Genomic DNA, 71311 nt, shown 5'->3' with positions numbered 1-71311 from the left:
ACCACACCACCTGAGATGGAAAATACAGGAAAAGGGGTAAGACACCACCTCACTTAGCCAAGGCAGTCCAAGCCCCCTCATCTTCAGGAGGGAAGGAACTATAGACTATCAGTCCCTGATGCCTCCACAGCTGCCAGGGTAGTTTAGGGGGGCTTCAACGGATGAGAAGGACATTGCCCATAAGGACATATTAATGACTACAGAACAGCGGAAGGTCAAAGCCAAACCACAGCTCCCACAGCACCATGAAGAGGCAGGGAGCTTTTGCGTCTCCACCCCTCCCCCCAGTTCCACCCCCACCGTCTCCCCCTGCATCTGACACATGGCGGTGCTCTCCCTTGTGAACTGCAGAGTCTTCAAGATTTTCTAAGTTTTGATCTTTATAAAATGACCCTTCAATTGCAGAGAGCAATTGATCTTATCACCCAAAGAGAAAAGTCCCATGGAGGCTTCACCCACAGATCCAAACTAACCCCGGCCCACGCAACACCGCCCCTAGAACTGCTGATGCCCTCACTGCATACTCAGAGCAAACTGAAGATGGGAGGGAAGCAAAAACCTCCCCCATATAAAGCTAAATACACAAGGCAACAGCCCTCCAAATCCTCTCCTGTCGAATGCCTTATTACTACCTTTTGCAATCTCGCAGCCTCGCTTCTGGAAAGTTTCAAAGTCACCACCAACCAACCCTTTCCAATGCACAATGGCATTTAATAATTGCTTATGGTTCTCGCCTGGGAAGCCAGGCAAGCACCCACAATTCATTACACGTGTGACCTTTCAAGCCCTCAGCCCCCAAATGATTTTCACTCACTTTAATCTGACTCCGATTCAAAACAGATCTGCTGTCAGCAGCCTGAATTCTGTAGCCCCTTAGATGGGCAGTGCCTACGGCTAATCTTTTAGTGCCTTAATCATAAAATGCAGCACTTCCCCAGCTGTTTTCACCCCAAATAGCCAGAAAAGGGGCTGAGCAGGGTGTGAAAAATGAATTATGAACTCCAAAGTAGTATTTCATTAAGCAGGATTGAACGCTAAAACTTTAACTGTGCTCTCTGCAATCGAAAGGTCATTTTATAAGAAAAAAAAAAATCAAAACTTGGAAAAGTTTGAAGACTGTACAGTTCACAGGGGAGCTCACCACCATGTGCTAGATGGACAGGGGAGGGGAGGAGACACAAAAGCAGTGGTCAGCGGAAAACGTTTTCTTAAACCACGGCCACTTCAGGTTTTTGCAACGTGATGCTGAGCACATTCAACAGGTTTACAAATGCACCGCATTAGCCCAAATTTAGTGGGTGTTAATTGGAATCAGAGCTACAGTCGTTACCACCGACATGTTTCTAAATACTACCCAGTAAATTTTTGTCTGTTTCAAATTCCCTCTGACAGCCGGCAGTGAAAACCCACAAGCAGGCACCTAAAAAAGGTCTTACGTATGTAGTCTCCTAGTAGGTGCACAAAAGGACGTCTGTGTATGGATCTGGCCTATGTCTGCACACACAGACACATGTATGGGTAAACACGCGATGGAGGCGCACGGCTTGCCCATTTTTAGAAGGCAGACGTGTGCAAGGACACACACACTCAGTCCCCCTGCACCTTCCTTCTTACTGATGCACCTCCACAGAAAGCAAAAAGGGCCTCTCTCTCAGTGTGACAAAAACATTCTAGTTTATACTGAAAGGGGTTTATGGTGCAACATATGTGCCTTTTTCAGATGAGCTGTTTCCCCTCCTTTCTCTCTGGCTTGCTTCACTCCCTTTCAGGTAAGCCTTGTTTCAATTTAAAAAACAAAATTAAAATTTCCTCCAGAACAGAGCATTTAAGGGTCAGCCAGGAAAAGATCTGCAGTACATGGAATCCGAAAGGAAGGAGGAAGGGGCCTAGGCAAAGGAGAGAAAAGTCTGGAAAAAGAACCGTCAGCTTGCTTGAGTTCCCTCGGAAAAATACCACTTTCATCGTCCTAATCACTCATTAGTTCATTAGCTTTCGTGGAAAGAAAAGAGTTGGCTTTGTGTCCTGAGTCATGAATCTAGCTCAAGTAAGAAAAAGGTGGCTGTCTGGCCTCGAGGTCCCACATATTTTGCCCATCCCCATCCTCCGATGATAATTTTTTTAATATATTTTTTAAAGATTTTATTTATTTATTTGAGAGAGAGAGAAAGAGTGAGAGAGAGCATGAGCGGGGAGACGGTCAGAGAGAGAAGCAAACTCCCCATAGAGCTGGGAGCCCGATGTGGGACTCGATCCCTGTACTTCGGGATCATGACCTGAGCTGAAGGCAGTCGCCCAACCAACTGAGCCACCCAGGCACCCCTCCGATGATAATTTGAGGACTTCCCCGGGTCCCCGTAGTATTGTCACCTTGCGGGGGTCTAGTCCAATGTAAAATAAACACTACAGTCAGCTTCTACAGCAGTGAGCCAGGAGGAAGCTTGAAGGCAAATATGTTTACCAAAGACTAAATGACACCAAAGGACAGTGTTTTGGCCCCAGCAGTAGATCCTCATGCAATCCACCTCCCTCCCATCTGCCCCAGCCCCATCCACATAGACCCAGTTGATCTCATTATTCAAGTTAGTATCAGCTAAGGAGCCCTCATGCTCTCTCCCCAACTCCCAACACACACACACACACACACTCTCTCTCTCTCTCTCTCTCTCTCACACAAACATTCTCTCTCTCGCTCACACACATGCACACACTCACACACACTCTCACACACTCACTCTCACATACACTCACACACTCACTCTCACACACTCTCTCACACACACTCACACTCTCACACTCTCACACACACAGTCACTCACTCTCCCATAGTATTGGGACACACCTATCCCTAAACATACAGTTAACATATGTTTACATACCACACCAACAGTGTCCACTAGGCTTGCTATGTGCCTATCTGCAAATGCACCACAAAGCCACACAAAAACACAAGTTCAGCCAACACACGTTTAAGGTTCAGAACATGCCCTTCCTCAGCCACACCATGAGTGCACGTGCACAGTGCATACACATACGTCACACAATGCCAACCCCTTTAGGGAGGGCAGGGTACACTGACTAGGAGACAAATCTGTCTCCCAGCCACTTAGAGTTGGATGGGGGGGGATGGGATTCAGTGAGCCCAGGCCTCCTCCGCAAAGGGCTAGAAATATCTGTAGAGGAAAAACCAAAAAAAATAGTAACTTTTTGATGTAGAAATCCATGTACCCCAGTGCCCCCAAAGGCCTCCCTCTTCTCATAACCACATACTGTCTTACAGGAGCCCATCAGAGGGTCTGTGGGTTACTCCTGGTTACCCAAGCTGGGTCTGCACAGCAGCACGTCAGCATTACCTGAGAATTCGTGAGAAATGCAGAGGCTCAGGACCAAATCCAGACCTACTTCATCAGACACTGCATTTTAGTAAGACCCCCCCAGAGGATGTGTGAACATACTCAGGTTTAGGAAGTATGTTTTAAGAATCGGCCCCCCAACACCCAGGACATTCTCCAATGATATCGCCCTGTCCCTATCAGCCTTTTATGTCCAGACTGCCCAGCTCATGCCCAAGCCAAGGAGGCAGCAGGGCATTCCTCCACTGTCAGACCTCCCGCCCCCTCACCCCCCCCTTGTCTTTTACCAGCAGTAACTGGAGTTAACAGCACAGCCTCAGGTGTCCAGACTCGCCTGCATCTCTAAACCCACCAGGAGCTCAGTGATACTAACAGTTTTCCCCCCACTAATTGTCTCATCACTCCACAACTGCTGCTTTTTATTTCATTATGCTCCTCATCAGTCTCAGATAGGAATATAACCGAAAAAGAAATTGGAGGGGAACAATTTCAATATTTCAAAACACATGCAAATCAACACCCAGAATCCTACCCGGAGTGTTTTTATTGAGACAATTCTGTGCTTGTCTGAGAGATGACCTTATAATAAATAAATTCATATCTTGCAAAGGTAGATTCTCTCCCAACCTTATAAAGCTAATTATACCAGCACAACATAACATTTTCCTAAATGCCTGATAACCTCATCCTGTTACTCAGGAAATATTATTTTTAAATAGGTGTGATAGGTACAAACTGAAACGCTCGGATTTCAATTCCAGCCCCAATTCCCGGATCCCCTCTCTGAGTAATTTAAGGACTTCCTCCAGATACTTTTTCATATTCTTTTAACTGACATTTTATCTTTATACAGTATCTCACAGAATGAGCACGCACTAAGACAATGACAGCCAAGAAGGCCTGTCATTTCTCATTCCGACAAAGACAGATGTCTTACACTGGCTTATGCCAATAATAGATCCAACAAAAAACAAAAGAGACTACACCTGCCGCTGATGTAAAGGCACCAATTCACATTTGTGACACTCATTTGTCAATTAACAGATTTCTTCCATTGTTGACACACGAGACTTAAAAGATGTGGGCTCGAATGTGATGAATTAAAAAAGACAGATGAGTAAGCTATGAGCTGCAAAGTAATGCTATAATGTGCTTTAGATATGAATATCAACTGACACCCCTGACAGGCCATACAAGGTTTTATTTCATTTTGCACTGTATCCAGGCTTCATACTTTGTCTTCTTTGTTCGCTTTTCATCAAGCTCCTAACATCTCATTCTGACAGCCAGAGACATTTAAGGCACTTTCGTTTCAAATGCAAGTTAGCGTACTTGATTTGTCATTAAAATGCAAAACGATTGCAGGTAAATGTAGGTATGCTTAAAAGGTTGGATCTGCAAAGGAAAAGCTGAAAATGGTTTGGGTTCCTCGCCTGACCTCTTTCCCAAGCTTTGCAACCTCTGGGACCCCTCTCGGCACCCGCTCTGGCAAAGGCCTGCCCCCAGGGAGCCTCCGGAGCTCTGTGTCCCAGCAGCGACCAGGACTGGTGTACCAACTCAGGGGAGCCAGGCCTGGGTGAAGTGGACCTTTCCCCTCCCCACAGATGTTGGACCGATCTTAAGTTTATCAGTATTGGAACCAGCATTCAGCCTCTGGAGAAGCAGTAGAGACAGGCTTAGGTCAAAAGGCCCCGAAAGATTCTTCCCATCAAGCCCCCATCCAAAGCCCCATCCGACAGCCTACAGGGAAGGAGAAAACTCCACACCCTGGACCTTCCTGCGGTCAGATGGGGACCTCAGGGGGAAACGTTGTTACCATGACTTTTTATTCAGTAAATTCCACTCTTCAGAAAATTATCTTCAAGAAATAGTGAGAACAGTGAAGCCACAATTTATAGGCAAAGATGATCATCACAGCATTTCTTATTAACACCTAAAAGTGGAAACCGGTATTTAAATATATGTAAATAAGAAAACGGCTCTATGATGGTGCATCCGTGGAACAAATATTATACAATCACTGAAAGACCACATTACCAGACAAAACTGAATCACATGATAACATTAAGAGGGGAAAAAGCAGATACAAAACTGTATATACAGCCTGAACCTAATTTGGTAAGAAGTTACGAACAATCTAATGTCAAAAGTAGAATTAGTGGTTCATTGTTCAGCAATAAGATCACAAGTTATTTCATTCTGCATATTTTTTCATGTTTTTAAAAATCTGTATGAAACCAGTATATATTACGTTATAACCAGAAGAAAGCACCAGCAATGCTTGAAAAAACTAATTTTAAAAAGTAAACATTTCTTGGGTCCGATTTCCTGTTCCCTAGCACCATCTTACCATTTGCACTTTCTAGGTCTCCATTTCCTTTGTTAAAAGAAAGTATTAAACCAGCGTTTTTCAAACTATTCCATAGAACCCCAGGGTACTGCAAGGGGCTTCTGAGATTCTTCAAGTGACTGAATTTGAATTTAACATATGAATTACTTTAGCCATTTTTTTTTTTTACTTTAGCCATTTTTTTAAAACCATAATTTAAGTCCAGTATGCACTCTCAAACATGTTAGGTACCCAAATTTCAACACCCTAGAGGGCAACAGCCTATGTATGATTTTGTACTGCCAAATTAATTCCTTTTGTACAGACGTTGACGTTTCTTCTTAAAATTGTCTATTAAAGAATATCCTGATATTTACAAGATGACATTTGGGGGGGAGGGAGAAAAATTTACCATTCGCAACTATTTAACTTGGTTAGCCTTAGGTATTGCAGAAAGACAAATCCAAGAATAATGTCAACGCTAGGACTGCTAGAAAACAGCACTTGTCTCTAACCTCACTGCCAAACCTCGTGCGAGATCACCTCAAAAGCTTCATCACTTTTGGTGGCTCCCTTCAGAAAATATTAAAACCCTTATCCCAAAATGTTTTGGGTTTTTTTTTTTTAAGATTTTATTTATTTATTTGACAGAGATCACAAGTAGGCAGAGAGGCAGGTAGAGAGAGGGAGGAAGCAGGCTCCCTGCTGAGCAGAGAGCCTGATGTGGGGCTTGATCCCAGGACCCTGGGATCATGACCTGAGCTAAAGGCAGAGGCTTTAACCCACTGAGCCACCCAGGCACCCCCCAAAATGGTTTTTCTATATAGAACTGTTTGACAAGTAAGTATTCTGCCACCAGAAAAATAACGTGGAAAATCACTCAATTCAACCACCCTACCTCTAAGTCTCCTGCTGACCACGTGTGGTTCCATAAAGCACAGTGTGGGGTACCATGGGGAGAGTGGAGCATGGTAAGTGGGGTCCAGGTGAGTCCTGGCTTTCAGGTGTGCCCTGTGACACTGGGCATAGTATTTCTCAATCTGAGCCACAGGTCCCTTATCGCTTAAAGGAGTATAAAATCCTCAGAGTTGGAGGGGTCCGAGGAGATAGCTGGGTAGCTGCAGAACCATTCGTGTTCTATCATTACCACTGTTTGGTCTATGTGGGAGGAGGGGCGGGAGAACAGTGGGCAAGGCAGCGTGGCACCAACAGTTCACAGGGGCAACAGACGGAAGTGCTTTCAGACAGTTCCTAATAGAAATGTCTTCACTAATAAAATCCAGAGCCGTCTCGCTCTAGATGACCCAGCCCATGCTTCTCTCCTTGCCTTCTCTACCATCTCACTTTATACTCCACAAGTACATTTTTCCTTTAGTAGTAAATCATTTTCAAATCTCCACGTTCTACTGCCCTGCACACTGCTTAAATGTGATTTTTTTTTTTTTTTTTTTTTTTAGTTATCCTCTGGGAAGAGGCTCCAACAAGCCCCTTTAAAAAAAAAAAAGCTAACAGACCCCGTTAGTTACAACAGAACCATTCAATTCAATGTAGATCAGAAATTACATAAAACTTGTGGTAAAGCCAAGAAAATGAGAGGGGAGCAACTTAGTTTTAGAATACAGTCACATGTTCCTTACAAGGAAACACACTGTAGGACTAGTGTAGGACTCCTTTTTCATCTGGACACAAGTCACAAACAACGAATGCCATAGGACCCCAAGCTCAATAATCCTAAAGCTAATTCTGCTCAAAAACTAAAGGATCAAAAACGAAGTCAACTGTTTCTGATATAGCCAGCTCTTTTGGTATATCACCTACAGGAACAAAACTCTTTTACATTTAGTATTTCATTTGATCTGTATAACCTCAATAGAGGAGCCCACTACCTCCATTTGGAAATTAACACAGATTAAATGACTTGCTCAATATCTCAGGGTAATTTGTGATGGACTAAAGACTAACCATCAGGCATCCTGTCTCATGAGCTCATTGCTTTTCTACCAGATCAGACATGTGCCTGAACTCCTCTGGCTTTTTGGTCTCCAACAATGACTGAGCTTCAAATTAACACAAGTTCGGTTGCTCATTCACAAGATTTTAAAAAATAAATAAATAAAATACATACATATAATGCTAATAACCCATTATAGGATGCTAACTAAACCTGTTGGGATATTCATTTTGCAATCTACATGTACATCAAGTTAGGCTGTTCACCTTGGACTAGTGTTCTGACAATCACATCTCAGAACTGCAAAAAATAACTATAGTTACGTGGTACCTAGCAATTGACAAAGCATATGCACTCAAATATCCTATCTCCTGTGTGACCCAGAGACCTTCTCCAAAGTTAACAATATTCTCTGCCTGTAATCAACAGGGAGAAAAGCCTCATGCCCCATAAAGGGCTGTCCAGAGACAACGGCAGCAATGGGACTGGCACACACCTGAGGGGGATCCAAGAACCGTAGCAGGGTCCCACCCCACCCAAGAACCCTCTTATTTGAGCGCAAGGGAGTTTCTTGTGTTTTGTTGCTCATCCTCCTAAAAAAAACAGGAAAATAAAAGTTAATGCGGCCTAATTTTCTACAGACTTTCAAAACACTAATATTTGATGTATAGACTCCAAAGGCTACGGTGTTTATCTCCCCTGAAAAATGAGGAGGGCAAATTTAAGTTTGGGGACAAAAGCCTAACAGCACCAAACTCATGAGGTGAAGAGGTGGTGGCCTGAAAGACAAGTTCCTCTTCTCTACCATTTAGTTACCAACCTACACTAGTTTACCAGATAAAGAGGACAGCAGTGAATTAGGATTAGGGGAAACACGACGGAATTCAATAAGGTGTAGGAGCTAAGCATGTAGGTTTTGAGGTTGGGGTCTGGGCTCCTCACTGACCGGCTAGCTGCAAGCCATTGGCAAAGTTCCTTCCCCTCCACACACTTCAAACCGTGAACGCCTAACTTGCCTTAAGGACTTAAGCAGACCGAGGAACGGTCACTGCGCTCTCTTTTAAAGTAATATCGTGTTTTTAAGCATTCATTTTAGCAAGTGAGAAATTCCCAAATTAAGACAGCATTTTCCGACAGAGGGGCACCTACGTATGACATGCGTAAGTCCGCCCTGGGCTCTCCTGAAAGCAGCTGTCCTCCCATCCTGGAAAAGCTCACATTCCAAAGGGAGGCAGAGCTACTGCAAAGGCCCCAAGGCATTCCCAGAACCAATCATGTGCAAGTCAGGGGAAGGGATGCACCCCGAAGTGGCAGTCTTACAGAAACTGCGCAGCATGGGACAACAGTATCAAGTGCAATTTCTCAAAGATGAGATTTCAAGTTTTGGTTCCTCCCCTTCTGAGTAAGCCCCGGGGCCAGCCTGCAGGGCCTTGCTGGGTGCTAAGTGGCCCAGCATGCTTATAGCAGGAGTCATGGAAGAACTGCATTAACTGTGACCCTTCAAACAGCATAATTGCCATGTCTATGTGTCAGGGCCGACACTCAGGCCTGCAGAGCCTGGGAACGGGCTGCCCTCCACCAGCTGGAGCTGGCTTGTCTTCGCCACATGCCTGTCACTCCAGGGTGAGGGTTTGAGGGGGAGAACACATACCTCCCCCCACCCAAGTCCGTCCTTGATTGGCCTCCACCATGGACTCTGGCCTGGCTCATTTCTCTCCCCACTGGACTGCTATATCACAGAACCACTGCCATTCTGCACAGCACAGGAGATACATGTCTGCATGGATGGCCGGGAGCTTGCCATCCTCTCCAATTTCTCTCCTCTTGGACTCCCACAAAACTCCTCAGGGCACAGACACCAGGATCTCACCGTCTCCACTCCGGACAAGCCCAGTTCCAAGGCGCTAGCATCATGCAAGCTATTTGCCCTGCCCAGAAATAACTCTGCTCTCTCTTCAAGCTGTGCCTCAAGTCCCAAGCTTTTCCTCAAATTTCCTTTGACCAAGTCCTCCCTCCTGAAGCCTTCTTGAGCATGAAGATCAATAGTATACTCGTGGCACTAAATTCAAGTGTGTTGTCCTGTGGCTAACTAGGGCTATCACTTAACTTGACCTAGGTCAAGTCCCTGTTTCAGCCTTTTCCCTATGTGGCTTCCCATAGCTGCTCACTAACTCAGAGAGAACAAGCTTCCCAGACAGCAAACAGTAACTATCCTCCCAATAAGAGAGAACTAGTAAGTTCTCAAGGTCCTCTGGTTAGATTTGACAGTGGCCCTGTGTAGTTCTAGTAATTTAACCCAGATTCACTTTATATTCACACTGAACATGTAAGCTTTTAAGGGGAACACATCTCTAAGCTCCAGGTGCTGGAATAACTCAGCCTGCACAGAATATTCACATGTCTACAACAAGCAGAAGGGACCTCTGAAGAACAATGACCCAAGGTCCAGATAGCCTGGGGGGAACCCTGCCATTCTGAGCACTCTCCACCTCCACTTAGCTGAATGGTCATCTATGGTCATGACTGTGAGCCATCCAAAGACCATGAAGACTATTGACAGAGAGGTGCATCCCTGGAGGGACCCAGTTCTACATGGCAGCAAGAAAGAGAAAGACCACTGTAAGCCTGCTGGCATCCTCCAAGACTTAAGTCACCCCAGTCCTGCCTTCCACTCACCAGCTAAGAAGAAAGAAGAAAATTCCCTGCAGTCATCCTTCTGGGGCCCTGTGTCACGGTCTGGAACAATGCAGTACTCTACAGAGGCGGGACACTTGACCAAAGAACCTTTGGGAGTCATCACCAGGCTCCATTTTTCTATACCACAGGTCAGGTTCTTACCAGAGCCCTGCCTCCAAGAACAGAATTCAAGAAACTAGTTTGTTCTATCTAATTACAACTGGAAGGATGATTGGCTTTCCATGAGCTTGGTCTGGCTCAGGTATCTGAGAAGAATTCACAAGAGCCAACCAAGACAAACCCACAATTCAACAGTCCCCACAGGAGAAGACATCCCACCCTCCTAAGTTCACCCTCAGGGTCGTCATCACCCCCTGTTCTTGGGAGGTGTGAATCCAGAAGATCAGGCTACCACACGGATGTACTCTGAGGGGAGAGGGAATCCATTCTGAAAAATAAGCCCCGGAAACAAACTCCCCACCAGGCAAGGCCAAGGTAGCCCCTCACAAACGGACATGCCAGCAAGCAAACGCCCAGTCATTCGGCTTCTCAGAAAGTGGGAAGCCTTTTCCCAGCAAAAGTTCTCCACTAACTCTGTCCCCTCTCTCTTGCTCTTCCAGCCCATAGTGACTTTTCCTTGGTTCCCTCAACAGGGAAACCAAACCAACTGCTGCCAAACCAACTTAAGAAAAAGAAGTCACTAGAATGTCAAGAAATAAAGCACCTCGCAACACACATATTTAAATATCTCCACGGGTGTAGGTCTCAGTGCAACAGCAAAGAGTCTGGGGGAAACAGTGTCTCTGCAAACAGCAGTTTATTTGAAAAGAATACATCTAATTTATCTCCCGTCCTGTTACTTCCTTAGCAGTACGGAAAGAAAATGAAGCCAGCTCTGATGGGGGCAACTTTAATTTTGCAGTATTAAAAATGAAAAGGGGCTTCCTTTGCCATCATCCTAGGCTCTTCCCACTCACATCTGCTGCACATCTGAGCACCATTCAGGAGAGTCAACAGCATTAACCAGCAGGGGCATGGAGTCCACAGGGACGAAACTACTACAGATGTCACATTCGGACAGCGGTCAGCAACACAAGTGTCTTTCTCCGCACGTCTGCTATCACTCCCCTCTCTTTACTGCCTCTGCCGGGAGCTCCCCGTAGGGTACCCTCACTGGAGGTATGCCATATAGAGAATGCATCTTTTCTTCGGTAAACAAAGCTGTACCTAGGAATCATCCAGCGTCTCACTGACCCATATCCAACTCAGGCCAGAGTTCCAGAGACCATCTTCCTCCACCCACGATCCAAGTCTTTCCCCCTCGGATCCATACATTTGTTACTACAATAATTTGAGACTTCATCAGAAAGGCCATTAGGCTGGCAAACTTTCAATAATTTAAGTGATTCCTTGTATATAAATATTTCATATCAGAAATCGATTTCCAATGAAGTACGCATGAAGAATGACCACACAGAGTGGTGTCCAACTACAGCCTGTTGTTCCCAGATATGGGCGGCGTGATGGTGCCTCTGAAAAACTCAATTCCACACGAGGCCCTGCAGGATTCTGCCTACGCACCGCCTAGGTACAAGTAAAACGCCTGCCTTTAACTCTTCTTTCGCGTCACAGCAGAAACAGAGCCAATGGAGTCTTCGGGATGAAGGGCGAAATCAAAGTCTTTGAAACAGATTTTTTTTGTCAATAACCTGGGAGGATTGAGAAGCTTGAGAAATGATGCCGGATCCTTGAACGGTCATGTCTGGAAAGCACTGCATTTAGTACTGGGTTAACACAAGACTAAGATTTAAAGCACTCCAACCCTCAAAGAGCTCTGGTCACCTGGCCCCTCGCATGTCATGAGGCAAAGAAAAAATTCCTGTTTCTCCAAGTTGTGAGAAAACACAGGCTGTGATGATGCAACCCCAGGTCGCCAGACATGCACACGTGCTTCCCGAGTGGCATGCACAGCAGTCACATTGGAAGGGGTGAACAAAGAACAGGGACGCACCGTAAACACCATTAACCAGGGCTCCAGGCAGCAGAGAATAAACCAATTCAAAACCAATAGGGCACTGAGGCCCCAACAAAAACTTTCCAGGCAGCCTCAGGAGTGCGATAGCCCAGGACCCTAGGCAACGCTCTGGTGTAGCAAAGAAGGAAAGGTAAGCAGGGGGGCCTCACTGAAGCCCCCCACCTTGCCCTCTCCAACACTGGCCACTGCTTTCCACCTTTTCTTCCTTGGGTACCAAGAGGGGGAGATGTAACAAGACCAAGTAGGGGCTGAACCATGTAAAATATGCCCAATTCTTGTGCCAAGGCTGCAGCACAAAATTGAGCAAATTAGCATGCATATATAACCGCTCTATGTACTATTCGGCAAAGAACCACCTCACTGATGGAGACTTAGAACACACGTGTGTGCATGCACGTGCACGCGCACGCGCGCGCACACACACACACACACACACCGTGAAACTATTTTTTACCAGAGCAATAGCTGGAGGGAAAAAAAATTCTAACTCCTCAAGCCTTACTGAAAGCTAAATCCTGTCTCGCTTTAGCTGGTGCATTCAGTTTGATGTAGCTAAATTAACAAAATATTCCCTTGGCATTTAAATTATCTTTTTCTTTCCCTTTTCCTCCTTGTAAACAGAGTGGGGGGAGACACATAATAATTCAAAAGACAAAGCAACTTCAAAACAAAATCAGTTACTTGTAAACAATCCTTGTGGGGACTTTTTCCCCTGCTCTCCTCACGCCCCCCCAACCCCAAGAAAAACAGCCCTGCCAGTTGTAATAGAAAGCCAAGTAAAGATAAATCAATTAGCTTGCTAATTTCTCCCCTCTCATTTATTTAGCTCTGCACTGTATTTGTCGTAATTGACTACAATTATGTTAATTACTAACTCCAGTATAATTACTATATTTATTGTCATTGAGCATGCGATGTACCCACAGCAAAGCTGGCATTTGTGGGGCATCAAGAAAGCAAACTGTCGAGAGGTGATTCTCTCTGCAAACTGGCGGATGTGGCTTCAGCAAATCAAAGGGCAAAAGAGATTTCATGCAATGTTAGTTTGAAAGCACCGGTTCATTAAGGATATTAATTTTCTGATAACTACACATTTAAGCATGACACACTAGAGCAGGATCTACAGGATTTCGCAATTATTAATGCGTGACAGTTTCAAATGCTAAGTGAATCAATTAAACAGCAGCATTCACAATTTGAGAAGAGATAACTGCTTCATAACTACCTAAGACTACAATTTTCACATGACAAAAAAGAGCCATTGAGGCGCCTTCAAAACCTGACAGGTCAAGAAAGAAGTTTGAAACAAAAGCACCTTACAACCATCATCTCTCCTCTTTACTTGTCAGATCAACTTTGCTAGTGTCTCCCCAGAAACGGCATCACATGCCAGCTGCCACAAGGTGATTTTTCATGTCTTGTCAAAGAAATCTTTTATTCTATTTGCTCTGCATTAACATGTTACATTTATTGATCAAGGGCCTGTTCGGCAGCCACAGCAGGGCACTGAGCTCTCCATGCCTACGGGGCTTTGATGTCCCAGTGACATTGGAGCCCGAATAATGCACATACTAAATGGATTTAATGCAGAAATGTGTTTGGGCCTGACAGTTACATTAATAACAGCCCCTCACACTGATAAATATGCAATTGCTACTATTAAGAGTTACCCAATTATGGGGAAAATATTTCTCTACCTTATAAATAAATCCATCAAGAAAAAAAAAAAGTTTTAACAATGGTGCATTTTCTTAAAACACTTCTCCAGCTGCAGAAAACAGGGCATGTGGGGGTTAACACCCCCTCTCCGGCTCTCCCCTCCAATTGTTTTTAATAAGTCTTGCTTTATCTCAAGAATGGTTTGGGGTTTTTTGTGGTTGTTTTTTGTTTTGTTTTAAACCTCTTCTGTTGGTCTTCCCTGCTCTACCCGTCTCTTATTTTTTCAGAACCAGAGAAAAAGCAGACACTCAAGGACACTGAAAATCGGGTTCTGTATAAACTCAGAGAGGAGCTTAGGGGAGGTGGTGCAAAGGTGGGGGGCACAGAGCTGATCTCTGTAATGACGGCTCTGGAGGAGGAGGGGTCCTTAGAGCGCGAAAGAGAGAGAGAGAGACCCTAAAAACCTGAACATATGTGTCTGTCTCCTTCATTTAATACCTTCAGTGACCTTGTGCTAGGGCAGTGATGGGGGTGGGGGTGTGAAGGGGAAGGGAAAGCAGCTGGGAGAGCAGAGACCTTTTATTAGAAAAGTCTTGGCCAGGGAGAATTTGTAGTTATTATATCCCTGCAGTTAAACACAGGCACCCAGCAAAAGCATAATCGTTCCCTTTTCATCATAAAGGAGCAGAGAACAGCTGAAATGACCAACACTGCAGTCCCAGAGGACACCAGAGGGAAGAGGGTTTTCAGATGGTGGGTGTGTGGATGCAAGTGAATACATGTGCAAGTACAAACCGGGACACACACACACACACACACTTCTTTTCTCTCCAGACTCAACCCTCATGCATGCAGCAGTGGGTCTCAGAGTCCCCATCCCAAGGCTGGGACAGAGAACCACAGCAACTACCAAGCCACTTCCCAGGACAGTAGCCTTCATCTGAGCCATACCTCACAGCCCAGCGTGGAGAGGCGGGCAAGAAGAGAAGGGACTGAGTTTCCTGGGAACCTCCCACCTCCAAGCCAGACCAGGTCTTACCATAAGGTCCTGTAAACCCAATGTTTCCGAACCAGGTTTTTGGAGAAACAGACGAGAAAACGCAACAGATTGGACACGGAAGCCAACAGGGTCCCCAGTTTGGAGCTGCAGAATCCACTGTGACCCCCCCTCCCCCAACAATGGTGGCTTCTGCAGGCTGCTCAGTAACTTTAAGAAAAAAAGGAAATCTTTTCCCTGCACAAGGAAATACAGGCTTGGAAAAGGCTGCCCATCTTCTTGCACACAAAAAAGCAACATCTTATATTTTAAGAAGCAGTTTGGAGTAGCTATAGAGATGAAGTCAAATCCCCACGGCCATTTAATCCCCCCTCTTCCATTTAACCATCAGAGTAGTCTGGGGCCAACTCCTTCCTCTGTCTGGGTCTCCGTTGCTTCATCTGTAAACTGTGTGTAGTAACAGTCACATTGTAAAATGCTGTTAGGAAGACTGAATACCACTTGACGTGTTCTGCTCAGCTCTGGCAGATAGTAAGAGCTCCGTAATATTGGTTATTAAGACAATAAACATGACTAGTGTCAGTCATCTGATACCTTGTCACTGGACTTCTTTGGAGAGTGAAGCCAGTCCCCTCTTAATGCCTATTTGCGAAGTTCTTTTATTGTGGCAACTCCAGAGAGTCACTTTACAACCTATCTGGGACAAGATTCAGAGGTCTTCCTCAACCAAACGCTGTTAGCATGGGGAAGGGTTCTTTTTGCCCAAGGCTGCCCCATGCCCTGCAAAGCATCTCTGGCCTCAGCCACTAAAAGCTAGTAGAACCCCTACCTCCATCATTGTGACAGAACTTTGTGGTTGAGAATTTGAAGGGCCAAGGAGGACAAAGTCTGAAAGGGTGAAGCTTGCCCAATCTCTACCCTTCCCCCAAAACACCATTCCTTCCAACTGCTACCCTGACAACATGGCAGGCACCTTTGTCCACAGGATGGACGGCAGGGCAGATGGAGAAGGGAGAGCGGTGAGGCCCCAGTTCAAACAGCTCAGGGAGACAAACTTTACAAAGGGAAATTAAACCCAAGGTTCTGAGGGAGTAAAACAGTTGAGAAGGGAAATAAAAGGCATTCCAAGAAAGTGTAGGAATTTCTTATTCTAGAGACAAACACAGTAGGAAATCTGGAGACACTGTTTATCAAAGTACTTTCTAAATCACACTGAAAGTTACAGGGAAAGTTACAACATCATCTATGAGAAAGCTGAACATCCTGACAGCCCCATAGACAACTCTCTCCAATCTTCCACCACTTCCCCAACGGAGACTTACCCACAGTGGCTCAAAACCCATTTTCCCTGCCCAGAGGGTTATAAATCCAGGAAGGCAGGACATTCTTGGATGAGGAAGAGGATGGTACTGTTTAATCCATGATATATGCTCCCTTAGTGATCTTCCCTCACCCCCCTCCCATGCAAGGGAAGGCCAGTGATATTCTTGTAACGAAAAAGGTGCTTTTTGCAACACTGCCCAACTGAGAACACTCATTCTGACACACAAAGATCCTTGCCTCCTTGGAATTCATCAATGCCCTAGAACTATTTTGAAAATTCACTAACAGTTTATCTTTCTAAAGCCTATCTTTTCTACCACCATCTCTACCCCTCAAGGTTTAGGGACGTGAGCTCTGTGGTCATCTCCACCCCATGATCAATGTGCTCTCCAAGTAAGACCACTGCATTTGCATTTTAAAAACAAGTATGGACAAGGTTCCCGGCTGCAAAGAAATGATTTGATGAAGACCTATGTCAACAGAACATGCCCTATGAACTGTTCTCCTGCGAGTCTGGGTGGGGAATTTTCTCTGACCCATTCCCACTGTACTATGAACAAAGGTATGCTCCTAACAGACAAAGATGAAAATACATAGAAGACAACTGGGTTGAGCCTATGGAATGTCAAAGGCAGCTGGAGAACTGAAGTAATTGGTTAGCATCGGCTAGGTTACGCTGTGTTAACAAACACCTTAAACTCTTACATTGTTCTCATCTAAAACTGACATCCAACATGGATAAGCTGAGGGTTTTGCTCATTTACAGTCAGAACCCAGGGATTACAGCAGGTAGAAGAGTAATTGGCAAACTGTGCACTGGCTTTTCAAGTTTCTGCCAGTTGGTCATACCAAAGGATGCAGCAATGTGCCAACATTCCATGTGCAGAAGGAGAGAAAATCCTGAAGGTCCATCAGGAACCCCAATGACTACCATGGATTGAACTGGCCCCTGAGGAGGATTCAGCCTAGGCTTTCAGCCTCCCTAACAACATGTTTTAGCTCCAACTATAGCTATGCTTCTTGAAAACCTATTATGTGCCACGTAATTTTTTAGGCACTTTCCGCAGTCACACACTCAATTTCTACAATCAGCCTAAGGCCAGTTAAACAACTGGTGAGTGACACGATTGCAAGCCAGGGTGTTTAACCACAAAGCCTTGGTTCCTTCTAATTCCCTGCCCATTTTCCCAATTTTGCAGCAAGTTACCAGGCCCAATTTCATCTGGCACTTCCTATCAGACACGACTGGTGGTGTGCCCATCCCTGGAGACCTTACTGTGCACCTCCAGTGTCCACCTCACTGCCTTTGTGGGGGTGAGGGTCACAGAGCCACCATTTCTTTAGAGCTCTCCTGCCTTTCACTGTCATCATCCTGGCCAAAGCCAGGGAAGCAACAAGCAAGCTCCCACCTTTTTCTCCTCAACAATCCCCGCATCAAGTACATTTATCAGAGTGATGCTAAGTAAGATGCAAGTGCAAATAATTTGGTTTTTAAAATGTATGCTTCCTGTTGCCATAGATCAATTAAACCCTCTCCATTTTATTGCCAGATTGACACAGATGTATTTATCGCAGTTTGCCATGGGAGCCCTGCTCTGCCCACTGTGTTCAAGCAGCTCAGCAAGCAACTGACTCCAATCACTAGGGACTCAGGGCCCTTGGGGCTGTGGGATTTGGGACGGACACCACAGAGAACTCTGTCCCTTCCCAATCCAGGGAAAAAGGGAAATTGAAGCTGGAGTGGCTCATTAACAAGCTCTTTGCCTTGAGCAGATCACACAACTAGCACTGGCCAGAGCATAGGAACTTTGTTGATCAGAGTAAAAATAAAATATGAAAACCTCAAAAACAAGTACAAGGAAGAGTTTGGGACAATGGGTTCTCAAATATTCTTAGTAGCAGAAATCGGTAGGTAGAAGCTCTCAAGGGCAATCTGACATCTTTATCAGACCCCTCTGACAATTCTGTCTCTATGAATTTGTCCCAAGAAACTAATCAGAGTCCTATTCATGAGTATTACAAGAATATTTATAACGTATTTTTAACAGTAAAAATCTGGAAACAATCTAAACGTCCAACACTAAGAAATAAGAAACCATTAAAAACTGTAATGTAGTATTTACTGATAGGAAAATGATTCCAACACAATGTGAGCAACAGCACATTTTTAAATATTTGGCATTATAAGAGGTTGGAAGACAATAAAGTGTCAGCAGTGGTGATTTCTAGTGGCAAGATTATCAGTGACTTGAAGAAAGAGCATTTCCTTATACTTTGCGTTGAACATTTCTGTGTTGATCATGTTTCTATTTAAAAAAAAAAATCTTCAAAAAACAACATCTCAGTATGATTTCATGCAGATGCAGACATTGGACTCGTGATCATTAATGCATTAAAATTCAAGAAGCAACATTCCTCCTCCTAGGCATTACCTGATGAGCTCCCTAAAGCCTCTATCCCCCATTCCAGTGTGAATGGCAATCACCTGTCCCTGGGAATCATGTCCAGGAAGGAGATGTAGGCTGAAAGGCAGAGGAGAGAATGTGTGTCTTTGAAGGCAGGCAGAAGTTTCATTCGGACCGGTTTTCCTGCTTCGATTTTCAACTTGCAACCTGACAGGGTACACACCAGCTCCAGAGACTTTCATTTCCCCAGGGCAGAGTCCCAGAAACAGTACAGCTCGAATTTCCACAACCTTCTGCATAGACAGGTAACCAGTTTACTATTGGCAGACCCAAAAGAAGCAGAAGATTCACAAGAATTAACGCAGGAGAGAAGGCAGACATGTAACAGGATAAAATTTTCTATGTACAGGGACTTAAAACCTAAGTTTAGAGCATATAAATCCCTAAAACTCCTTCCCTCTAGCATGAACAGTGGCCACAGAAGAATCAGGAGAACAATTACTTTTATCAATGAGACTAACAATGTTGATGGTGTATGGTTATGAATTTATGGTAAGACAACAGAGAAGGATGTTCCTAATGTGAGAGGTTAACTGAAGACTGGTGCCCCCCTTTTAACTACTACATTGGCAAGAAGGAATACAATATGGCCACTTAAGACATTCGTATTGTAGTATATGCACAAAATAGCTCTGGAACTATCCAATGTTGAGTAACAGCAGGGCCGAGGAGAACTGGGAGGCTAAAAATAGTCTACATGTAAAGAAGAAGGTTTTCCTCCTCTTTGCACATTTGTTCCTGTGCACTGTACACTGTGTGCGCACCCCTCCATTGCTCATTCCTGCCCCCATCCAGCTATAACCCAGTGTGGAGATCACACACCAAGAGGAACAGGCCCCTGACCAGATGGGACAGCACCTCAAACAACACTACAGAAATGTTCTCCTCTCAACAAAGGAGAATTAAATTCACAATTAAATTCACAATTCCCCTCATTCCAAATCTGTTTTCCTAACCTTCCTCTCACTCAATTGCCCTGCTTCTAGAACCTGTCCTTTCTCATGATAAATCCTTATATATCGAGCCCCTTCTCACCACTGACTCTGCTCATTTCTCTCCCTCCTTCTTCTTCTTCTTCTTCTTCTTCTTCTCTTCTTCTTCTTCTCTCTCTCTCTCTCTCTCTCTCTCTCTCTCTCTCTCACACACACACCCTCCCAGGGTCCAGCCCCTTCCCTGCTAAAGGGAAGCAGGGCCTCCGAGTTTGACAAGGACAGCTCTGTTTCTTCAGACCTGACAACTCAGTCCCATGACCTGTCCCCGCTGACACACTCCCTCATGGGGCCCATCCTCCTCCAACCCACATCCGGGCAAGGCAGCCACAGCCTGAGCCACAATGCCCCCAAGCTTCTGGAAGCCAGTCACAGAAAGAGCTCCTTCCGATAACCAAGCAAAGAAACCCTCTCCATGAGTCTGCACTGGGGAACTGCTTAAGGGACACACATGTCCCAGGCACTATCCGGTCCAGGCTCTGTACTTTTGTCCTATCCTATCCTTTTGTCCTATCCTCGGACCGATGACCCTCCTTAACTTCCTTAGAGTCAGCATTTCTTTGTTTGGCATCCTCTCAACACTATACATCAGTTTGACTTTTCAGTTTCCCTATCTCTCCAGAAGGATACCAACCTCTGTACCCACACACTCAGTGCCCACTCTCTTTCTACATAACCCTCTGGACACCCCTTCCCTAAAGACCATGCATCTCCATAAGGACCAGCCCAAAAAGCTCTGTCAGTTTAAAGTCCCCTCTACCTGCTGGTGACTTCACATCCTGCATTTTGTCCATTTTCTCTCAAACTGTTATTTCCCAAGTGTCTGGACTCAGAGGCTGGGAAAGAAAAGACCAAGTCATGGAAACACAAAAATGCCTGAGCCCTGGAATGGGATTCCATCTCGTCTCTCTACCCCAAGACAGTTTGTTCCTTTTGGAGGACAGCACAGTTCTCAAGGGAGCACTTAGAAGAAAAGCCCTACATGGAACCAGCTTATTAGGAAAACCACCACCCTGACCCCTGCTCATGTATCCCACTGTTATCTGCTTTCCAAGTACCTCCTACTTCCCTCTTCCAAGCCCCCAAACCAGTCACAATGGATAACTTCAATGAAGAAATGAAATCACTGTATATTTTCCAATGGAATAATACAGAAGATCACACTTAACTTCTGCCAAGATTGGAACAGTTGTTAGAGTGCGCCTCCCTCCTGCCCCATGCCAACAGTGTCTGAATGGCTTCAAAATACCATCTGGGAGAAATCATCACAAAATATTTAAGGCTCCAATTCATTAAAAGAAAAAAAAAAAATCAAAGGAAGAACACACACACACATATATGCACCTTACCTGTGATTCAGCAAATCTCTGGGAGATGAGGTTATCCTGAAAAGCATTTCTAAACGCCCCCAAATGCCCCTGTTGGTTCCATCTCATTCCTTCCCCCAAGAGTGTTCTAACTTATCTACATGGTCATCAGTGACAAAGGTAAAGAACAAAGTAACACTATGATGGTCCCCCTTGGAGGACCTTGGAGGAGAGGGAGGATGTCCACGCTTGCAGCTTTTTCAGTGGCACAAAGAGGCTAGCCAAAGATTCATCTGAAGCAAAGGCCCACTTTTGAGGTGTGATTTCACATGTCTCAGAGTCCCCACACCCTACGCAGAACTGGATGGTGATTTTCACCCACGGGCCATGACCAGGGGACTGGGCCTCCCTGGCCTGGTCTGCATCTTGTGAAGGGTACATACCTCAGAAGGTTAAAGCTCAGATCGAGCCTCTTTGCGAAATGTCCACAGTCCCTTCCAAGGTGCTCTGGAATTTCTCTGCAGTCCTGGCCTATGTAGGACACCTGGAAATTAAATGAAACAGAAACAATGTGGCAATTGGAAATCGCCCAGCTGCTCCCAACCCAGAGTCATTGATCTGAAGATTGCTTCCGCAACTTTGAACCAACGCACTCCTCACACACACAAAAAAGCCCCATTTGTGACTGTTTTCCTGATCAAATCAGCTTTGGGGGCTTCAGGGACTCTGCCAAGAGTTCCCCTTTCCTGGTACCCCTTAGCATGATGGAGGCTAATCCCAGCACAATGGAAATTGGACTGAAATTGGCCAGATTCAGGTGTCCAGAAAAGGCCCCATGTCAGAGCACGCTGATATAAACACAGCAATCAGCCTCTCGCTCAGGGGCCTTTCCAACAGCTGCCCCTCTGGCTCTCCTCCTCCCTCTCCTCCTCTGTCCCCTCCCCCCCCCCCCCCAAATACCCTGTTATGCACATTACCTCATAAAAGACACAGCAGATGCACTTACCAGCATTCAACCTGCAGGGTGCTGGAACAAATAGGGTTGGACAAGAAAACCTCCCCAGACCGCCAATCCCATCCTATTACTACTCCATATAAAACATCCCCCGCACTCTGTACAAAGCTGATTTGAAGGCAGCAGGGAAACGAAGGGTGGCCACAGCTTCAAGAAGAGTCTCCAGGGAGCCTTTTGCAACCAACCCCACTCGGGCTGCAGAGCTGTTCCCTTAGGCCTTTCTTTACTTATTTTATCATCATTATTAACCTAGTGTATGTCCAAATATTAAGAAGCTGAATTGAAATTTGATGCCAGAATTTGATTGTAGGAAGGTCAGAGGGCTTTCTCACATCTCCAACCACTCAATCTTTGAAAAACGTTTTTTACAGATAGTTGCCAATTCAACCACAGGGCACTAATTCCAAAATCCATAGAACAAACCCATGGGTGACAGTTGGCCAGTGGGATCAAAATATAGGATACTTCTCTAAAGGACTCCCTACCCCCAGCTGCCAGGTAGAAATTCGGGCCTATTACATGACTACAGTCTTGATCCTTCCTCCCCTGCCCCCCAAATGCATCTCCTCCTATACATACATGTAAGAATGTCTTGGAATAAGTAAAAGATTCCCCCAGGGGTTATGCTTCCCAATGGGGACAAGAATATGGTGGCCATATAGAACTGAAGATATTAGGTTGAAATTATGATTACTAATATTCAATCCTAAAACTACAGAAATAGCACTTTCATAGGACTCAATCTTATTAAAAAAAAAAAAAATCACACTGTACCTTCCTACACTCAGTTTCAAGTCTGCTCCCAGCCCTGTCCTATCCAATGGGCACAGTACAGTATCCTGTACTCACACTCTCAGTAACTTCATTTCTCAAGGAGAAAAAGGTTGGGAAAAAGGACAGAAAAATAGCAGATTCCGATAAAATAAGTTGGACTCCGGAAGACACAGACTAAAATATAAAGGTCTCTAAGTTCAATTTAGCCACCTCCATTTTCTACATGGGACCTGTCCTTCCTCAGAACTCCTTGGGTAATAAACTTCTGCTTCCAAACACAGACGGAAATCATACAGCAAGAAGAGACTGGGGATATAAGGCCCCAATCAATCTAGGGACTTTAATTCCCCTGCGGAAGCCCACTCGATCAGCAGCCATTTCTGTAGTACAATATCACAGTGACCCTGGAGGCCCATGGAAATCACCAGAAAACCCATCCCTTTCACCACATCATGCACCCAATCTCATAGGTATCGTTATTCAAGATCTCCGTGGTATATACAGCATAGAGGCTGAGGTTTAGATGTAGAAACGAAGCTCTGTCCTTATAGACTCACCAAGGACTCCATCTCGTAGGGACTCCATTTCTTGAAACACCCTCATGTTTTTAACAAAGAAACTAAGACTTGGGCGGCATGCCCACTGTAAGACAGCTTCGTAATGATAAAGTCCTGCACCAGGACTAGGAACTTCCAACTTGGGCACCATGGAGTTCTTATGAATCCACACATGGATGTGGATTTTCTTGATCAATAAACACCAGTGGCACATCTACCATCACGTTTTGGCTTCAAAAATGCATCTTCCTGGCTAAAAGGTTGTGACCTACTTCATGATATAGGATGTTGAGAGCACCAGAGGAGCATTAGAACCTAGGTAGAGGGAGATTTGCTCCCCCTTTTCTTCTGTAGGATCCCCTTTCAGAGGCAAAAGGAGCACCAAGGAAGCTATCACCATGAAGCCTGCAGATCATTCACATGCCTAACGAGACCTATCAGCTTGTTTTATTACAATAGCTTAACATAACATCCCAGGAAAACTCAAGCACAACTCTTTTCCACAGTGGAGACCAAGTCTCTAAAATTTGGGATGAAAACCAACCTGATAAGCCATCTGCATGCTTGGACACCCCACCACACCAACCCCAGGCTAAACTGGGGCATTTAGAGATGTGAGTTAGGCTGGCCACGTTTAAGGGTCCAAATCAGCAGGACAAGGTTTAAGGCTTAAAAGCAGCTAGCAACCACTGCCAGGCACAGCAACCAACACTCACAATGAGAACAAAGTCCTATTTAACAAGTACTCCTGGGTGGAAGACATTACCTCTCAGGGTATCAGGAAGCTTCTTGGAGCAGAGGCCCACCTACTGTAACAAGGCCCAAAGAGCCAGACCAAAAATAGTTTGCTACTTGAGCAAATAAGGGAAATCGAGACTAAGAGACCCTAAATGCCACAGAAGCAAGAGCACACCCAGAACAAGAGCCATTGCCTTCAGTGAGTTACTTTTAGACTGAAGAACCAAGTTTTGTGCTTTTCATTTGCCTACCTTAGGTCTCCGGTATCGCAAGACTTCTTCCTTGTGTGGAATGGTAACAGAAAGGGACACCATTACTGGGGAAATGAAAACTGATGAAGATTTCCCTGCCCTGCCCCCACCCAACCATAGAGGGATACCAGAGAGGAAAATAAGAAGGTCTGTGCAAAATGCCCACCCATACACATACCCAGCACCCCTGAGCAGAGGCCACAGGGAATTACTCAACTATAGGGGACTACAGATTTCTGTTTGCAGTTGAGACAGTCTGGGTCTCTGGACATCTCTAAGCATGGTAGAAGTGTTAGTTGACTCTTTATGAAGACGATTATTTTCTGATAATAATCAGCCCAGGAGTGGAAGATCCTGGATTTTAAATGTGCAGTAGTGAAAGCTCTGTCAGAATAGAAACTGTCACGGGCTGCTACTTCCTAGCTGTTATCCCAGATGGGTCACAATCTCACAGAGCTGGTTTCATCTTCTGTAAACTAGTCTAACACTAACCACATCCCAAAGGTATGATGAGTAAGGGAACTAACATGTATTAAATGCCTCCCACCTGGCTGTTAGCTAGTCGATCCTCATGAAATAGCCCAGTGAGTCATAGATCCTCAACTAACTTAGAGCAATGACAAGAGTACATAGCACTGTCCTCAGCACCTACTGGTCACTCAGTCAACAGGTGAATCAGACCAATACCCTTAAGAAAGGATTTGTTATTCCCATGTCTTGGGAACAAGATTTCAGAATCCGAATTCCACGTTTGCATTTAGATCTACAATTGTATCGATGCCACTGCTTGGTCATAAACTGGCGGAAAAAGATGATTAAGAACTTTATGCTGATATAAATGTTGCATTCAAGCCAAGAGAAAGCCAAATAAAGTCAGATTCATGTTGAATAAAAAGATTTTACAGAGAAGAATGGAGAGAGGGCTGACAGAAGCCTGTAGGACTCCTAAAACCCAGGGCAACAGCAGTCAGCCCACAGTGGTGTTGAAAGCAATGACCTAATTTCAACAAAACATCATCCATCTTCTTCAATTGTTTCAGTGGTGGTATGTTTGGTTTTTTTTTGGTTTGGTTTGGTTTTGTTTTTCTATGCCCTCAAACCATCTCTTTATTTGGGGGATAGGTCTCTATGAACTTTGAAAAAGTTCTATCTGGTTGTATGTTTGTATATTTAGGCAACATTGCAATAAGAACAGTATCAATACTAAGGGCTCATGGAAGGCTTTTTTTTCTTTTTAAGAAAGCTCAACCAAAATTTAAGAAGTACCATGTGATACACATTCCAAAAACTACTTCTTGTTATGGCTGTCCCTAGAAACTAAAAAGGGCAGAACGCTAAAAACAAAGCAAAAAAGCCCACACCTAAACCCCCGGCTGGCCACTGGCCTAGGAGGTTCCAGACCTGGGAGACTAACACCCCAGCAGCATTTCTTCAGCCTGTCTTAGCTCCTCCCCAGCAGCTCCATCTGCTTAGCACAGTCCCCTAATGCTCAAAATGCCTCACCCACAGGTTAGTAATTGCCTTTGAATCCTTTGGAGTAGTCTAAAAGCAGGCGGTGCAGCAAAATAATCAAGTTAGGGAAACCTGGGAAGAGAGAAGGAGGCACAGGCAAGTTCTTACCCCTCCCGTCAAGTGCTCCAAGTTATTAGAAGCTTCACCCAAAGAATGCTGGGTCTAAAATGCAGAGACCTAGGGTCTGCAGGGAAGGGGACATTCTTGGGCAGAGGCCCTCTCCTCCTACTCCTCCTTCTAGGCAGACATGTTAACTCTCAAAAGCCCTTATCCCGGCCATCTAAGTAAGACCCATCATTTTTAACCTTTCCCACAGGCTGGTACCTCCCTGGCCTTCTCACTTCCAAACTCTGAGAATGTGGAAACATTTGCCCAAAGTCATCTCAAAAAACTAACTGTGCCTGACACTACCTGCCTTAGGCAATCCAAGAGGTGAGCTTCAAAACCTCAGAACTATTTCTCTAGGGCATGCAAGGAAAGGCGGGAGGAGGGCTGGCTTAATCAGAGGTTAAAAAGAGAGCCCTGGCTTTTTCAGAAGGTAAAAGGCCCCTGGGCCCAGCATCCCTCCAGCAATGACTGAGAACACCTGAGGCTCCACTACAGGGCTGAAAGCAAGTGAGGCTAGGTGTCTGTCACCCCGAGCTGAAACTGGAATGTTGCCATTCCTCGGACACCAGTTCCAGAAGTCAGGTGTGGAATGAGCGCTTGCCACTTATGACACCATGGAGGGAACTGGAGGGTCCGTGAAACAAGTTAGAGAAAGGCAAATACCACATAATTTCACTTCCACGTGGAATCTAGAAAATGAACAAAGCACAAAAACAGACTCAAATACCAGAGAACAAATTGGTGGTCGCGGGGGGGGGGGGGGGGATAGGCAAAATAGTGAAAGGAATTAAGAGGCACAAACTGTTACGAAAAAAGTCCATGGGATGAGAAGTAGAGCATTAGGAATATAGTCAGTGACATTGTAATAACGTTGCATGGTGACAGAGGCTAACTTGTGGTGAGCCAAGTATAATGCACTGAATTGTCAAATTACTATGTGGCACACCTGAAACTACTATAACATGGTATGTCCACCCTATAATAAACTAAGAAGAGAAATCAGATGCCAAAATAAAACTGGGGGACTTTAGCCTTCTAGCTGCCTTGAATAAGGGGCCTAGGATTGGGATCCAGAGGCAGTCTGCAGTGAGGACCCCAAACCTAGAGCCTGTTGGAATGCACTATGATTTTCATGGTCTTTAGCGGGAACTAGGCACTTTTGCCATCCTGGGCACCTTAAAAAATAAAGAAACCACACACACACACACACACACCCCTAATGTTTATATTTTACAACTTCATTAGTACAAGGACGCATATATTAAAATGTTCTCTTTGACCAAAGTTATTTTCTTCTGATTATTAAATGACACACTTTTTAAGAGCCCCCAGAAGTACCATCAGCTGTGGGCATGGTCGCCTCTGCCTGATGGAATAATCAGCGCTGTCGGCCTTAGCAGTGAGACTAGGGACAGAGAAGGTGGAGGACACCTTGTCGACCTAGGGGGACTTGCCCTCTTCTCCCACAGCCAGGGGAGGGGGTGGTGCCCTCACCAAACTAGGGCGGGCCTGGGCTCCTTCCTGAAAGAGTCGCCAGCTGGAGACGCAGCCCGCCTGCGGTGGGGCAAGGGGCCCTTTCCAACCTAGGGGTGGCCCCTTGCCCCAGCACTCCCTCCCCACACCGACTGCCCAACGCGAGGGCGGGGTTCGTCCTGGCGGACTTACTTGAGTTCCACTGACCACGAGCCCAGCCATGACGACTGGGCGGACGCGCGGCGCGGAGTGCAGGCGCGGGGCGGCGAGAGCCAAGCACCGGGCGCAGCGCGGCGGCGGGCAGCACGGCCCAGCGCGCAGTTCCGCACTTAAATAGTCAGCTGACCCGGCGGAAGCCCGAGGCGCGGGCCGGGTGCTGGAACTCGGGCTCAGCTGCGCTCCGGCCTCTTGCCCTCGGCAGGCCCTGGAGCCGGTGAACCTAGGCACGCCCCCCCGCCACGCGCCGCGGGAGGTGGCCCCGAGCGCTCCGCGCTCCCACGGAATGGCCTGACCCCTTGACTTCCCCCATGGCCCCCGGGGCACCCCAGGACCTCATCGCCCCCCTGAGGGCCCAGGGGACCAAGAATAGCATCCCCCCAAAACTCCAAGCCCAGAACTCTACTCCTTTAGTCTAGTGGGGGCAGGCTAGGGAAGGAGGGCTTCGCATGAGGGGGGCCCCATCTGAGTCTTTAGTTAGCCGGGGACATGAAGAGAGGGCATTTCCCATATTTCACAATCCGGATTACATAACTGTCCTCAACTGCCGGGGGGAGGGGTGTTGGCCCGACTCCCCTCCCCAACTTTGAGGGGAAGGGGGTAAATGGAGAGGCTGGAAAGACACCGGGTGGGGCGGAGTTTCCATTTGTAGTGGGAGGAAGAGGGAATTGAATTTCATTATAGCAAAATGCTGGCTCAGCTAAAAGCATCCCCGCTTACAGTAATGAACCCTAGAGAAGAAGAATCAATGATGTCCCCAAATTTCAGGTTTCTCTTATTCTTTCCCGTCTTATTTGTGAAGCCAAAGTCATCCATGCGGTCCAATTCCACCTCCATTCCGCACTCCCCCCCACCCCGCAGCACCACCCCTCTTCCCCTCAGGTGGAAGTGAAAGGCGACCTTTGCTGCCTCCTCCATCAGGCCTCCTCCATCAGTCTGGGAGGGCAGTTCATGCCTGTCCTCAATTGAAAGGAACCAAATTTTCCCCCTGTGAAGTTTTGCCTTCATGCCTCCATCCCCAGGATGCAGGAAGCTATTACCACATACCACTTCATTGTCACATTATCACCAATCTTCTCTAGAAACTAAGAGCCAGCCTGGCTTTAACTGGCCTCTCTCCCCTGCTCCCTCCATACCGGTGAGTAAAGCTACTATTCCAACAGAGAAGGGATCCTGAGTGCCAGACTTCAGGTTGCACTGCAACTGCTTCAACTCCGTAGAACTACTGATAATGGGCGCTCTCCCCTCTGTTGCGGGGGTGTTCCCAGGGCTTTTGTTTTCATTGTTCTGTGTGTCCAAACAGCCCTTAGAAACCCCTGTTTGTGCAGCTGATGATAATTACAGTCGTGGTTAAGCATATTGTGGCTATCGTCATCGTCTCTCAGGCCTGGTGCCAACACATTGTAATACGGGCCCTCCTTGTCAGCATTCTGATGAGTGGTATTGACCTCTGAGGGCCGACCCGCCAGCCCCTCTCTCTGCTGGGAGGAGCGGACATAGCAGAGTGGAGCTGTAAGAACAGAGACTTGGCTGTGTTTACTCTGGGGGTGGGGGAGAGTCAGGAAATGCTGCTACAAAAGTTCTTACAGGCCAAGAGAGAAGGCTTGCCCTCCAGAGATAAGGGGGATCAAAGGGAATCTTCCAGGCCTACTGCCCCACAGACCAGCTCCTCATGCTCCTCTCTCCTTCTCTGTTGGATGCAGTCTCTCTGGTCCATTGTCCACTTTTGTCTGCCTTTCCTGCCCACAAAGGAAGAAGCGGGCCCAGGCCCTCACAGTCATGACACACCGCCCTCTCCACCTTTCACTTGGCCCTCCTAGAAGGCTTCTCTGACTGCCAGGAGAGGACATGGGGAAACAGGCTTAAAGCTACTCACAGATGAAATTGGAACCTACCCACTCTCACCCCAGCGGGAGGGTGCTTGAGGTCATCTCATCCATGTCCCTGTGTCCGTACACAGCTGTGTCTTCTGAGCATAGACTGTTCTGCACACACTATCTGCCCATGATGCTAAAGTAGGCAGGGGTCTTTTCTACCTTACCAGGACTTCCTCACTATTTTTCCTTCCTCTACACGGCTCTAGGGTGATCATTCTAAAAGCCTGATGTGACCCTACCTGAAATCTTTCAATGCTCCCAATCAACTAGCAACAGTCCAAAATCTCCAATATGTCCCTCAAGATCTTTTAGAATCCCATCATTCCCTACCTGTCCCGCCTCCTTGCCCACTTTCCCCCTCCTCTGTCTGGTCTTGGTTGTTCTGCCTCCCCGTCCACTCTTGTCTCCACTAGGTGAACACATCCAGGAGACCAGCTGACAGCAAGGGACAGATAATTGGAGAAATCACAAACAATAAGGCTATAGTTCAGATGGAGGTGGGCTTTAGTGTTAGAAATGGAAGCTGATGACAATACGGAGCTACTGAAAATTCTTGAGCAGAGTCGAAATTTACTGAATTTAGTCGGGGAGGCTCCTCTAAAACCAGCCTGGGTTCACCTCTCCTCACTCTGTTCAGCTTCGGAAGTTATCTTCAGAAGAGAAGAACAAGGAGGAAGAAGAGAAGGAAAGGAGGGGAACGGAGGAGGAGAAAAAGGATCTCTATCCCTGAACCAAGGACAATTGGGAGACGGGGATGGAGGACATCCTTCTACCTCCTCATCACCTTCTTGAGCAAAAAGGAAGATTACATCTACAATAGCAAAGTCAAAGTTCTGCGGGGCATATGGCCCTCCCTCTGGAAGGGAGAGAGCAAAGGAACCGCAGAGATGAGGCCGGCCCAGGAGGTGAACAAATGATTCCTTTGGAACCCAGGGAGTTGACAAGAGTGAACAGAGGGGACAGATCTTGAGGCTTCATCTTGAACATAGTTCTTTCTGCCTCAGCCCCAGAAGCACGGCTGGGCAGGAGGGGGCGGGCGGGGTGGGGGTGGCAGGGAAGAAGACTCATGCAGTGATCCACGCGCTTCTTCAGTTCCCTCCTGCCATTCCAGTGGGCAGTTGAGACTGAGATTTGGAGACCCCTGTCTCACCCTATTTTACCCCACAGCTCTTCGGCCGCAGCGTCCGAGGACCGGGCACCGCGTTAGGCACTCCGGGTATACATAACTAAGGCATACGCTTCCAGAAAGATTTATGCTCAGACATTTACAGTCCTCTGTCAACAAGAAGCCCTGTGATTGTGATCCTATTTCCTGTGTCCAACATTGAGACGGGGGAACCCCATTTGTACAGTATACTCATGAGGACTACAGAACAGAAAGTTCAAATCAGACCTGGGCAGCTAATCCCGAGCGTATGAATTCTAGAGTTCTAACACTTACAAATGGGGAGTGAGAAGGTTCGACACTAAGCACTAGAAATTTCCTTATCACCCTTGATGAAGAGGCCAATATTTTATTCCTACTGTCATCTTTGTTATGATTATTCTTTGGCAGAAAAGGCCCTTTCCCCTAGAGTTCTTCCTCCTTCACATTCCTGCGGACAAAAAGGAAAATCCTGTTTATTTGCAATCAAGGGAGTTGATTCTGGGGTCGACCAGAACCAGTGAAACAGGAACTGACTGCTTAAAACCCTCCAACTTTGTACATGATCAGCAGAGAGGACAGAGCCAGTTAACAAAGCATTCCTACCTATCCTTAGTCAAATTTCTATTCAGCCTGGCCTCATTTCTTTCAGGCCCAACCCCTGGGCAGGTTAAGATGATTGCCGTAATTAATCATGCCCCAGCCCCTAGTTCAGACTCACCACATTCAGATTTCAATTAAAAAAAAAAAATCTGGATGTCTGCATACAAAATGCCCTTTGTTGCTGAAGCAGCCTCTTTTCAGTCTAAAGGAGAGAGTTTAGGAAAGAGGAAAGGTTTCCAGGGCCCTCTCTGCAATATTTGCACGTATGTGAGGGATTAAGGATGATCTAGGCTTCTAAACACCTCCTTGATTTCCCAACCAGAACAAATTACATTTTAAAATATATATATATAAGGCAATCATAATGGCTGGTATGATTATTCATTGCATAAATGTTAGTTTATTATTACTGTGTACTATTATAATTGTCATTACCATTAATTCTCAGTGCCTCTGAGTTCCCTTCTCTTAGGATCTTAAAAGATACTGTGGTTGTTGTCTCTATTAAAATGAAAACATTAGTGAGGAGTGGGGAAAGGAGTAGGTTTGCAAAAGGTGAGTAGGAGAAGAGTTTCTGCTTTTCACTGCATATATTCTGTGATTTTTGCAACATGTATACCCTGCCTTTGTAATTAGAAACTAATGGAGGAGACTGGATGGAATGATCAGGAAAAGAGAATTTATGACTGGAACTGCTCCCTGCTAATCTCTTAGCATCCTTTTCTTTTCTTTTCTTTTCTTTTTTTTTTTTTTTTGAATATTTTCTTTATTTATTTGAGAGAGAGAACATGAGAGGGGAGAAGGTCAGAGGGAGAAGCAGACTCCCCATGAAGCAGGGAGCCCGATACGGGACTCGATCCTGGGACTCCGGGTTCATGTCCTGAGCCAAAGGCAGTTGCCCAACCAACTGAGCCACCCAGATGCCCCTCTAAGCATTATTTTCACAAATCTGGAAACAGCAGTGAAAACCAAATCTTATTCCCCCATTTGCCTGGAACTAGCTGGATGCCCCAAACCCTTAGCTGGGCCCAGATGGAGGTTATCTCTGACTTGAGGACAGAACCTCATAGAAGGCTTTTGAGAAGGAAAGTGAACATTGACCAGAAGAACCTGTTTGAGTTATTCTGTCTGCTGGTGGAGACGGAAGCAGAGTCTAAGTCCCAGGTACTTGTCCAGAATTTGAACTTGGCTTGGAGAGGTTCTGCCATTCAGAGGTTGAGGAACACCCCCACCATTAAAATGTACAGGACTCAGCAAATTAGATTCTGATTCCACAAACGCTGTCCTAGCACATATATTTTCTCAAGTATCCTCAGGTAATTTGCACTGTGACCATACAGACTGCTGCATTAGAAATTACTTACTCCTTGGGCTGCCTGGGTGGCTCAGTGGGTTAAGCCTCTGCCTTCAGCTCGGGTCATGATCTCAGGGTCCTGGGATCAAGTCCCACATCAGGTTCTCTGCTAGGGAGGGAACCTGCTCCTTCCTCTCTCTCTCTACTTGTGATCTCTCTCTGTCAAATAAATAAAATCTTAAAAAAAAAAAAAAAAAAGAAATTACTTACTCCAAATACGGATTGAGGAAACTGAGGCTGGAGGCATGGAAGGGACTTACCCAAGGCCACACAGCAAATGAGCTGCCGACCCCAGGCCAGAACTGTGACCTTCTGAAGAAAATAAAACAGGACTCAGCCTATATCCCAGTAAGAAGAGGGTGAAGAGACTGGGGAAAGCGCCAGAAAGATGCCATTTCACATCTAATCACTTCTTGTCACGTTGCAACCATTTTCCTCATAGGGAGTCCCACACTGATGGATCAGAAATAACATTTTCAAAGTTATATCTTCATGGAAATGGCTATTAATGTTCTTCCTCTCCTTTTAGAGTGCTGAGGAATACATATTAATTTTCTCTCTACTTATATTGCCTATTTGCAAATTGTATTCACTACCCAGTGCTCCAATTTGTCCTAACCCTGAAGAGATTATGATGAATAAATGTGTTCCTGGAAATAAAATAAAATACAAAATTTGTCACTGAGATTTACTTTTATAATTATTTACTGGGATTATTTTAGAATATATGGGGGCAATAATTATAATGCACACAAGAGGGTTCTGGCATGATTTACCAATATTAATTCAGAGTCTCTTTCCACTTCTCCGAAAGGAGCCCCAGCTCTCTCTGCAGCTCTGAACTAGGGGCAAAGCAAGTATCAGCTGCACCTATACCACCAGTACCAGAAGCCTGAGGGTCAGGTGAAGTGGTGGGCAAGTCTTGAAGTGGTCAGTGCCCTGGCCTATGAGTCCTGGGTTCAAGACTTAGCTTTGCTATTATCAGCCAGGTGCCCATGGCTGAATCCTTTCACTCCTGAGGTCCTCAGATTCCTTACATGAAAACTAACTGATCCAAGGAGGAATTACTAGTAAGGTAAAAACACAGTTAAGTATGTACATCTCCGCAAAATAAGGAGAGAGAATGTGCTCATTAATAAATACTTCTGGACACCTGCTTGGTGTCAGGCTCCAACAATAAGGAACCAGACAGATACAATCCTTACTCCCCTGGGGCTTATACTCTGGTGGGAGGGCACAGGTTACAAGTAAAGAAATAATTTCGAGTATGTGAAATGTGTAATATCAGGTAACACTAACACATGTTATGAAGATAAAAGAAGACAATGTGGTGGGGGGTGTTGCTAATTTGGATACAATGTCCAAGGTCTCTGCTAGCTGTTCAGAACATTCTACCTGTGAAATCCTTGATGAGCAGAGCAGGAGCCAGACTTTAGCCCCTCTCACAATGCTTTGTGATACACAAACTGCACAGCCCCAGACAGCTATGGAGTGTTCTGGAAAGGCTTCTCTAAGAGGAGCAACATTCGGGCTGAAATCTGAATAATAACATGGCACCAACCACGAGAAGCCTTGGCAGAAGAATCTTCCAAGCAGAAGAACAGCAAAGGCAAAAGCGATGAGTGTTCCCTGAGTCTCAGGTCGTTGTGTTGCCACTTTGCTCATACTTGAGTGGCGAACTTGAGCTCAAATGCTTCCCAGGGCACAGTGTCACTCCAGCCAGGAAGGTGAGTCTCCCTGGTACAGCCACACCAGGCTTTGGACTGCCGCTCAGCTCCAAAGCACAGGCGGGCTGAAGCCTTGAGATGCTGCAGCCACCAGCAGAGACATTCATGGGCACACACAGGGATTCCAGCCCGATAAAGCATCTGTGGCTTTCCTGGAGAAGAAAACAGGAAAGGATCACTGACCTTTATACATGACCCCACCGGCATAGACTCACAAACTCAAAGAAGCACATAAACATTTGTGTAAGTAAATAGGCACACAAAGCACAGGCCAATGTTGCATGCATGGGTTCCATCGCATTGCTACCGTCTGAACTCTGAACCCTGATCTGGGACATAGTCTGGCCTCCCACCTACTGCACTAGCTCCCAGTGGCCAGCAGAGAATGCAGAAATTTTAGACTGTCAGTCCTTAGAACCCAGAGGGTTTATAGCTTATGCTTAGGTACTGGAAATTCACTCATTCAAATCATGAGTAATAATACTCATTGAATAATACTATTCATAAAGTATTTATTGAGTACCTGCTATATGCTTGATACTAATCTAAATTGTGGGGACAGAGCAATAGAGAAAACAAGTTTCTATCCTTGTGGAGCTTACTTTCAGTGTGGGGAGAGATAATAAGCAAGTAAATACCAAATATTTAGTGGTGATAAGTGCTGTGGAGAATAAAAGAGCACAGGAAGGGAATAAGAAGTCCCCGGGGGCAGATAGAATGATCAGGGAAGGCCCCACAAAGAAAGTGATATATAAGTCAAGTCCTGCAGGTGGTGAGGGAGAGCCAGATGCACATCTAGGGGGAAAATGTTCAAGGCAGCTAAAACAGCAAGTTCAAAGGCCCTGAGGCAAGAGAGTGCCTCGCAGGTTTGGGAAACAGCAAGGACATCAAAGTGGCTACAGTGGAATGAACAAGAGGAAGAACAATGCAAATGAAATCAGGAGGCAGGGTATGGTGTGAGGAGGAGGAGAAGGAGATCATCTAAGGCCTGATAGACTAAGACTAGGACTTGGTCTTGTACTCCCAGGTGAGATGCGGAACCTTGAGAAAAGGATGCATATTTTGTAAAGACTGCTTTGGCTGTTATATTGAGAATGGACCATGGAGAAGGAAGGGCCAAAACAGGGAAAGCTGATAGCAGACTAGCAGAGGACTCACTGGAGACAGTGACGAGTGCCTACATATATTTTGAAGATGACATCAACAGAATTTCCTGTTGGATTGGACATGGAGAGCATGAGAAACACAGGAGACAAGAGTAACTTCAAGGCTTTGACCTGAGTAACTGGGAGAATGAAGCAGATATACTGAAATGGATGAGCAAGTTAGGGGACAGGAAGATCAGGGGATCACTTTTGGACCTAAGAAGTTTGGGATGACTTTGACATATACAAGCAGAAAGGCCAAGGAAGGGGTCTATATAGAAACTTAGACTTAAGGAAGCAGATATGAACTAGAGTTGGAGATTTGGGAGTCCTCAGTTTTTAGATGGCATTTAAAGCCACAAGATAGGATGAAAAAGATCTGAGGATTGGGTCCTAAGCACTGACAGCGAGAGGTCAAGGAAAAGGGAAAGAGCCATAAAGACTGAGAATGAGAAGCTGCAGAGGTAAGAAGAACGGAATGCAAGTCAGACTCTGGAAGCCAAGAAAGAAATGCTTTTTAAAAAGAGAGAGAGAAGAAAAGAGGGGCGCCTGGGTGGCTCAGCGGTTTGGGCCTCTGCCTTCGGCTTGGGTCATGATCTCAGGGTCCTGGGATCAAGCCCCACATTGGGCTCTCTGCTCAGTGGGGAGCCTGCTTCCCCCTCTCTTTCTGCCTGCCTCTCTGCCTACTTGTGATCTCTGTCAAGTAAATAAATAAAATATTAAAAAAAAAAAAAAAAAAGAAAGGAAATGAAAAAAGATGGGGTTCTAGGGCGCCTGGGTGGCTCAGTGGATTAAGCCACTGCCTTCGGCTCAGGTCATGATCTCAGGGTCCTGGGATCGAGTCCCACATCGGGCTCTCTGCTCAGCAGGGAGCCTGCTTCCCTCTATCTCCCTCTCTGCCTGCCTCTCTGTCTGCTTGTGATCTCTCTCTGTCAAATAAATAAATAAAATCTTTAAAAAAAAAAAAAAAAGATGGGGTTCTAACATAATGACCAACTCAGCCAAAGACCACCAGGGGATGCTGAAAGCATTGGGTGAGCAGGAAATTCACATGGAAATTCACAGATTATCTATAAATTACAAAGTGGAAAATGTACCTTTAGAGTGGGCCGATCTGGTGGTCACCAGCCCAAACTTAGCATCTCCCAGGGTAAGACAACCTGATCATATGGACCTCAGATGAGATGCAGTGGGAGTCACACGCGACTACATGCGATTCTTGCCAAAATGTTTCCCCAGACTCTCTCCATGAGGAAAGAGACAATCTAGAAAGTGAAACACTCTTCAAGACAACTGAACTACACTGTCCAAAATGTCAGTGTCATAGGGCGGTAGGGAACAGGAAGGAATGTACTAGATAAAAATGGACTAAAGAAACATGACCACTGAGAGCAATGTGTGATCTTTTGTTGGATACTGAAACTAGGGAAAAGAAAAACAGCTAAAAAGACATTTAAGGGACAATCAGAAATGTTTACATGTGAACCATTTGATGATGTTACCGATAATACTAAAATTAATATTTCTTTTCATGGGTGCACTCATTGTATTGTGGTTTCATAAGAGAATGTGCTTTTCCTTCAGAGATGCAAGCTGAAGGAATTAGGGGTAAACATCAAGTTACCTACAGCTTTCAAATGGTTCAGAAAAAAATAATGCGTGTGTGTGTGTAAGACAGCATGCCGACATGGTAACATGTTAACAGCTGATAAGTCTAAATGAAGGGAAAGGGCATTCATTATCGTGTTCTTTAAATTTTTTTCATTATCGTGTTCTTTAATTTTTTTTCATAAGTTTGAAAAAATTTTATAAACAAAATATTAAGGAATAAGAAGAAAAAAGAGTGATCAATTCGTCCATTGCTATTCAAGGTCAAGTAAACTGAGGACAAAGAATTAACCATTGGATTTAACAGCAGGGAAGTCATTGGTGACACTGAAGACGGAAAGAGAGCAAAAGAGACAGGCAGGGGCCAGTCCATAAAGACCTACACAGGCCTCACTTGGAGCACAATGGAGTAACGTTGTTACATTCGTGTTTTAGGGCAACGGGACTGACAATTGGAGGAAGATCAATCGGAAGAAGAGAGTAGGCTCAGGCAAATGTCCTCACAGACTCTGAAAGTACACCTGACCCCTTTCAGGGCCTGAAGGGAGAGACCACAAAGAGATTGCAGCCCAACTGCCAGGGCTTGATGTCTATTTGCAAGACAAGAATAGAGGAGCCAAGATGGAACCGCTCACCAAAATACCACATTGTGGGTGGGGTGCGGGGCAGGGGTGGATTGCTGCAGTTAAAAGTCTGTATGCACTGTGCCCTCCTATAGAAGAAGCAGCCGACAGGACACTCAGGACCATCATCAGCATGTGACAATGTAAATACAGCCCATTTGAGGACCCGCTGAGTCATTCTCTCTCGTCACTCAGTGTATCTGACATCGGAGTCAAGTTCAGTGTGCTGGGAGCCATGACTCTGGGTGTGACAGTGATCTGGTGATGCCTTTGTTCATGAAGTCTCATCCTGGGACTCCCTCTCCCCATAACCACTTCCAGGTCCTGCTTGCCCTTGTTGACAAGACTTCTCCAAGGCTCCAGCCCTCACTGACTGCTCCAGGGTCTGAAACATCATTGTAAAGACTTCTTCCACACGCCTGGCATTGATTCCCACCGTGCGGTGTTGTTATGTACATTTACATCTGTCTTAACTAGAGGGACAACTCCTTGAATATAGAGAACCCAGTTTATATCTCAAAATAGTCTCAGCTTTGCCCAGAATAGGTGATCTATAACCTGAAGGAGATGGGGAGAGAGGGAGGAGGAAGATGAAGGCCATAGTTTAACCCTCCCCCTAAATGCTCATCCTGCTAACTCCAAGCCATGGGATCACTTCTCACTTCTATAGGTTAGAGTGCAGTTACTGAGAGGCCACTTCTTTTAAGCCCCCTAGTTCCTGAGGTAGAACCCCTGGTAAGAAACCGCCCTGAAACAGCCTACAGTACTCTCTCCCGAAGCTGTTTGCAGTAAGTGACTCACCCAATTAAGAGCATCTACATAACAAAGCCTCACCGGGCTGCAGAGGTCACAGAGACTGTGAAGTGTGTCTTTAGTGTGTGCTGCCGAGAAGGTTCACTAATTACCAGTCATTTCCACCCCTCAAGAGCCTGTCAGCCTTTGAGATGCAGGGGATAAAAGAATCCCCAAATTCCCACCCCACACCAATCATTTCTCCCTCCCCAACCCTCCCCTGCATTTCAAACCTGTGACTAATAAGTGCCAGGGATGGGCCTCTGCCCACCTGGCTCAGAGGAGGAAGGAGAAAAAAGAAGTTCCTTTGATTGGGAGCATTTTTCAGTAAAAGAGAACTGGGAGGAGCAAGGAAGCTCGGAGAGTTCTGGAGGCACTGCATCATTGTCTCCACTAAACAAGCAAGCAAACAAAAATATTGTCTTTTCCTATTTATAAAGGCAACAAATGTTTGCAGTAGAAACTCCAGGTGAGCAAGAAGTTGAAATCCCCCACGATCTCACTTCTCAAGTGACCAGCGGTTAGGTACATAGACGTCCTCATCGCCGGCATTCTGGGTGACATGCATTAACTGTGGGTGTGTGCACGGCCCTGTTCTTTCATAACCAGTTTTATTCCTTTAATGATCCATCTCCAATATCTCTTCCCACGGACACATGGAGAGAATGTTAGGGCTGCCAGGGATGCTGAACTGGGCTGACAGAAAAGGTGAGTTTGGACACAAGAGCATGACAGGGATGCATTGCCAGAATTTCTAAAACCTGAAGGACACCATTGTGAGGCAGGAGAGAGCACTGACCTTTGGAACTTGGGCAAATGAGTTCCTCTCTACCAACCTGTTTCCTCACCTGTAAAATGCGAATAACATTACATGCCCTCTAGGACTGTTGCAAAGATTAAAAGAAATCATGTAAAGGACTATACAACCCCTGGATGTTTTATTATTCATTTTCATAAATGCTCATTCATGCCTACTTTAGCTTAGCCTTCTGCTAGTCTGAGTTAGGAATATAAAGAAAGCATCTGTTTAGGCTTGGAGGATCTTAAAATCTAATTGGGAAAGTCAACACACACACATACACACGCACACAGTTAAACAATATGAATTTAAGTAGCTAATGAAAGATATCATCCATTAGTTAATAATTAAGTGTCAGATGTATGGCATCGACAACACCCCAGTGGTTCAGAGGTAAGAAAGAACACAGAGAGATCATCATTGTCATCACTTTGAGAACTTTCTCTGTGCCAGATATATGCATTGTCTCATTTAATTTACCCATCAACCTGAAAGATAAGTACCGTTATTACATCCATGTTGCCCAGGAGGAAACCAAGACTTCAGAGGGGTTAAGAACCTTGCCCCAAGTCACACATCTAGGAAATGTGGCAGTACTGCTCTTCGGAACCAAGCATTTGGACCCCAGAGCCCACCATGTGCTGGTAGCACTATGATCTACTCAGATGAAGATAAGGGAGGGGAAGGTGATGGGAGAAGAGGGAGGATGTGGCCCCTTCAGCTTTCGTGGTTGGAAGCAGTCTCTGCTTCCAAGAAACAGGAAGGAGATTCAGATGATAGACAGGCAAAGAAGGTAAAGACAAAACAAACCAACCAAACAAAAAGCACTACTTGCCCACTATACAATAGTTTACAGTGATACTGAGGGTTAAAGATATGGCCAGACCTAACTCCAAGAGACTCTTGGCTACTTGGCTATTCTAAAATACTATCTTTCAAAAATGTTTGAAGGTGAGTCTCTAATAGCTTCTCTAACTTTTCTGGGCCCCTGTGGTAGTATCCCCCAAATTTTAACACCAATGGAAATAAGATTTGCCAAAGGGGACAGGTAAAAGATATGTTTGATTACAAATATAAAAATCCCTAATGTCAATGACTAGTACAAGTAGGGATTTAATTTTTCTACTATAAGAAAAATTTTGGAGGCGGGTGATTACTGGAGATGGCCCAGTGTCCCAACGATGTCATGATTAAGTGTCTCTCTGCTGTTCTCCTGGACCTTTCCTCATGATCACAAGTGGCTGCTACAGCTATAGATATCATATCCAAGTTCATAGAAGGAATAAAAGAGAAAGAGGAGAAGGGGAAGTGTCAAAACATCTGCATCATTTCCTTTGATCAGGAGATCAGCTTTGCCACCTCCATACTTCTACTTGTGTCTCATTTGCAAAACTGGGTCACTTGATTCTCCCTAGCTACAAGGATTAGGAAAAATGAAAATAGGATCGTAACGACTGGAGTAGACACTGGGCCCGGCACATTGCCACAATGATAAGATTATGAGAAAGAAGGAAGGTAGATATCTAAATTCTGGTATCAGACTTGGGCATTGCAGTATTGGCTGGAAGTTGGATACACAAGCATGGGAGACAAGGGACTTCCAGGGAGAGGTGACACAAGAAATGGGACAAAACAAGGCATGTGGTAAGAACAAAGAAATTAGATTTGGCTGGGGTATAGCCAGCTGCACTTCTGTAATCTATTCTACAGAAACAAAATCACTGACCACAAGGATATAGACTCACGAAATTGTTAGTTAAAGAAAAAAAAAAAAAAACCCCACCCTGATAACTACCTTTATGACCACCAACAGAAGAATGGTTGAATACGTGGGTATCTTCATTCTAAGGAATACTATGCAGCTAAAAATAATTAAGTTACCTCTATATCTATAGACCCATTTATTATCAAGAAAGAATGAGGGGCACCTGGGTGGCTCAGTTGGTTAAGCAACTGCCTCAGGCTCTGGTTATGATCCCAGGGTCCTGGGATTAAGTCCCACTTTGGGCTTCAGGCTCAGTGGGGAGTCTGCTTCTCCCTCTCTACTTGTGCTTTCTCTCACTCTGTCAAATAAATAAAGAAAATCTTTAAAAAAAAAAGATTGAGGAACAGGCAGCTCTATTATATTCACTGTTTGTATAAACAAGCAAAAACATAATAGTCCCATATATGTGAGCACATATGAGCATGCTGAGTGTGGAGAAAGGGATAGAAGTTATATCCCGGCTGTATATCCTGGAAATCTCAGGAACCTAGGTGGGAAATAGGGAGGAGATGGGTGAGATCATAAAGTTTCTCTTTATATATCTTTGAGTACTTTGCTGGTTGAAGGGAACGTGTTTCTTTCATAATTTTGTAATGCATCTTAAAATTTTTTAGAAGGAGTTGAGAACCAGATTATGAAGAGCCAAGTGTTTCATGTGGACAATGCAGAGCCTCTGAAGATTTCATGAAGATGGAGGCAAGGGAATGATGTGATCAAGAAAATTAACCTAGCAAGTGTATGTATAATGTATTAGAGGCAAGAGAGGCTGAGAAAGAACAATTAGAAGGTTCTTGTAGCAGCAGCTCAGTCAAGAGCTAATAAGGTACTGAACTATGATAGCTATAATATGTGAAGTGAGAAAGATTTAAAAAAAGGGAGCCCTAGCTGCTGCCTTGAGACATACATGCCTGAATAGTAGGAGAGGCGGTCATGGGGTGGGGCGGGGCGGGGGCAGGGCAGTGTTTTCCATTCACCTGTGTCAACTAACACATCTTGCACTTTGAAAATCTGAATAAATGGCTAGAAAACTATAGATATTTCTCTTCTCCAACCTCCTTGAACTTTCACTTATTTGGTATTTACAGAATATGGGTTCAAAATAATATTTTCATGAGATTTTTTTTGTATCCCCCTTATTAAATTGAAAACATCTTAGGATATGAGACCATAGAGAATACTTACGTTACATACTTAATGTTATGTACAAATGTTCTTTTCTTCATTTGTTCCTTGAAGAAATAGCCCATCTGTGCCCCCTTGGAGTTACCATCCAGTGAAGGAGACAGCCTCTCAACAGGAAATCCTTAGTGTGGTAAGTGTTCTGAGAGAGGGTTACAGGAGCCCTAACTCAGTACCAGGTGGGAGGGTGCAGGGAAGTGGTGTGTAAACTGAGATATTTAAAAAAAAAAAAAAAAAAAAAAAAAAAGGCAGTAAGCCAGATGAAGAGAACAGAGGCCATTCCAGATAGAGGGAAAGGCATTAACAAAGTTTTGCAGGAGGGTGTAATAGGGTTCATTTGAGTGACCAGAAAGTAGCCACTGATTCCAGGAGCTCAGGTTGAAGGAAAGTAGGACACACACAAAGGCAGAAAGGACAAGAAAGGCAAATCAAACCTCAGAGACCTACCAGCCACAGGCTCAACTTGTTCTAAGAACAAGGAGAACCCAGGCTTTTGAGCAGAAGAGAAACATGGAGTGTTGTTGTTGTTTTAAGATCTTCTGGTTTTGGCAGGGACTACGGGAAACGGTGGGGGTGGGGGGCTTTGGGGGGGAGGGTTGGATGCTCACTGGTAGGGTTTCCCCATCAGGCTGGGAGCTGCGGTGGGGGGGCGGTGCTGAGTAGAACTCATCATATTTATACTTTTTGCCCCCTCTGTTCAGTTCAGCAAGGCCTCAACTGTTCAGTAATTGAAATCTCCCCCTGCAGCCGCCAGGGTAAGGGAAAGATACGGAAGGGAGCAAGGATCTTAAAATCTAACTGGGATTTCCCCCCATGGAAACTCCCCCCATAGGTTAGTAAAAGCCCAGCAAGATTCCCCAAGACTGATGGACTGGAGATGCTGAGGATCTAAAGAAAAGAAGGGATAAGGATATGGGTGAAATGGGAGTGAGACAAGACCGATCTCTTTTCTCTACGTACCTCAGTCTCTTTATAAAACAGGATATTCGTGGTACTTACTTCAGAGACTTGCTGTGAGGACCTAATTCATACACAGTTCTTAGGTACTATCTGGCATAAAGCAACACTCAAAAAGTGCTAACTTCTGTTCTTGTTCTTCCTGAAAGAGGTGGGACCCCATGATCACGAATATGCATTCCCTACTGTCTGAAGGGGACGACAGATCATATTCCAGAAAACATCTAAGATCTCCTGGGCCAGGCAGGTCTCGGGACTACCAGGAAATCAACGTTTGACGAAGTCTTAACGTGCGAGTTTGGGCCGAGGTTGTTAGTGCGCACGTGCTTGTGTTTCTGTGATTTAAAAGCCGTAAGGCAAAACGCCAAGGAGGGAAGAGGAGCCCCCACCGTCCTGCAGCGAGGGCGCGGGCCTGAGATCCAGCTGCCCCGCCAGCGGAGGAGGAGCCTTACGAGCTGGGGGCGGGCCGGAGCCGCGGAGGGGCGGGGCCGGCGCCGCAGCCGGGGCCGCGGCCCCGCCCCCAGCGGAAGTGCCTCGGGGCCCGCTCCTCCCTCTCCAAGCTGGTTCTCCGGGCGGGTCCCCCAGCCGGTTCTCCCCAGCGCAATTCGGCTCCTAGAGGGAGTTCGGTTAGGGCCCCCAACGCTTGGTCGGAAGAGGAGGACCCGGGTCTGCGTACCTGGCTGTCTCGGGCTGTGCTCTGTCCCTCTCACTCCCCCGTCCTCCTTTTCATTCCTCTGTTACCAGCGCGGCCGCAGGCGCCGCAGGGAACCGCACAGGTAAAGAATCGGCTACTGAGGACGAAGGTGTAGGTGCCTCCCTGGCTGGACGGGCAAGGGAGAGGCTGACGGCACGTGCCCAGCTTTTTTCCAAAGCGATTGTATTCACAGTGGGGCTCGGGGTGGATGGACGCGGACCCTAGGAGCACTGCATTGCACTGGGGAAGCAGAGGGGGCGGGACTGAAGCCCCCAGAGCTTGGGAGCCGGATCATTTGTGTCCCCGCGTCTTGCGCAGGCTCTGTTGTGCCTGGGAGGTGGTGAGTTGGTGGAGTCCGGGCTGCCGCTCCGGAGGGTTATCCCCCACCCACTCTCTGCAGTGACTGGGGTCTGACAGTGCTCCTCCCGGACGCGCACAGTCTGAGGTTGGCAGAATGAAAATCAATAAAATCAATGCAAATGCAAAGAACACGAAACGTGTTGGATTGCTGCTATTATTTGCGTTTGTTAAATTATTTTATTTAAAAAAAAACACATTTTTTCTTCTTGGGAAAGGTGTCTTTGACTCGGATCAGGGCCTCGGAGAGGGACGCAAAAGGACCCCCGGGTCTTCCCGCAGGGGGCGGGGGCCTGTCCACCGACCCAAGCGGCTCAAACTTCCCGAAGCGGCAGTGCTCGGTCCAGCGACGGGAGTGGATCCCCCAGTGCGCTCCGCTTCCGTATAAGGATTTCCCCCGCGCCTCATTGTCCGCACTTTAGGGAGATGCACTCCCCTCCATCCGCATTTCCCCCGTTCACCACCCCCACGCCACGGGGGCCATGCCTCCTCCCCTCCCCCCGAGCTCTCCCCGGCGCTTTAAATAATGATATTTGCATGCAGGGAGCGATTCATAAATATGTCAGGGCCGGTGAAATATAGGCAACATTTCAAACTTTCTATTTAAAAAACATGAATTATGGCCGCGGAAAATGTGTTCCCATTTAAAGGCGATACGAAGTATTTGGTGTCTCGTCCCCGGGCCCATCCATCACGCAGACAATAAAGAGAGTTTTTCGCCCTGACACCCGCGATTTATGGGCGCCCTTCTCTGCCCTCATCACTCACCCGCCGCGGCCGGCCCGGCGACAGGCCCCGCGGAGAGACCGGCAGCCGCCCCCCATCCCCGCGCCGGCCCGCGCGCGCACTTTGCGCCCTAGCCAGCCGCCCAAGTCTGCCGCTCCCAGGGGGGAAGCGCCAGCTCCAGGGAGTTGGGAGTTCGGCGGTGATGGTCTACACAGCCGAGCAGGAGCTGAAAGCACACTCGTTCTCTCACCTCGGTGCAAGCTTCTCTTAGGGGCTGGGACTGAGCGCGCCTAGAAGCGGCCTTGCGGGCCGGCTCAGCGTCCCAGCCTCGCCAGCCAACCCCGGCGCCGCGCTTGTGAGTTTCCAGCGCAGACTGCCGAAGGTTATTTATGCGCGAGTTCGAGGTGAGGGGAGAGGACTGGGCTGGGGTCTCCCCAAGCCGATTTCTAGGCATTCCACCCCCGGGGAGGCGAGCTGGTCCTCAGCTTTCTTGAGCCCTGCAGGGCGGACGCTTCTGGGCAAAGCTCTTTCTACAACTTTAACAAAGCTTCCTTCTCTCTGGTGCGATCCCACAAACACATCCTGGGCGTCCGCCACACATTGGAAACTATTTTTACGGACTGGGGCCGAGGAGTTGGCGAGAAATAAGGAAGGGGAGGTGCCTTCCCTGGTGTTTCGTCTAGGGCCAGGCTCGGCCGCCCCAAGCTTTCTTCGCCCACCACCCCCACCTTGCACGCGCACAGACCAGCGCGCCGTCCTAAGTCGCCACCGAATCCCTGTGGCAAAGTTGCGTCGAAGAAAGTTTGGGCTTCATTTGCCGCGGAATTTGCTTTCAGTTTTCGCCGCGGGCGGACTCGGCCGGGCAGGTTCCCGAAGCACCACCAGAAGTGGGGGCTGCCGGGCACTGCCGGGCAGCCAGGGGCCGCTCCCGGCCTGAGTGCGCTGATAGTCCTGCCTTCTTCGGAGGCCGGACCTACAGCCACACAATCACCAGGAGCCACCTCGCGTCCCGTGCTGGGCCGATGCGTCGGCGTACTCTCCAACCGGGAGCCGTTTCCTGCCGGATGCCTGCAAGCTCAATTTATTCGGATACAGGCAGCGCAAACCGCAGAGAAATCCCGTCGATTCTAAAAATGACAAGGTTGAATTTATTAGATCAAGATTCGTGTGTAAGTGCAGGGAGATGAACATTATACAAACAGCTCCACGTCCAGTGTGAACGGAAGATCGCTTCCTGTTTCAGGGAGATGTAATATAATATTTGAATATTTAGATCTATAGAGGGATATAAAATATTATTAAATTCTTGGTGTGTGCTCATACAGTTAAGTTGGAAAAATTCTAGAACAAGTTCTTTTTTCTTTTTTTTAAACAGCTCCTGCTTGAGTGCAATTCGGACTCGAGATAGCCTTGTGTCCAAATAACCATACAGCGAATATTTCCTATAACCAGAGTGAGTTTTGCTAGGTTGAAGGGTGCACTATGTGTACCTCTTTAAATAATCTGCGGCGTGGGAGAGGCGAAATAAATACATTTAAGAAGAGCAGTCACACAGATAATTGAACTGCATCGCTACAATATTTCCGGGTATGGAAATAAATATTACTACCAGGTCAGCTGTGTAAGGTGTGCACAATTAGGGGGGCTTTCGAGAACCCGGGGTGGGAGCCACGGGTCCTGCAGCTCTGGACACGGAGCATGCTGAGATAGGCTGCATTCAATAACCTCGACCTCAGACCACGCTGTGACAACTGGAAGAGGCTCGGCCCAGATGCCCAACACTGTCTTCCCTGAGATTCTCCCGGATACAAGCCCGGAGAGGGCGACTTAACCAGGTGCTGAAAGTGCCATTTAGGGTAACAGGACCTAAGGTCATGCCCGCAGACTTTTCCCCCTTAGCTACTTCAACGACCCCACAATCCCAGCTCCACCGGGTTCAGGTAGTGGCCATTTGGGCCTATCAATCCGGAGCAATAGCGCGGAAAAGGACAGGTTGCGCTTGGCTCCGAGGTGTCTCCAAGCGCAAAGCTGGAGGACACCGGAGAAGGCCAAGATTTCTCCTCCGTGTCGAATCTGGGCCCCACCCGGCCCGGGGAGCACCCGTTTGAAGGCATAGAAGTGATTATCTGACTACATTTACTTATTAGGTGTTAGGCACCCCCTCACATCCTCAATGTTGAAGCCCAGATGCCCCGAGGGTCTCCTCCACATATTTGCAAAGCTCAGGCAGCACCAAGAGCAAGATCGGCGCCGTTGCAGCTGTGAAACTCCAAGGCCAAATACTTATTCCAGAATAGGGCGCTTGCAACCGTCCAAGCATCACATTGCTGTGGTCCTTTCTTCTCACCCCTCCAAAAGCCCCCAACCCTTAAAACAGTCGCAGAGCTTCTGAGGGCCTCTGCCTGGGTAGAAATCAGACAGGACTTTGTCAGGAGTTCCTGGGAATTGCACACACTCCTGAGGCAGCCTTGACGCGGAGAAATAACCCGGGCCCTGAGAATGCCCTGCTTCAGAAAGTGTGATTGCGCCGAAGTGGTATATACGGTATACCGAGAAGAGGGAGAGAGAATAGGAAATATTCCCCGTCTTCCCCGTCAAACAGGAAAAGGGGGAAAGGAAGAGGAGGAAAATAAATAAATAAATAAATAGTCTAGAAAGAAGCGGGTGAGAAAACAAAAAAGAGAAGGGGTTGGGGGTTGGAAAGTCAGGACAGGCGAGCCAAAAAGAGTACAGGCCGCGGCGAGGCGCTGGGACCAGGCCGGACCGTGGCTCCGGCAGGCCCGGTGCCACCGGAGAAGAGGTGAGGGCCGCCCGAGACCGTCCCTCACCAGCCCTGCGAATCTGGGCCCGGCTCCCAGTCCGGAGGGGCGGGCCTGGGACCAGCGGCCTCCGCCAGCTCCTACTCTCCCCCCTCCCGGGGGACTACAAGGCGGGGCGGGACCGCGGTGGGGAGGCCCCCAGGGGCGCGCGCCAGTCCCGGACTGTTTGGGCGCTCTGGGCCAGGCTTTCCAGCTCGCCAGGCCTGACCTGTCAGGCGGATTATCTTCGAGGGAGATTAATAGGGGAGGCGGGCTGCAATAATAATCGTTTTGTTTGATGTGACAACTCTGATAGGCGTTGATTTACTTACAAACTGATAGGCTTTTAATTGAGCGCCTCCGCCGAGCCCGAGATGAAAGGGAAGCGGCGGTGAAAGGCGGCCCGCCTGCCCTCCGGCCTCAATACTGATTAGCCATCTCGACAGTGAATAGTTCAAGGCATTTTCAAACTTTTTCCCTCAGCTCTCTCGCCTTCCTTCTCCTCCCACCCCCTCCTCAAATATCTGCCATGCCCACTCCTTTTTTAGAGAAAACAAATCATTTACACTGTGTGCAAATAAAATCCGCAGGACATCCACGCCAACCGCCGCTGGGGTTGGAGGCTTTAGGCCTAGTGCGGAGTAATTAATAACTCCCCCACCCGCAAGGCCTGCAAGGCCTTCAGGGATTTGGCCTCCCGGGCGAGGTGCGCAGGCTCGCAAGCTGGCGCCTCCCGAAAGCCGGGGACGTGCAGGCCCCTAGGCGCCCCCATGCGCTCGGACCTTCCGAGTTGGGGTTTGCAAAGAGCAAACGCATGCGGACCACGACCCGCTCGCGCGCGCCGCACCGCGCAGGCCTGCGAGCGTGTGCAGCCACACCGAGGCACGCCCATTCTGGGGCACGCGGGGCCCGCTCTCTGGTTCCCCCAGGCTTTAGGTGCGGGGGTTGCCACCCCTGAACCGCCCGATGTGAAGAGAAAGCTGCTGGAATTCCGGGAGAGGGAAAGAACTGAGCCTGGAGACTGGGCTCTGTCGGGGCCGGGGCGGGGAGGGGGGCTGCAAAAGAAGACGCCCGCTATCACCTCCACTTCTGGCCGCCGCTCCCAGCATTCAGTGTCCAGGCCTCGCGTGGAGTCTGCGGCGACGCGCGACCCACGGCTGGGCTCGCGGAGCTGGGAGCTCCACAGTTGATCCCGGCCGGCACCTCGACAGCGGCGCGCTCAATGACACAGACACTAACATACCCGCAGGATACAGGCGGCCTTCCCCACGCGCTGCCCTGCAGAGACAGCTTAGGACTGTCCTGCCCTCAGAAACGGGCATCTGAGACTCGCTCCCCAAAGATTATTCGGACAACCTTCACAACCTCGGGTGTGGCCTCACCACCGTCTCACGGACTCACCTTCCTCACCTCCGCACAGGCAGATACCAAATCCCCTTGACCGCAGGTGTGTTCTTAACACCTATACACACGCAGGCACGCACACCGACGAAGAGCAGCCCAAAATACACACTTCCCTCTTCTCCAAATTATTTTTAGTCAAGTTACAATCTCATCAAGTTTACCAACCTAAAGAATCAAGGGATAAGATTAAAACAGGAAAAGAATGCCTATGAGAAAATTCTAAAACTCACCCCAGAAAGTTCTCGGTACCTGTGTGGAGTGGAAGAGAGACAAAAAAGGCGGGGGGAGGGCACGGGGTGGTGAGAGAGGAGAGGGCTAGCCTGCGGAGGGCAGGTCCCAGACTCGGCCCCCGCGGTACGGGGCTCAGCGCGGAAGGAAACCGGGTCGCCAGACCCGGCCCTGCCCCCCGCGCGGGTACAGACTGGCTCCTGGCTCCCCGCGCTCCCTGCCCTACCATTTATCAAAGGACTTGACAACAAAAGAAGAGCTGGGGCGGAAAAGTGGGGGAGGGGAAATTCAAAGTCGTCCAAGTCCTTCCGAGGAAGGGGTTGTGTCCTCCTCTTGCCCCCTTCCCGTTTCTGCGAGTTTCTGGAGGCGACCTCCGAATTCGCTCCGGACGCTGCCAAAGCCCTGACAACTCATACAGCGGCGCAGACGTCCGTACACACTTGTGCACCCAGCTTCAGGTACACAGAGGCAGGCACAGCGCCTCCCCTCTTCCTTCCAAACCGCCGGAGTGACGGTGCAAATCGAGGGGAACGCGGCAGTCCCGCTCCGCTTCCCTGGAAGACCCAAGTTCCTACAGGCAGCCGCCCCCTCCCACTCTCTCTTCTTCCCTCTGCTTTCTCCACGCAGGTCAGTCCCGGCTTGGCGTTCCCATAAATTCGAGTGAGCAGCCCAGAGTAACCCCGGCTACCCAGCCTGCGGGGATACAGCAGGGTCGGAGAGGTTTGGAGAGGGGATCTGACTCAGCTGGAGATGTCTCCACCGTACACCCATGGCCAGGCCTCTTCGCAGCCTCTCAGCCCTAGCCGCGATCCGAAGGGAGGTCAAAGGCGTAAGTCGGGGAGGAGGTACCCCACCATTGACCTTCAGGACTCAAAACTGCGTTGTGGTGTGCCTGTCAGAATGAATTCTGTGTTTGGGGTCTGGGCACTACGAAGGGTTGGGTCCGCGGCAGGCTGGCAGCCTGACATCCTCATGCTCCCGAGGGACTATCCTGGGGACAAAAATATTTCCCATCTTAGACGTCGCCGCCGCCCGTCTTAGGTACCCGGGGCAGCTCCTCCCACCGCGGCCCCAAAGGACCGAAGTCCCAGAAGTAGAAAGGTGTAAGGGGAGAGGCGCACACCTCAGGCCTGAGCAGCCCTCTCAGCGCCCTGGGCACACCTGCGCGCTTTACTCTCACTATTCATTTTCCTGACACCGAAAGCCTCTTCTCTCTTTCATTCTTTTTCTTAGAGCCATCCCCCACCCCATCCCAGGAGGCTGCTCCTCTTTCCCCCTCCGCTGGGTCCCCCTTGGTCTCTTCCTTACTCTCCATCTCTCTCTTCCTCACTCTTTTTCCTTCAAGTCGCACCCGCCTTGTAATCAGCAACAAAAGCTGACATAAATCACGGGCGGATTGACAAGAGCTGACAAATAACTGATTGATTGCGGTCGAGGAACATTGACAATTGATGGAGGGGTGGAGATGCCCAAAGAACTGAAGAGAGGGGGAGAGGAGAAGAGAGGGTAGCAGGGGAGAGTAAGAATGGGGGGGGCGGGGAGTGGAGGAGAAGACTGAGTGTGAAACAGAGGAAACATGTGACCCCCGCTCCAGCCCCAATCTGCGCGTCCCCGGGAGTCACGTGGCTGGGAAGGGCTGGGAGCCCCGCGCACAGCCGGGAGAACAGCCGCGCCGCCTCCGCTGCCCACCTAGCTTCTGGTTTCTCCGCTGCCGAATCTCGGGGAATCAAAGCGGGCGGGCGCACTTCCTCCGTCACCCTCTCCGCACCTTTCCTTACCCTGGCGGCCGCGCCGCGAGAGATTTCAATTACTGAGCGAGACAATATTTGGTGTGTGGGTCCCCTGTGCGCCCCTGGAGGTGAAAGTCCGGCCGTTGTCCAGACTCCCGCCATTGCTCCTTCTGGTCATCCCTTCAATCTGATCCTCATACGTACCCTCCTGCAAAAAAAGATTTCAGTTTATTTTCGAGCCACGGAAAGGAAGGACGACGAGGAAGAAAAAAGAGGGAGGCGGCACATAGCAAACGCAGAATAAATGTCCAGCTCGTCCTCCGAGCGAAATCGAGGGAGGGGACACGCGGGAGGGAGGCGGTGAAGAAGGAGCTGCCCATTAAAACCAGCGCTGAGAGTCCTGGCGGCGGCGGCGGCGGCGGCGCGGGACGCGTCACATCCCCTTGACCCTCCAATCACCTCGGGCTCCCATTTGATTGGAAGGCGGCAAAGGCTTTAATCTCCCCCTCGGTGCAGCTGCTTTTGAAGTGAGTTTCCTCGCCAGAGCCCCGGCTGGACAGGCAGCGGCTCACATCGCCAAGCGCAGCGCCAGCGCCGGGTCGCGAGTGCGCAGCGCAGGGCACAGCCCGAGGCGGACACGGCGAGCCACCCGGCACTCCCACAGTCCGACCGGCTCCTCCCGCTCGGCCACGGCACCGCTGCTGGCCACCCAGGATTATTCGCTTCTAGCTCCAGGCGCCGAGAAGGCGCGCTGGGTGCCCGTGGCCGCCGCGCCAGCTCCTCCTCCTCCTACTGCTTCTGCTTTCCCGGCGAGCGCGCAGCCCGGAGCCCGCCCCACGCCTCACGGAGCCCTCCCCCCGCTGCTCCCATGCGTGCGGGTGGGTCATGAGCACAGCGCCCTCGCTTTCTGCCCTAAGAAGCAGTAAGCACAGCGGCGGCGGCGGCGGAGGCGGCGGCGGCGGCGGCAGCAGTGCGGACCCTGCCTGGACCAGCGCGCTCTCTGGAAATAGCTCCAGCCCCGGCCAAGGCTCGTCCCCGGCCGGCAGCACCAAGCCTTTTGTGCACGCTGTGCCCCCCTCTGACCCTCTCCGCCAGGCTAACCGCCTGCCCATCAAGGTGCTGAAGATGCTGACGGCACGGACTGGCCACATTTTGCACCCCGAGTACCTGCAGCCCTTGCCTTCTACTCCCGTTAGCCCCATCGAGGTAAGGACCCTCTCCCGGGATCGCGCTGGGACCACCACCCTGGCTGCCGCTCCACGGGATTTCTTTCTCTCGGGATCGGGGGTGGGGGGGTGGGGGGTGGTCAGAGTGATTCAGCTCCGGGATGGGGGAGAGCATAGTGCTCCCAAATCGTAAAAACTAGGGCGGAAAGGGGGTAGGAGGTAGAATGGGGTGTGAATGCTAAGGGACAAAGCAACCAAAACTTATTTCTCTCTTTGGTATTAAAGCCCCAACCCCGACCCAGGCCCCCTCACTTTCGGCCTGGAAGACGGGCGGAAGTCCGAAATGCGGTTCCAAAGTCGCAGTCTTAAGGTTCCCCAGAAGCTGGTATCTGTACACAGCCTCTAAGGCGCCAACTGCCCAAGCCCTTACTCTGAAGAATTGGAGATATATATAAGTGGTGTGTGTGTGTGTGTGTGTGTGTGTGTGTGTGTGTGTAGTTCGGGGTCTAGGAGTCAGAAACAAAAACATTTAGTGAGTATTTTTAAATACACAGCGTTTAGAGAGGTCAGGAAATACGTTGATTTGGTGGGATAAGAGGGAGGCAGCGGCCTTTCTCAAGGGCGAGTCTGTGTGTCTGTCTGTCTGTTCGTCCGTCTGGGGGGAGGTGAAGTCGTGCTGTCTAGAATTGCCCCTAGAGCTGGGAGGGTCTTCACTGGCGATTGCGGAAGGGCGTTTGATCCCTAGAAGCCAGGATTCTAAAGGGTTTCCCCTTCTTTCTCTTTGTGCCACCCCCAACCCCACGTCTGACCCCGCAGCTTGATGCCAAGAAGAGCCCGCTGGCGCTGTTGGCGCAAACATGCTCACAGATCGGGAAGCCCGACCCCTCGCCCTCTTCCAAACTCTCCTCTGTCGCCTCCAATGGGGGCGGCGCGGGCGGTGCCGGCAGCGGCACCGGGGGTGACAAGGACGCAAAGTCTGGCCCCCTCAAGCTGAGCGACATCGGCGTGGAGGACAAGTCGAGTTTCAAGCCGTACTCCAAACCCGGCTCGGATAAGAAGGAGCCGGGAGGCGGCGGCGGCGGAGGCGGTGGTGGCGGGGGCGGCGGCGGGGGGGTTTCAGCAGAGAAGTCCGGATTCCGGGTACCGAGCGCCACCTGCCAGCCATTCACGCCCAGGACAGGCAGCCCAAGTTCCAGCGCCTCGGCCTGCTCGCCAGGAGGCATGCTGCCTTCGGCCGGGGGCGGCCCGGAGGGCAAGGACGACAAGAAGGATCCCGACGTGGGCGGCGGCGGTGGCAGCAGCAAGGGTTCCGGGGGCACCTCGGCCGAAGGGGGACCCACGGGGTTGGCGCACGGCCGGATTAGCTGCGGCGGAGGGATTAATGTGGACGTTAACCAGCACACAGATGGGGGCCCCGGGGGCAAGGCTCTAGGCTCAGACTGCGGCGGCTCATCCGGCTCCAGCTCCGGTTCCGGCCCCAGCGCGCCCACCTCCTCCTCGGTACTGGGCTCTGGGCTGGTGGCCCCGGTATCGCCCTACAAGCCGGGCCAGACAGTGTTCCCTCTGCCTCCGGCGGGCATGACCTACCCAGGCAGCCTGGCTGGGGCCTACGCGGGCTACCCGCCCCAATTCCTGCCACACGGCGTGGCACTTGACCCTACCAAGCCGGGCAGCCTGGTGGGGGCACAACTGGCGGCGGCCGCGGCGGGCTCTCTGGGCTGCAGTAAGCCGGCCGGCTCCAGCCCCTTGGCCGGGGCGTCGCCGCCATCCGTGATGACAGCCAGCTTGTGCCGGGACCCGTACTGCCTCAGCTACCATTGCGCCAGCCACCTGGCAGGGGCGGCGGCAGCCAGCGCTTCGTGCGCTCACGATCCGGCCGCGGCGGCCGCGGCGCTCAAGTCAGGATACCCGCTGGTGTACCCTACGCACCCGCTGCACGGCGTACACTCATCGCTAACAGCTGCCGCCGCTGCCGGCGCCACGCCGCCCTCCCTGGCCGGCCACCCCCTCTACCCCTACGGCTTCATGCTCCCTAACGACCCGCTCCCCCACATCTGCAACTGGGTGTCGGCCAACGGGCCCTGCGACAAGCGCTTCGCCACTTCCGAAGAGCTGCTGAGCCACTTGCGGACCCATACGGCCTTCCCCGGGACAGACAAACTGCTGTCGGGCTACCCCAGCTCATCGTCCCTGGCCAGCGCCGCAGCGGCCGCCATGGCTTGCCACATGCACATCCCCACGTCGGGCGCTCCGGGCAGTCCCGGGACGCTGGCGCTGCGCAGCCCCCACCACGCGCTGGGACTCAGCAGCCGCTACCACCCCTACTCCAAGAGCCCGCTCCCCACACCCGGCGCTCCTGTGCCTGTGCCCGCCGCCACCGGACCCTACTACTCCCCCTACGCCCTCTACGGACAGAGACTGACCACGGCCTCGGCGCTGGGGTATCAGTGAAGGCGGTGGGGAGGGCTAGCGAGGGAGAGAGAAGAGCAGAGGGGAGGGAGGAGCCGAGGGAGGGGTGGAAACAGGGCAGAGGCTACTGTCACTCGCGCGTGGGGATGACCCGGGCCAGGAAAGGAAAAATATATATACCATATCTATCTACCCAAAACAGCGACCGAGACCCGGTGGGAAACTCCCCTTTCCCCCACCTCTCACCTCCCCACCCACCCAAACTTTATAAAAGTTGAAAAAATATCATTTGACTTTTTATAGAAAAAGAAGGAAAAATTAATTGAGAAAGTGTTCATCTGAGGACTGCATCGGTGGACACTGGTATTTATTTATGTTAGCTCCAAGCGGACCCGTGGTTCAAAAGTGCATTATTTAGTTTGAGCTCCGTAGGTAAAAAGGAGGAGGGGTAAAAAAAAAAAAAAAAATTAAATCTTGAGGGTAAAAATGTGGAAAACAAACCCTCCCGTCCCTTGTAGATTATAAATAAATACAAAACCGCCACAGAACTAGAGGTCTTCTCTTTAATGTTACTTTAAAATTGCTATTATTGTATTGTACGTTCTTATTTAATGTCTGATTGAAACACAAATTTACATGCATGTTTGTTACAAAAAATGAAAAAACAAAACAAAACAAGTCACAATTTGTCAGCTCTGATTTCAAATTGCAATTATTTTTAAGGTGTATACCATCGAAAGAGAATGGGTATTTTTTTGTATGTATTCTGGAAGAAAACAAAAAAAAAAGGAAAAACAATTTTATTCCAAAACCTCATTTGCCTTATTTTGTTCTTTAAAAGGAACACAACTATTTTTAATTTTTAAGTCCACCCGCTGAGAAGGGGACAAGTAAGGTTTACGTCATGTACTAAAATAATAGACAATGTATCGCTTTAAAGATTAAAATTCCGTATATTTGATGTATTAAAAGGTTTTACTTCTTCTTATTATCTTTTTTATTTTTTGGTTAAAGAGAAAGGAAGAGCATGGCAGTTTCGGCCGCAGTGGGTTCCCTGGGCCTCACGGCTACTCCTACTTCCCAGGACCGTGGCTGCATTTCCTATTGTTTTTGTTGTGATTTTTCAGGAAGAAGCAAAGGGCTGACCAGTCGTGGGGTTGGCCTTGGGGAAAATATTTTTAAACAGGGGATTTCACAATTTGTAGACAGTGTCCTGAGCAATCGCTCATTTAGTTTTTATTTTTTTCTCCCGGCACACGGTTTGTTAAAAGTGAAAGAAAGAAAAAAAAAGATTTTTAAAAATCATTATTTCCCTCTTGAGATTTTTGAGAATCTGGCTTTTCTTTTGTATAGAGAGCGGCGAAGTCCCAGACTCTCCCGAGGCTTTAGCCCCGGAAAGGTGCCACTGTCCGCTGTGCCTGTCTTTGCTTTTCCAAGCATCCCCTGTCCCGGGCGGGCAGTCGGGACAGATTTGAGGGACGGTGAGTGCTTGGGAATCTGCTACGGGCCCGGGCAGAGTGCGCCGGAACCTTCTTGAACCTCAGGAAAAAGTAAGTTCGCTCTCCTTTTCTCCCTCTGGCTGCCGGGACCCACCCCTCACCACACCATGCCCGGGCTCCTTCCTCTCTCCGGGGTCCCGGCTCGCGGCTGGTCCGCGCCGCCGCTGCTTTTCCGCGTCCAGATTTCTTTGCAGCCCGAGCTCTACCCCAGTCTGCGCCGCCGGAGAGCGCGCGGGGGCACGAGACCCGCACGCCCCTTCAGATTCGGCCCCAAGAGGGTCCTGGAGCCCATTCTCGGTCTCGCCGGGGCAACCAGGTGGGCGCTGAGCTCTTGTGCTGGGCTGCAAGCTCCGATCGGAAAAGGCGCGGCGGGACCCTCCGTCCGGACGCGCATCCCCGCGGTGCGCAGGGCTCCCGTCTCCCCAGCTTGAGCGGCGGGACTGACTGAGCCGCAGGAAGCTCCGATGGAACTGCGCAGAGAAGAGCCCTAACCTTCCTTGGGGATAGGTGGGGGCCGAGGCCCACTCGTCCACCCCCCACCCCCAACGCACAGATACTCATGCTCCAGCCCTGGGCGCGAGCTCTGGTCTTCTGGCTCGCCGTCCCGGGTGCCCGGGAGCTCTGGGCCCAGTGCGCCACTTTCCCGGGACCACGGAGCCGCGGCACTGTGCGCGCACCCCGAACTCCCCTCTCTCTGGGGTCAGGCCGTTCTGGGTTCTCCCAACGGCCGGCCTCCTTCGGCGTCAAGCTCCCCCTGCTGCCTCGGGAGGCTCACCGCCGCGCTGAGGCCGCCCTCAGCCTCGGGCCTCGGTCGGTCAACCGCGCCGTTCCCGCCGCCATTAGCTTAGGGCCTGGCGACTTTGAGACTTTCCACTCTCCTCCCAGCGTCAGCCTCACGGGTGGCACGCAGAGCAGCGCCGGCGTTTCCCGGGTTGCACGCAGAGTAGCCCCGGCGACGGACGGGACGCTACGGGAGCTCTCGGGCCTCCACCCGGAGACAACTTTGTGGAGACTCGGGCTCCGTCGCCTCCGACCCTCAGGCCCGCACTCCCCGACTCAGGGAACGGGAGTTGCCGGCGGCCGGAGGACCCCAGCGGGCGGTGTCCTGGGACGCCGCGGCACCGCTCCCCCTCTCCTGCGGCTAAGAGAAGCTGGGTTGGGCCTGGCTGGGCCTGGCTCCTCGAGAACCCCGGCCGATGGGGAGCTTGTCATCCCCAGACTCCGGGACAGACCCCGGCCACAGGGCACCCCCGCAAGCGGGAGGGGCGGACGTTCCAGGAGGTGGTGCGGTTCGCGTCCTCGCCGCTCCAGGGCCCAGGGCTTGGGACGCGACAGCCAAGGCAGGCCCCGCTCACCCTCTCCCCAGCACTAGCCACACGCCCCTGGCCACTCCGACCCACACGCTTCTCTTAGCCGCGTGGCTTCGGACCGGGGTCCTTGCGCCACCACGTCTCACCCGCCAGGACTCGTTAGGGCGGGGAAGGGCCTAGAAGATACCCCGCCCTGGAATTTCAGGTCTGAGACCCGAAGGGAGACAAATTGGACAAGTTCGTGCCTTTACGCCCACTCTTGGTATTTTATTAACAAAAATCAAAACCAAACGCCTTGAAATTTTAATGAGACCTCCTTCCCGGATAAGGTGCTCCGAGGCGGCAAAATGCCCGAGCTGAGGACGTGGGGGTTAGAGGGAGAAAGGGTTCCCCGACGTGTTGGATGGAACTGAGTCAGCCGGGCGCGGAGTTAGGGAGGACAGGATGCCAGCCTGTGCTACGCATCCAGGCCCCAGGTGCGAGTCTGTCTTGCTGCACGAACGCCCACCCTTACGGCGCGCTCCGCGGCTCTCTCCTGTTTTCTCCGGATCTGAGCGGGATCCCAGAGACCCGGACCGCCGCCGCGGACGCCGGAGTAAAGAACGGCGTGTCCGCCAGGCGGCGCTGCAGAGCCCACCAGAGCGCGAAGGAGAACAGGAACCCAGGCCCCGGCGCCGGCCGCGGGCTGCGTGGTCACCCCGCCAGCCAGCCAGAGCCTCCACTATCGCCGGCGGAGCGGTGTCTGGGAGTCCCCTCTCTGTACTTCCTCGCTCCGCTCCTGCTGTGAACCATGTCCTCTGTGGCTCTCCACCTTCTAGCTTCTGCTGTTGTGTTCCTTTTGCTCTGCTTCTCTGTCCCAGAGGAGTTGGCCCAGATGTCACGGGCTCCTCCCCCACTACAGGCTCCCACCGCCACCCCCAAAGCTCCGACACATCACCTTGTCTGTCATTCTAAAGTGGTCCCCTAGGGCCTACCCCTTGTCAAAGGCTGTCCATTTCTTTACTCGGCTCTGACAGAGATGGAGAAACTGAGGCTAAGTCCTGGAAGTCAGTGGCAAGACCTCAACAGAAAGCGCAGGACTCTCTCCATTCGGCTCCTGACCCCATCTGTACCTCTGGTGATGACAGTGATCCCGGCGTCTTTGTGCCAGGTGGTCTGTAAACAGTACGGAAAGGCAGACGAAAAAAAGCCCCTCTAGTTGATGAACTCCTTGTGCTTCAGAAAACCTGTACAAGGTACAGAGAAGGTGAGACTTGTCCCTGGGAGATCAGCCACCCACGAAGGCTAGAGGCCTGGGCATGTTCAGAGTGACTACAAAGCTCAGGCTGACCTTTTCTCCCTTGGGATGTTACAAAGCACAAGAATGGCCGGGAACCAAACAGTCTGATTCAGCTGGGAGACAGTGTGCTGGACATATTTGTTGTCTGTGGATTTGGTTTTTTTTTTTTTAAGTTCTCAGTGTTGTTGCTATTGTTATTATTGTTTTACTTTTTATTATGGATTTGCATACATACACAGAGGTAGAAAGAATGGTATAATAGACCCCATAAACCCATCACCTAGCCTCTGTTAGGAACTTACCACCAATCTTGTTTCCCTTTTCCCCCTCCAACTCACCTCCCACCCCTTATTCTGAAATGAACACGCATATCTTATCGTTTCACCTCTTTAGGCATTTGTCACTTCCAGCTGGGGTTTGAACCTATGCCAAGACTGCCTCCTAATCCAGGGCTCATCCTGCTACCTTGCCTCAGCTGAGGCTCAGTGAGACTTAAGGACATTGCTCAAGTTCAAGCAAAGCGAGGATCTAAACCCATTTCCATGAAGCCCAGAGCCCAAGTACTTCACCCTACCCTGTGCTGGGGATTCCCCAAAGTCACAGGAACACTGAGCCCTTTCTGCTCTGAGGGACCCCAGTTTTTGCCCTGGGGGTGTCTAGCCTGCAAAAAAGATTCTTCAACCCCTTGTACGGAAGCAACGTCTCATGGGGAAACCCACAGCACAAGGGACCTTCTGTGAAAACAACTGAAAGCCACACGGTGCTGTGGAAAAGAGCACAGACTTGGGGTCAGGCTGATCTAAATCGAACTTTCAGCTCCATCACTGGCTCAACTCTGTGACTCGGTTTCTCTGGGCCTCAGTTTTCTCATCTGTAAAATGGGAACATTAATACTAACTCAATGGGGTTGTTATGAGTTTTGATCTTATCAAATAAAATAATGTGAAAATGCCTAACTTACTTTCTGGCCCATACTGACTCTTAGTAAAGGTAGACTTCTTTCCTTCTTCCCAAAATTTTGTTTTATTATGATCAACCCTCTTGCTCAAGTACTAACTGGGCCTTCCTCTGCCCAAACTCAAATTCTCACTCCATCACCTAGCCATCAGAGTGCATCATCATGGTTCATCGTCTAATCTGGCCCCTCTTTGCCTGTCCCAATTCGTGTCTCAACAGTCCTACAATTCAGGTCCTGTGCCAGCCAGCTAGTCCCCAACACCTTGGTATGTCACGCTCATCATACACTCCTTCCCTGAAATGCCTTCCAAGCTCCCCTTCCCCCAAAACCCATCTCTTCAAAAACAAAACAAAACACCTCATCTCTACAGGAAGCCGTCCAGGTTTCCCCACCACCACCACCACACAATGATCTTTCCCTCAAGTTGCATTCTCTCCACACTTACTGAAAAGGCAGAAGGTAGAAGTATAAAGGCCAATGGACTAGGGATCAGTCTACTTGGATTTGAGTGGTGCCTCTTCATAGTTGTGTGACCATGAACAAGTCACTTATAACCTCTGTGACACTTGTCTTTAAAACTGGTATCAGGCTGTGCATACCTTGGATGAGCAGCACATTTACCAACAATAATAATGTTCTAAGGAGCATGTATGGCACACTTTCCAGTCACTCATCTAGTCCTATTACCATTGCTAGTCTCATTTTACAAGTAGGGGAGCTGAGGACTAGAGAGAAGTAACTCTGTGGTCCAGAGCTCAAATCCTTAATTACTGTGCTAGTCCCTATGCTTGGAATCTATGTCCTCTGTATTCTTTTCCTAATTACTAGCAATTTAAAACTCCTGCTTTAAATCTCAGGCCTGTGTCACCTACTCCTGGAAGCCCAAAGATCCTTCCCATCGGAATCACTGTCCTTTTCTTTGCTACTGGAGCACCTGTCCATCCTGCCATCATTTCTCTTTACATTTTCCTGACTGCCCAGACTCATGCAATGGGGAAGAGGGTCTGTCTTCTGTATCTATTTCTAGTCCTTGCAGCTAGCATGGTACCCAGAACATAGTAGATGTTCAATAAATGTGAGAGGGAGGAGAGAGAAGAAAGGAAAGAAGAGTGGGAGGAAGAGAGTGAAAGACAGAGGAAAGCAAAAAAAGAAAAGATAGAAGGGGAGAAAGATGCAAAAGAATTGGGCCATCTTGGATGAGGCTATTCTTTCAAAGAGTAGGAGGAAAACTAACAGTGGCCTTAGAGGAACTGGGACTGTCTTTGTCCACAGTGCAAAACTTGGGGCTGAGTAAGTGTCTATGAATCAGACCCTTAAATAGTGGCTTGAAGAAGATAAATGTTCTCTCCGTCTGGCGGTGGGCAGTCCAGGCTGAGGATGGCCCTCCATCATCAGGGACCCAGATGGTTCTGTCTTGGACTGTGCCACCTCAACCTGGAAGCTTTCATCCTCACAGCATCTCTGAGTCCAAAGATGGCTGCTTGAGCTCAGCTCCCATTAACTCACCCTGAGCAGCAAGGAAGAGGGAGTGAAACGAGGAAGTTAAAAGTGTCCCCTCCATTTTCATGAGTCTTTCTGGAATCCACGCATAAAATTCTTCAGCTTCTACTTTATTGGGTAGAACTTAGTCACATGACATGCTTAGCCGGCAGGGAGACTGGGAACCATCATGTCTGGCTGGGCACACTGCTGCCTCAAATAAATTCAGGGTTCTGTTACTTAGGGGAGTTGGAAAGGTGGGAGCTGGGACATAACATTAGTAGACTCCCCTGCAGTCCACAGATGGGGTCGACCAGAACGGGGGTCCTAAGAGAGTTCAAAGGTGGCCTTTCAGGATGTCACTGAATGGTGACTTCTACCTCTAAACCACAGATTTGTATTGATAGAATGGGCAGGGGTGGTACTTCTGAAGCCCTCAGAAGTTGTAGTTCAAGGTTGGTGGGTTTTGTTCCTTTTAGGTGCCCCTGGAGTTGTATGCTGCAATGATTTAGGGTGAAAATGTCAAGAGGAATTTTTTTCCCCCTATAAAAAACTCTTTACTTCGGCCCTGAACTCCATGCACAACAAGAAGCCAGGAAGAGGAAGGGATGGTCTTTTAAATTTAACACAAAAACAAAAACAAAAAACAAGTGGGTGGAAAGGGAGAAGCATTGTAAACTTACCCGCCACCCCTTCCATGTTATAAATAAAAACCGAATGCAGCCTCCAACTCAAAACAGAGGCAGACCCATGCGAAAACAACTCTGTGCTAACCTTACCTTAAATAATTATAGTGTAACTCCAGAAACCTAAAAGAAACAAAACAACCAGAAAGAACACAAGTGGCCTCAGCGGATAAGAGCAACCGTTGAGGGGGTTTGAATCCTGCCTCTGGCAAAGCAGGAGCCCTGAGAGCCTGCCTCTGTGGGATCCAGGAGGGCAAGGGTCCCAGGGGAGAAGCCGGAGAAGGGAGGAGGACACTCTCGGAACTGGAGGGGTAAGGAGAAATCAGGAAGGGAGGCGTGAATGTGAGTATTTCCATTGCCCTGTTGTCAGACGCTTACTCAGCCTTAGGTCTCAACAAAGGAGAGGCATGTAAGAATCCCTGCCAACCTCTTTGCAGATCTCTCTGTGACTCTGCCATTTTCCTTCCACACACTCTACGAACAACTCCTCTCCCCCGCATCCTCCAGGGGCAGTTCCTGTGGTGTGGGAATTCTACACCCTCCACATCACTAGTTCTTAAGCCTTTTGTGGGTTGAGGGAAGGATGCAGAAACCACAGCCTTTTTTTTTTTTTTTTTTTTGAGAAGCCGATACAAGCTACTGCCCCTCTTTGTAGAAATAAGCACACATACTCAACATTCGGAAAATAAGAATAAGTTCAGGTAGTTCATGGACCTGTGGATTTAAAATCCTCAATCTTGAAGGAAATCCAAGATTAAATATAACAAGACCATGCCTTTGGGAAATGCCATGAGGGATTCTGGATTTCAGTTCTAAACTATTCTGACCAAAGCAACATTCCAACGTCTCTATGTGATTAACTGCAATAAATAACATGTATGTCAATCTACCACAAGCGAGTATGCAGCCTTCAGAAGAACTCTATAAAGTGGGCACTATAATTAGCCCCACTTTGTAGATGAGGAAACTAAGGCACAGGGAGGTAAAGTGACTTGCCCAAGATCACGCAGCCAGCAAATGGCAGAGCTGGGAATTCATTAGACTCCAGAGCCATTATTTTTGTGCTTTTTACCACTGCATAATGATCTCTACCTCTCTGTACATGGAAGACATAGATATCTTCCCTCATAGGTGTCAGACACCATCACCCCCCCCGCCCCCGCCCCAGGGGTGTGCTGGGATCAGTTCAGACTGGCTCACAAAATTGGGCACACTTCTTCCCAGCTTCTCATTCTGTGGCCTTATGTTGACAGCTTCAAATCAGCCATGGCGGGAGTATTTACATAAACATCATTGGCACAGACTACAAATTAAGGCTTCCTTCCACAGAGAGCCGTTTGTTAAATACCACCTATTTAAGTAGTATTTAACCCACCTATTCTCGCCCCACCTAGCTGGCTGAAGCCCACAGATACAGCAGCTCAGGCCCTGAATCAGTGAGAAGCAGGGAGCTTCCTCGTTGACAGTGCCAGGGAGGAGGGTAATAAGCTCTGCTGTCCCCATTCTTAGTGTATGGGGTATTTAGGGAGAGGAGAACCTCCCTCTCTGCCCCCACTATAGGCAGGCCATCTTTCCACTGCCCTCAGTACCTTCCATCTGCTAGAACCAAAGCCTGGTTAAGTGGGGGCTTGGGTCCCTTCTACTGGGTCCCTTCTACTGGGCAGATTGATATCCTCCACACCAAAGCAGATCCAGCCCAGCCGAGTGATTAGAGCAGTCCACTTGATGTGGGGAGCCTTGGCCACCTAGCAGCTTCTGCAGCCTGCTCTGTTCTATAGTCCTGACTTTGGATCTTTGGCTATTGATGCCATCCAGCCCAGTCTCATTTAACCCAGCCCCTTTGGAGTTAGCCACCGGCAGCTGGCCCCTCCCCCCAGGCCCACCTTGGCACTACCTCCTAGTAGTCCCCAGCAAAATGCCAGGCTGGGGCCACACCAGTCATGACAATGCACATTCTCAAACTTCCATCTATAGGAAAACCCCATCTGATGGCAATCATTCCAGTGGGCCAGACCTAGAGTGAAGGCTGCCCTGGGGCTCTCCCACCAGGTGGAGTCTCAGCCATAGGAAAGAAACCAGATATTGATGATGATGATGATGATGATGATTCTCATTTTGTAAGCATTCTCCTTATGTCAAGAGCTTTATATTTCTTTATATTATGGTTCTTCAACCCTATATGATCTCTAGGAGATAAGGACTGTATTAATCTTTTTTTTTTTAATATTTTATTTATTTATTTATTTGACAGAGATCACAAGTAAGGCAGAGAGGCAGGCAGAGAGAGAGGAGGAAGCAGGCTCCCCGCTGAGCAAAGAGCCTGATGCAGGGCTCGATCCCAGGACCCCAGGATCATGACCCCAGCCGAAGGCAGAGGCTTAAACCCACTGGGCCACCCAGGCACCCCAGGACTGTATTAATCTTATGTAACTAAAAGAAAAACTGAGATTCAGAGAGGTTAGTATCATGCCTGAAGTTACACAGCTAGTAAGTGGTGGGCTGAAATTCAAGGCCAGAGCTGTTTGACTCCAGAGCCCATGTTTGTAAAACCTACATACTTCAGTTCACAGGTACTACTCTCAGAGTTGCTCCTTCCCCAGTCCCTGAGGAAGTGTGAGAAGGGCAGCTCCTCTTGCCACCCTTAGAGTTCCCTAGGGCGGTCCCTCAGGTAAGAACAAAGACAACCTTTGTCACCTATGGCAAGACCACTGCCCAGTCAGAGCTGTGATCCTCCAGATAGGGAAAGTGAGTGTTTTCACTGGCAAGCATGGAATGAGCTTTTGCTGCACACACAGCATTCTCTTCAGCATGAAGCCAGTGGGAAGATGACCAGGAAGTGGCATCTGCCTTCAGGGCACTTACTGTCCAGTCTAGTGGGTCATGGAAACAGGTGTTGCCTTAAGGTGGGTTGTGATAAAAAGCTATCACAGTGGGGGCACAGGATTAATTCCCATAAAAGGATGTGCAAATCACTAAGGAGGAGGGAACCCTTGATCTGGGCTTGGCGATAAATATGCATTTGGTGGGTAAAAAATGGGGACTTGGGAAGTGAGGAGGAGGGATCAGCAGGATCAAAGGCATGGAATCGGGACAGCCCATGAGGGTGCTTGGTGGGGTTGTGGCTGTAGCCGAGGGAATGGATGAGAATATGGTGGGAATAGATGGTGTCTTGTTCTTTGATAAGCAGTGGGAAGCCATCAAAGGTCTTTGAGCAGAGGAATACCATTATGGCATGGAATATCAAGCAACTGGAGAAAGGGACCTTTCAGAGGTCAGATGGTTTAGACAAGAGAAGGGGAGAGCTGGAAGCAGAGGAGGGGTTGCAAGACAGGCAAAGCAAGGACAGTTCCAAGGGACAGTGAGAAGGTGTAATGGGCTGGATTCAGTGAGAGGCAGGGGCTAGAAAGGGGGAAGAGAAGGCAAATATCATCTCGAGGCGTTTAGCTTATGTTATAAGCTACACTGCTGGAACAAAGAAGCCCTCAAACACAGTGACTTAAATCAGACATAAGTTTCTCTCAGGTCTCTGTTGTCAATGCTGGTGAGGCTGCTCAGCTGTGTGATGTCATGTGGGGCTCCAAGTTCCTTCCATTTTGGTGTTCCTTCATCCTCTAGGTAATTGTACTCATCAGTGTGATCAAATATGGGCACTAGTCCCAGGGGAAAGGGACAAAGTCCAGGGCAAGTGATGTCCTTTGAACAAGCAAGGAAGAAGTCACTCACCGTCACCTGGCCACACACAGCTATGGCATGTAGTTTCTGCCCCAGCGGCCACGTGCAAGGAGGAAGGGGGGTATAGATTTAGGAATGGTAGGCTAACCAGCAGTCTGCCACGTCTGGGCACCTGGAAGGAATTCTGGGGGACAGCAGACTTTGGCAGAGAAATACAGAGTGCAGGTTTTGTATGGGTTGAGCTTCCAATGCCTCTAGGGCATTGACATAAATTTGTGAGTTGTAAGCAGAGAAAAGAGAGTCGAAACTTAGGGTGTCAGGGACATGTACCCAGAGAGAGAAAACCAAAGCACAAAACTGGATTAGGGTGGAGCTTGAAACTCTTGAGGAAGGCTTTTGAGGAACAGTCATTTTGCCTATAGCATTTTCCAAAGGTGGCAGCACCAATAAAGCCCATCCCACATGCTCCTCTTATGTTATGAAGTTGGCACTCGTCCCTCAGCAGGTGGGGTCTACATTCCCTCCCCTTGAATCTGGGCAGGGCTGTGATCAGAGCAGAAGTGATGCCATGTGACCTCTAAGACTGTCAAGACGGGCAATACTGCCTCCCCTAGGGATGCTCACTCTTAAATTCCCATGCTCTGAGGAAGCCAAGTGGTCACACAGACAGGACACCCCAGATGCTCCAGCGACAGCCCCAGCGGAAGTCCCAGCGAACAGTGCCATCAACTGCAGCACGGAGTGACAAGACTCAGAAGATTCCAGCCTCCAGCCTTTGAGCTGCCCCAGCTGACGATGAGTAGAGAGGAGCTCTCTCCACAAAGCCCCGCCCACACTGCTGATACAGAAACAAGATGAATGTCATTATTGTTTTAAGCCACTAAATTTTAGAGACCTCCCCCCGCCATAATACGAGGTGACAAATACAGTCCAGAATCCCTTTTACCCTCCCAGAAGAATGCCCCAAACCATCGAGAACATGACCCTTTAGCTGTGTTCCTAGCCTTTAGCTCACAGCTTTGACCAGGCTTTGGACACCCCAGGATTGTCCCCTCTCTTATCCTCTCAAGCTGGGCCCTTGGCTTGGCCTCAAAGTCCATCCCACAAAGAACATTTCCAGGTTGTACATCTTCACTGTCTCAGTACCCAGAAGGCCAAGAGGTCAGTGTGGTGGCAGAGATGCTGAGGAGAAGAAAGAGTCTCCAAATATAAGGGATAGGAAAGTCTGTGTTCCCTTTTATATATTCACTTCCCCCTAATCATACAGGAGACCAAGGATGGAGAGGTGGTCAGAGGTGCCACATCTTGAGTGCACAAGAGACCACAGAGAGGGCATGGCTCCAGTGCCAGGAGCCCCCAGAAAAGCAGCAGGGAATGGTCTTTGGTAGGGGGTGGACATGGCACCACAGCCAGAGCATTATTGGGATACAGTGTGAAATATTCAAAATCATTATTCAAAATATTCATTCATTATTCAAAATCAAATATTCAAAATATTCAAAATCATTAATTAATGCATCCTTCACCTCCTTTGGTTACCTTGAGTGTGTGTGTGTGTGTGTGTGTTTGGTGAAAACATGGACGATCTATTCTTCTGGCAAATTTTGAGTATACAATACAGTATTATTAACTATAATCATCATGCTGTACATTAGCACCCCAGAACGTACTTATAACCTTATACCCTTCGTCACCAACATCTCCCATTTCCCCTACTCCCCCAGCCCCAGGAAACCACCATAATCACTATTCTACTCTTTGCCTCTATGAGTTTAACTACTTTAAACTCATTATATACGTCATATAACATAGTATTTGCTCTTCTGTCTGATTTATTTCACTTAGCATAATGTCCTCCAGGTTCATCCATATTGTTGCAAATGGTGGGATGGCAGGATTTCCTTCTCACGGCTAAATGATATTCCTCTGTGTGGTGTGTGTGTGTGTGTGTTTCTTTATCCCTTGCTCCATCCATAGACACATGATCATGTAGACTGATTTCATACCTTGCTTATTACGAATAATACTGCAATGAACATGGGAGTAGAGATACTTTTTAGAGATGCTGATTACATTTCCTTCAACCCAGAAGTTAGATTGCTTGATCATATGGTGGTTCCATTTTTAATTTTTTGAGGGGCCTCCACACTGTTTTCCCTAAAGACAGTACCAATTTACATTCCAAGCTAGAGTACACAAGGGTTCTGCCTTCCCCACAGCCTCGCCAACACTTACAATCTCATCTTCTTGATGATAGCCATTCTAACAGGTGGGAGGTGATATCTCATTGTGGTGGTTTTGATTTGCATTTCCCCAATGACTAGTGAGGCTGAGCACTTTTCAGGTACCTGTTGGTCATTTGTATGTCTTCTTCGGGAAAATGTCTAGTCAGGTCCTTTGCCCATTTTTAAGTAGGTTATTTGGATTTTTACTATTTAGTTGTATGAGTTCCTTGTATATTTTGCATATTAACCTCTCATCAGACCAATGGTGTGCAAATACTTTCTCCCATTCTATAAGTTGCCTTTTTATTTTGCTGATGGTTTCCTTTGCTATATAAAAGCTTTCTCATTTGATGTGATCCCACTTGCATATTTTTTGCATTTCTTCCCTTTTGTTGCCTTTGGTGTTATATCCCTCCCCCCCACCAAAATCATTGCCAATACCAATGTCAAGGAGACTTTTCCTTATGTTTTCTCCTAGGAGTTTTATGGTGTCAGTCCTTATGTTTACATCTTTAGTTAATTTTCATGTATGCTGTAAGGTAAAAGCATGCACATTTCTTAGGGGTTTATCCCTATGCCTGGCATCAAATTCTATCTGCCTTGGACTGTGGCCAAATTACCCCCATCTATGCTCCCTGAGAGTTAAGTAACAGGACCAATGCCTACAGCGCACATGTCTGGCTATTGGTCAAATAGGCAGCATGCTGATTGACTGATAAATCAATTCACACCTGACAGATTGCCAGATCAGTGACTGAAGGACACAACAGCAGCTTGGCTGGCTAAGGACATTGTTTGCATCTTATGTATCTTCACCCCAATCAATGCTTAGTGCAGGGCCTGGCTCAGAGTAGCTGCTCAATAAATGGTTCCCATATTAGTCACATATATCATCATATATCTCACCTAGCCTCAAGCGATGTTGGGAAATATGGTCTTTATTTTATTAGAATCAGTTCAAGTCAGGGTTCTAGTACAGGAAAAACAGAGGAATGGAGACTGGAGGACCACAAGGATCTCTGCTCTAAGGACATAATAATGAGTCTGGTGAAGGGATATAGATACTGGAGGACCTGATTTCCAGTTTAGAAGGGTAACTGCATGGAAACTGGGAATTCTGGAGTTACCTCTTCTTTTTTTTTTTTTTTTTAAAAGATTTTATTTATTTATTTGACAGAGAGAAATCACAAGTAGGCAGAGAGGCAGGCAGAGAGAGAGAGGAGGAAGCAGGCTCCCCGCTGAGCAGAGAGCCTGATGCGGGACTCGATCCCAGGACCCTGAGATCATGACCTGAGCCGAAGGCAGCGGCTTAACCCACTGAGCCACCCAGGCGCCCTGGAGTTACCTCTTCTACAGAGCTTTTAGAAGGCAACAATCTCTCCCCTTTATTCTTTGGTGTCCTAGGGAGATGCTGAGCTGAGGAGCAAGGAAAGGCTTCCTTTGCCTTTGAGAGTATAGCTCTTTCCAGAGTAACTACATGGAGTCTTACATCTTCTCTGATTGTACTCATCACAAAATCTTACTGAAGTTCCCATCTGAGACCTGGCCTCAGTGCTCCTGGTTACTGTTCATCCTAAATTCTTTGCAGGAAGCACCTATTCACAGTCGCAGGCTTCAATTTAGGAGTAAGAATTGGCGAAGGCCTGAAGATTCTCCCTCCTTGCCTCTTTGCTGAAATGGCCTCAGCCCAAGCCAAATGGCAAGCTCAGTATATAGGTCCTGCTCCAAATTCTGGGCCCCATCGTCTGGGTTCAAATTCCAGCTCTATCACTGCCTGGTTCTGTGACCTTGGCCACATTGCTAAACATCCCTGTCCCCAGCCTTGGCCTCGTCATCTGTAACGTCGGATGGGAGCAACAATGCCAGTCTCCTAGGGTTGTATCAGGGGTGAGAACACAATCTGGAAGGAGTTAAGAACTCAAAATCTCTTAGGTGTTACTAAAAATGTAGAAATGTGGTTTACACACTTCTCCTCTGACCCAGATGCCAGGAGGTTTCTTCTCTCCCCTCCACTTCAACCACATCCCACCCAGAGGTGCTGAGGTGGCCAGCATGATGTTGTGAGTGCGTCGGGGCATACCTTCTCCCACTCCCCTTGAAAAACCAAGGCAGGGTTGAGGACCTCCCACACAGGTCCTCCATACACCTTGCATTCCAACTGCCCCTCTCCCAGAGCAAAGGATAACGGGGTGACAATGATATTGGCTTCCAAGCTTCCCTCCTGGTTCCTTGAGTGTCACTTTTCTGCATATTTATGGTAATCATCCTTGCAACAAAAACAGTGACTTCACTGTCTAAATAATAAGGCAATTTGTTACAGCTAATTACTCAAGGACTTCCTTAATCTCAATTAAAAGATCCAAGAGGATTCCTGGCCTCCCTCATTCTGGTGTTCCTGAAGATCCCCCTAATGTATTCTGGATCACAGATTAGTGGGGAGCCAAGAACGGTCCTTGCTGGGCAGGACTGCTAAAATCCATCCCAGCAACGTGAAGCAGTGATTTATTGTGACATGGAATGTGGGACATTTCCCCAGCTTTTGTGATTGTGGTAATGAAGCTGTAAACCAAATAGCATGAAATGAGGCAAGGCCTTACAATTTAATCAGCTCGTAAACAGATCTACTGCATCAAGCAAATGACATTATTATCCATCCGAAGTAAATCATGCTAATCTCGGGAGATAAAATCAACATCGTTAATGGTCACATGTCATATTCATCAACACTAAACCATCCCCTTTGACAGATTAATCCTAACTACAGCTCCCAGGATGTATGGTAATAGGGCTTGTAGCGTGCATTTCACTCCGTGCCAGGCTAACCAGCACTCTTAGGCTGCTATTACAAATAATTTTTTTATTGATTTACATATTTTAAAATGCATTTAAGGTGAGGCACCATTAAAAACCCTGTCACCCACCCATATTTCTTCCCTACATTCCCAGACTTTATTAATAGGAACAGGAAGACAAACGCAGTAAGCCTTATAAATACTTTGTTTAGGGCACTGTTAGGGGTAATTAAGATGGGGACTGGGGGTTTTTGTGGGGAGGAGGGATAGGTGAGGAGCAGAAGGGGTGACAGAAAGAAAGGACCCTCTTGTGGTTCAGGGACAAATGGAAACTGCAGCATCATTTGCTTCCTGTTTTCCCTGGGGTACCAGGAAGAGGGGGAATAAATGCCCCCCCAAATTTGCTCGCAGAGCCTCCCCTCTCTCACTTTCCCTCACCTCCTACCTCCACCCTGTCAAGTCAGCCTTATGGTCTGTGCATCTGTGCTTGCGCTTCAGTCATTGTATCCTGCCTGCTGACTTCAGACGCCAAATGTATTTATTTATCATGAGGCTGACCTAGGATGAATGCTCCTGGAAAAGTGTCCACTATTCAAAATGT

The 71311-nt window shown here is 48.4% G+C and overlaps 2 protein-coding genes and 1 long non-coding RNA gene across 4 annotated transcripts in view; 1 reads left to right on the top strand and 2 right to left on the bottom strand.

Annotated features, from left to right (window-relative positions):
• The window catches only part of LRMDA (leucine rich melanocyte differentiation associated), a 1048937-nt gene extending 1020998 nt beyond the window's left edge, over nucleotides 1–27939 (bottom strand). Inside the window, exons 1-2 of one of the 2 annotated variants that reach the window (XM_045083585.1) lie at nucleotides 27702–27939; nucleotides 21525–21625 (exon numbers count right to left, since the gene is read on the bottom strand). In XM_045083585.1, coding sequence (XP_044939520.1) covers nucleotides 21525–21625; nucleotides 27702–27731 — 131 coding nt within the window. In that variant the 5' untranslated portion in view covers nucleotides 27732–27939. Of the gene's footprint in view, nucleotides 1–21524; nucleotides 21626–27701 lie in introns of those variants that run through there. The other variant, XM_045083584.1, reaches the window with a different exon arrangement.
• Nucleotides 27940–44509: 16570 nt separating this feature from the next.
• On the bottom strand, nucleotides 44510–51472 carry LOC123393006. Its single transcript, XR_006607704.1, has 3 exons — nucleotides 49527–51472; nucleotides 49275–49442; nucleotides 44510–46202 (listed from the first exon to the last, which is right to left on the bottom strand). It is a non-coding gene; the product is annotated as an uncharacterized LOC123393006 (long non-coding RNA).
• A 174-nt stretch (nucleotides 51473–51646) lies between these two features.
• On the top strand, nucleotides 51647–55798 carry ZNF503 (zinc finger protein 503). The gene is made up of 2 exons (XM_004769342.2): nucleotides 51647–52441; nucleotides 53218–55798. Exons 1-2 carry the CDS (start codon nucleotides 52121–52123, stop codon nucleotides 54850–54852), a joined length of 1956 nt encoding a protein of 651 aa, XP_004769399.2. The 5' UTR covers nucleotides 51647–52120; the 3' UTR covers nucleotides 54853–55798.
• Nucleotides 55799–71311: the final 15513 nt, after the last annotated feature.

This window comes from Mustela putorius, unplaced genomic scaffold, assembly GCF_011764305.1.
Source record: "Mustela putorius furo isolate JIRA1106 unplaced genomic scaffold, ASM1176430v1.1 tig00000698_pilon_pilon_pilon, whole genome shotgun sequence".
Classification (NCBI taxonomy): domain Eukaryota; kingdom Metazoa; phylum Chordata; class Mammalia; order Carnivora; family Mustelidae; genus Mustela; species Mustela putorius.
Note: the sequence above shows the minus strand (reverse complement) of the source record. Positions and strands in the feature narration are given on the sequence as shown.

Coding starts and splice junctions, on each gene's coding strand:
- ZNF503 (XM_004769342.2), top strand. CDS start 52,121: ATGAGCACAGCGCCCTCGCTTTCTGCCCTAAGAAGCAGTAAGCACAGC. Junction 52,442..53,217: donor CTCCCGTTAGCCCCATCGAG/GTAAGGACCCTC, acceptor CTGACCCCGCAG/CTTGATGCCAAGAAGAGCCC.